This window comes from Durio zibethinus, chromosome 1 (assembly GCF_047325235.1).
Source record: "Durio zibethinus cultivar Kanyao isolate XHJ-2024 chromosome 1, ASM4732523v1, whole genome shotgun sequence".
NCBI classification, from domain to species: domain Eukaryota; kingdom Viridiplantae; phylum Streptophyta; class Magnoliopsida; order Malvales; family Malvaceae; genus Durio; species Durio zibethinus.
Window position 1 is genome coordinate 6,141,817 of NC_143162.1, and position 72,089 is coordinate 6,213,905.

The 72,089-nt window shown below is 30.6% G+C and overlaps 2 protein-coding genes and 3 pseudogenes across 32 annotated transcripts; 3 read left to right on the plus strand and 2 right to left on the minus strand.

Moving 5' to 3' along the window:
* Positions 1-4,650: 4,650 nt before the first annotated feature.
* LOC111311902 (protein CANDIDATE G PROTEIN-COUPLED RECEPTOR 7 pseudogene) lies at positions 4,651-7,385 on the minus strand (annotated as a pseudogene). 2 transcript variants are annotated; one of them, XR_016342386.1, is made up of 2 exons: positions 7,145-7,385; positions 4,651-7,009 (listed from the first exon to the last, which is right to left on the minus strand). The product of XR_016342386.1 is annotated as a protein CANDIDATE G PROTEIN-COUPLED RECEPTOR 7 pseudogene, transcript variant X2 (transcript). The 2 variants fall into 2 exon arrangements; XR_016342385.1 differs by having other exon boundaries at positions 4,651-7,013.
* Positions 7,386-7,849: 464 nt separating this feature from the next.
* Positions 7,850-13,970, plus strand: LOC111311899 (phosphatidate phosphatase PAH1-like). Of its 24 annotated transcripts, none has more exons than XM_089761195.1 (12): positions 7,850-8,119; positions 8,268-8,310; positions 8,541-10,201; positions 10,278-10,903; positions 10,992-11,065; positions 11,468-11,552; positions 12,218-12,304; positions 12,568-12,640; positions 12,951-12,994; positions 13,101-13,229; positions 13,348-13,446; positions 13,573-13,970. In XM_089761195.1, the coding sequence occupies exons 3-12, from the start codon at positions 8,740-8,742 to the stop codon at positions 13,624-13,626; spliced, it is 2,733 nt and encodes a 910-aa protein (XP_089617321.1). In that variant the 5' UTR covers positions 7,850-8,119; positions 8,268-8,310; positions 8,541-8,739; the 3' UTR covers positions 13,627-13,970. The 24 variants fall into 24 exon arrangements, 19 of the variants coding, with proteins under 19 accessions (XP_089617321.1, XP_022767461.2, XP_089617343.1 ...); XM_022911726.2 differs by having other exon boundaries at positions 10,305-10,903; XM_089761217.1 differs by having other exon boundaries at positions 8,780-10,201.
* Positions 13,971-14,213: 243 nt separating this feature from the next.
* LOC111311901 (uncharacterized) lies at positions 14,214-29,785 on the plus strand. 6 transcript variants are annotated; one of them, XR_016342378.1, is made up of 21 exons: positions 14,216-14,881; positions 14,988-15,257; positions 15,367-15,459; positions 16,474-16,526; positions 16,704-16,800; positions 16,919-16,992; positions 17,582-17,699; positions 18,180-18,290; positions 18,947-19,023; positions 19,305-19,371; positions 19,856-19,921; positions 20,173-20,280; positions 20,440-20,570; positions 20,764-20,830; positions 20,946-21,010; positions 21,082-21,169; positions 21,693-21,763; positions 21,887-22,349; positions 22,524-23,149; positions 23,318-25,961; positions 29,607-29,785. XR_016342378.1 is itself a non-coding variant. In XM_022911730.2 (18 exons), the coding sequence occupies exons 1-18, from the start codon at positions 14,732-14,734 to the stop codon at positions 22,188-22,190; spliced, it is 2,010 nt and encodes a 669-aa protein (XP_022767465.2). In that variant the 5' UTR covers positions 14,216-14,731; the 3' UTR covers positions 22,191-22,453. The 6 variants fall into 6 exon arrangements, 1 of the variants encoding a protein (XP_022767465.2); XR_016342376.1 differs by lacking the exon at positions 29,607-29,785 and having other exon boundaries at positions 23,318-26,627; XR_016342381.1 differs by lacking the exon at positions 29,607-29,785 and having other exon boundaries at positions 14,217-14,855; positions 23,318-26,627.
* Positions 29,786-30,187: 402 nt separating this feature from the next.
* Positions 30,188-31,954, plus strand: LOC111311057 (putative membrane-associated kinase regulator 4 pseudogene; annotated as a pseudogene).
* A 3,603-nt stretch (positions 31,955-35,557) lies between these two features.
* LOC111311058 (ankyrin repeat-containing protein At5g02620-like) lies at positions 35,558-38,396 on the minus strand (annotated as a pseudogene).
* Between the last annotated feature and the right edge of the window lie 33,693 nt (positions 38,397-72,089).

The following is a 72,089-nucleotide window of genomic DNA, read 5'->3' on the forward strand; positions in this document are numbered from 1 at the left end:
AGCCATTGTTATAAAATTAAAAAAAAAAGAGTTTCTTTTCAAATCATGATATAAACACTGCTTAAAAGAATGTCTATCAATGATAAAGTCTCCAAAACTAGAAGGAACACAAAATATTCATACGTAAAGTCTTTATTTGTTAAAGATTCATCACTTTATTCACTAATAATACCCCAAGAATTTATAACTTAAATCAAATCAAGTTTCTATTACACAATCTAATATTTCCTTTTAATAAAAATCTAAAATAAGAAATCAACTTATAACATTGTTTTATAACAAGAAAAACATATGTCCATAAAATTTCATATAATTTGCTTCACACTAGATATTCATAACCGTAATAATCTTAAAGTTGAATAACAATATCATCAAATCTTTTAGTCACCAAAAAAGATACTACATACTACATACTACTTTAATTTTCCTTTTTTTTTTCTTTGACAATATGAGATTTTCTAACAGTTAACCATTAGAATATATATGAAATCAATGTAATAGATCATATCATAAATTCACATTATGTAAATTCAAACATAAATCTGTGGTTATCCAAGTTGTCTCCAATTTTGAATATTTTTCTTTCTAATTTAATAAACCAATTATCATATAACAACTGATTCTTTATAATCCTCACTAATATCATAATGTCTCAAAAATTTTTTTTACCAAATATATCGCTATTATTTCCAAGTCAAAGTCAAAATCTATGCATCACAACCTAAAAGCAAAATTCTCTTATAAAATTTAAATAATAAGAACTCCAAATACTTGAATTCATGCAAAAAATATAGTTAGGAACAATAGTCAAATGCATCACATTATTTCATAAGTTTTCTAAAAAATTGAATCCCTATTCAATATCACCAACTACACAAAATCATGGTTAGCTATTATGACCTAATCATAATATGAACAATCTTTTGCACTTGTAAGATTTAACAAAAAAAATCCTTCTTAATCGAAATGTATATAATTTTTATTAAGTCCATTACTCCTTTAAAATCAACTTTCTTAATAATTCATTTTAACCACAACTTTAATTTTTATTCACAAATTTAATTTCTTGTTAAGTATACACACCTTGTACCATAATAGGCAATATTCTCCACAAGTATATAATTTCAAGGAATCCGATATTGTGCTACAAACTATAACCGCAGATAATTACTTTGACTACTGAGAAAATTCTTCACATTTCAAATAGAAATATAATGATCAAACTTTAAATTAATTATACAAACTTTCAACTAGTATATATCAAATCTTAAATATTTTTTCAATAAAATGTAGAACTAAATCAAATGAATATCCACCTTTATGTATATAAAACTATTTACCACAATTACAAAATTTCGGACTAAATCCATCAAGACAAATTCTCAAACATTATAACCCATAAATAATTACTTCAAAATTTTAAAATATCATTTCATTCCAATTGCAATATTTCATACTTTTAATTTCAACAATGTATTCTTTTATTCTTAACTTAGTCATGATTAAAAATTCATTTAACTCTCATTGAATAACTTCAAAACCTCGTTAAATTGAAAATCAATCTTTTCTCAAATCCATAAGATCTTCATTGATCAATTCATTCTCTTTAATTTACTCAAATAGATCATAAAGATTAACAAGAGATTTCATAAATTTTTTATGTTTTTCTCTCATAAACTTTACTTCAAATAATAGCAATCTAATATGATATTTTTTTAAAATAAAAAGAGGGTATATACTCATTTTTAGGAGATTAATCTAATTGTAACTTTTGATTTCGAATCCCAACTTAATTTTTAAGCTCCCTAACCCTGAAAAAGAAGAGAAAGAGGAGTTTTTATTTTTTTCTTCTATTTCATATTAAACAAAAAAGGTTAGATTTTCTCTAATAAAATACCTTAGTCCCTTTTTCTATAATTAATCTCTTAATTAAATTAATGAATTTTGATAATAGTCTATCCCTATTATTATTTGGGTTGGGATATTACATACTTGATTTATTATTGATCATTATTCCTTTCACTTTAATTTATTAGTTGTCTACAAATGTTTTCAATTTATAATGAGTTTTGATGGAAAAGGAGCTTGGTGGGCACTACTTGCAGTAAATTATGAACCTCTCTCTTTATTGATAGCACTTAGTGTGAAGAATGTTTCATTGGAAAAGGAGTTTCGTGGCTTAACAATGGCTGCAGTGACCTGGGAAAGAGCATGGGTGACAAGGTTGGACCAGCTCTGGACAATCATAGTAGTCACCAAACTTCCCTCATACTTGCACTCTTTACTGCAAATTCTAATGACTGATACTCCCATCTTGCTTCCAGTGGTGCTCATCTACATACGATTACTATGTTGGGCGACAATCGGTCCTGGCTTTGGCGTCTGGACCTCAGCTGTAGCGAGGCTCGAGCTTGAGTCCTACACAACGACGGAGTTGAACCACTGCTAAACACAACATCTACAAGTGGAATTTGTTTTGAACATGCATTCAGGCCTTGAATCTTTGGGCTTTGGCTTTGGCTATGCTTGGACATTATATATTTTATAAAATTGAAACCCGATCCCAAATCTTACAGTTTTCCGAATTCACGTCAACACGAATCTTCTGCCAATTTCTGTGTCCTGTTTTATAAGTTCTCTTTAGTTTGCAAGATATGGGAGTGTAAACATATGTCAGAGTATATGCAAGTGACATTGCCTTCATAGGTGGGTGTGCAGTAAAATTGATTTTAATGAGATTAAAAATAATGATAAAAATAAAATTAATTATTATAATGATAAGATTAATTATAAAATTAAAATCAATTATGAAATATATGTTTAAATGTAAAAATAATAGTAATGGTAAGATAAAAATAAAAGATGATTGTTCAAAACTTTACTTTAAAAATGTATCGATAATTTATTTTTTATATATTTTACTATTATTTATAATATTTAAAATCTTGAAAATTTAATTCAATAAAAATATTAATACATAAAATTTATTTATTATATAATTAAATTAATTATTATATTAAATCAATGAAGTTGTTATTTTAAAATTTTTAAATAAAAAATTTAAGTGGTAAACAAAAAAAAAAAACGAATTATAACTTTAATGACAAAAAAAGAATAAAAATAAAAAAACACAGGCAAAATGAAATTGTGGGATGCTATGAAAAAGAAAATTTTTTTGACTGGACCTTTCATCACCAGTTAGTCACTGGTTAACGTGCCTCAGGTATCCAAACATCATCACCATGCGATTTGGACCAAAAAAAGAAAGATAATCGCGTCTCAACGGCGCTAATCGCTCATCCAAACGAGGGCTTGGCTGAGCCTAACTTTCTCAGACTTACCGTGATTTTCAAGGGAGCATCAAGATTACGGCAGCGACAACCATGAAGGGCAAAATTGATATAGTCTCAGATTTCCATTTTCACCTTTCTTTCAACTTATAACTAGGAGTTTAATTGACGCCAGAGTACTAACGCAGATGGCATACATATTGATCAGCTTCTAATAAATTATAGGTTTAAGAAAATTTAAAAGCGTAGCTGGGAACTCAATACCCTAGCATCTAGTACTAATTTTAGGCACACGATTGATTAAACGCGTTCAGGTAATTAACAGGGATATATATTTACAGGATTAATTTCTTTTTTTTTTTTTTATGGCATAAGGTTCAAGTTTGACCAAAAATGGACATAAATTTCCAAACTAACCACTAATAAGCCTATATCTGCCAATAAGAAAGAACAAATACAAGGCATTGATCAATTCAAAATGCGGGACAGTCCAATTGGAAAAAATGTAAAGGAAAAAGACACAACTTAAAAAATAAAAAAAATGCCAGGTCAAGTGACTTGCAGCTATCCCCCTAAATGTCTCCAAAGATTGACTATCAACAATCAAAGACTAATCAACTTCACAAAATTTGCATTATTTGCGTAGTGAAAACACCTCCAGCAATAATCAGTCAGCATGAATTCAGGTTCATTTAATGCAGAAAAATACAGTTTTCTACCAGCCAACAGCTCGATATAATTCATAAAAGAAAAGAAAAAAGTTCAATCTGCTAAGAAAAGTTAATGCACATTTCTCATTGCCATCTTACAAGAGTAGTGACAAGGCGATAACTAATACTGGTCTTTTGCATATTCCACTTATTTTTTTATTTTTTTATTTATTTGCATCAGTATCCAAAAGGATTTGAGAGAGTCTGAAAATAGAGGAAGGACTATCTATCATTAAAGTTTCAGGCAGCCAACCCAGAAGAACATAGCCAAAAAGCACAACCATCGTAAAGGAAAACAACATTATTATGATTAGAAAGAATATGATCAGAAAGACCAATTTGAACAGAATGGAATTGAGTCCAATTTGAATGATGGAAGCCAAATGGAAAGCAGTTAATCGAAAAAGCAAATTACCAATAAATCATTGTAACCACTAATCACATTAGGTGACTCCGAGGAAGCAGTCAATCCCACATAAATTCTCTCGCTCTCTATTCACTGTCCATTTTACATAATTGAATAAAGCTAGATAAGATTTCAAAAAAGTTGCATACGATTTTCTTATAGAAAAGTTTCATATGGTTTACCAGAAGAGACTCAAAGGTCATTCATCTCAGATCGCAGCCTAATAATGAATCATTGGGAAAGATTAAATTGAATATAGTGCAAAATTCATTATGAGATTCATAATGTGAGAATTTCATCAAGCAGAAATACAGTAACTAAATGGAAACATATTAAAGTTCCTGTAACAAGTTAAACAAAATGAAAAACAGTAAAGAGAAAAGCAGCAACAGTTGCAGACCAGATGCAGCAATTTGTATCTGAAAAATTCACTAAAAGAAACCTGCAAACTAATCCCAATTTGCATCAAAAGTAATTTCAACTGCCCCCATATTCTCAAAGCTCGAATTCTTCATCTCTAAGAGCAAGTTCAGCAGCCTCTTCATCTTCCTCATCAAGAATAAAGTACTCATTTTTCTCCACTGGCCTAAACATATAAAAGATCACCAAATAAAACGCCAAACTCGCGGTCTCCTCAACTGCATTGCTGACCCATTGATACTTATAAGCTGCGATCGTCCTCAAAGCAAACACAACAATTCTTGTAAAATACAAATATCCGATCACCACAATATAAAACTGCCTAAACAGAGTCAACTTGGCCAAATTCCTCGCCGCTTTCCCATCAGTTTTCGATGTTTCTCTCAATGAACGAATCGACCAAACAATTGGGAAAATAATCGCGCAACAGCAGATAATATCAACCAGCAAAAACACCTGATTCCATGTCACCCAATCTTTGATGAATGGCCCAGTTTCTCCGATCACAACCGAAGCAATATTTGCTAAAACTTGAAGCGGAATCACGATCATTAAAACTTTCTTTTCTCTTTCTTGTAAAAAGGGTTTCAAAAACGACCAACCGGTGCCAATCAAAACAATAACAGTAAATAACAAAACGACACGAATAAATTGGAAAATGTAGAACAAAACATCCCAACCATGAGGAGTTCCGGTAACTTTAACAAAATGCTTATCTTCGGCAGCGCAAATCAGATTCACAGCTTTGAATAAAAGCAACCCGGCCATTAATAAATGGATCCCGTGTACGGATCGTTTGTTTGTATAACAAACGTAGATCCAATAACCCAAGAAGCCAGAGTAGAGGATTGAGAAGAAGGTGTAAAGAGAAGGGAGTTGGGTTAGACCGGCGGAGAGGTAATCTTTAGAACCGTCGCGGTCGAGGTTGTAGATTTCCGTTCGGACATTCATCGAAACACGCGTTTCGGGAGCGCAATTGGAGAAAAAGAGAGAGTACTCATTGGGGGAAGAAACGGGGTAAGAGCGGTTGAAACGGGAGAGGGGAGGTGGTGAGAGGTCGCTAAAAGTGAAGAGGTGTTGGATGTAGCGAGAATCGAGAACGCAAAAGTGAGGGTTCTGTTGGATCTCGAGTAGGACTTGGAGAAGAGATTCTTCAGATAAGAGGAAGAAGCCAAGGCGGGAAGCGTCGGGGTTTGGGGCGTTGAGGGAGGAAGAGACGGAGACGGAGGAAACGGAGATTTCGACGTGGCCAGTGTGGGTGAAACCGAATTTTTCGAAGAGGATCATGGGACGGGAGTCCGATTTGATGGTTAAGGTTTTGATCTCGGCGGTGGTGGAGGAGAGGAAGGAGAGGAAAAGGAGGAGGAGTAGGAGTAAGGGTATTTTCGTCATTTTTGTGAATTTATTGCGCCGGTTGGGACGGTTGGCTTGGCTGTTACGGTGGTTTAGACAGGAAATGGAAGTGAGTAGTTGAGTTTGTAAGGAGAATGGCATCCGCTTTCCGGATCTGATTGTTTTTGTGAATTGTGATGTCTTGTCCGAAATTCAGATCTTGGTTGGATTTCAAATTTTCAGGGCTGTTTAACACGACGTCGGTTCTTGCCCCTTGGGAAAGAAAATTGGGCCTCAATATTTGATAGAAACGGTGGAGTTTGGGTCAGTCGAATATAATGGGCTCAGAAATTTATGAGTAGGCCTAAATGGTCCAAGCCATATTCATTTTAGTCTATCATTTGGACGGACACAAACTCTACTATTTGATTAAATGGGTTGGGTCTTGCAAAGAAAAAAGGACGCCTGGTAAGTTTAGGATATGACAATTGGAGCGCAAGCTGAATACACATCATAGCAACCATAACAGATTTGTCAGGCCTGAAAATGATATTTCCACATCCAAGCAATGGAGTCACACACACAAAGCACACCGACAGTTGGATTCACTTCTAAGGCCATGGAGGCAGGAGTCGAAATCTTCGAATTTTTTTTTTCTTCAAAATTTTTATTGTGACGACACTGACATCAATCTTCCAGTTCTACCACACCATGCGCATCCACAATGATAACAATCAAAGAACCCACGCTTGCAGCCTCAGAAAAACAACAACAGGTTTCACACTCAACCCTGCAAGCAAGTTCCAGTTGAAGCATCTTCATCACCAACACACACCCAGGATGAGAAATACCTAGCTAGCGGAGGAATTACCAGCAAAGAAAAGGCAGTCATGTTCGAGCCAGCACAAGTTTAATAATCTTCAGAACCAGATATATCCCTTTTGACTAACATGAACAACTAGCTTAGTATTAATTCATTCAAGTACCTGAAAAGCCACGCCATAGTTTTGCTATGCCAGCAATTATACAACACACTTTCATCAGATTTTATTTTGTGAAGAATATCAAATATTTTTCCAACAAAGAAAATGTTCGATATTTCATCGTAACATAAATTTGTCATTTTGGACACACTCAGCCACTTATTTCAGACATAATAAAGTCTATAAACAGTAATACTTCTGAATGTGAATGTAAACATCTATTATATCATCATCTTCATCATCTTCGGACAGCTCCGATCCAACTGTAAAAGGTTCAGCAAAATCTGGACTCTTGTTTTATTTTTTCTCTAAATTATTTTCTTTTCATTACTTAACGTATATATTTAGACGAGAACATTCAAAGCACAGTTGGATGTTGGAACATGCGTACACGTCACTTGTTTCTTCTTTCAGAAGCATTTAACGGGATCACAAAACAACACGTCACGTTATTCATATCTTTGCATTGCCATATTTATACAACAAAAAGACAAAAGAAAAAATATCTTTTTTTTTGGCCAACTTAATAAAAGAAACCAGGTGGCTACTGCCTCCTAGTTCCACAAATACCCTTACTCTTGCCTCAAATACCGGTCTTCTCCTTGTTATAATTACATTAAATCCATTCAATCGAAGGGTGTTTCGGGGATCGAAAATATTTTTGTTCCATTATTGCCTATTTATTGCTTAGCCCCCGCTACCATTTCTGACTCGTTTCAAAATTGCCATTTTCCCCCAAATGGTAATAAAAAAAAAAAAAGAGAAATTCAAAGTCCGAAGCTTTGAGTAACGACGTCCAATCATACATCATCAATCGTAGTAGAAAAAAAAAAAAAAAAACAGAACATGGTTGAAAATTCAAAAGAAAGTTTTTTAAGAAAAATTTTCGAGAGACAATCCTATAAATAGAATTGTCTTGCTTTCGAACTTCGAGATTGGTCCATCGCGGGAAAATTTTTTGCGCAATTTTCTTATTCTGTAAGTTTAATGACTTTTGACTTTTATGTTAAAATTTTGGATTAAAGTTTGTTTTATTTTATTTGCAATTCTCATTATTTAATTGCATTGCTATCTCTCTGTCTCTCTGTCTGTATAACCAACATTTATTTTCTGTTTGGTTGCCAAGAAAATTGGAGGAAAATCTGTTCGAGTTTTTGGTGTTTCTAAAGGTTAAGTTTCTCTTCTTTTATAAGGAATATGTTTTAACATTCTATATTGGGTTCGTATAATATTCGTGAAACTGGGATTTGAACATTTGGTATGAAATTGGTAGCTGATAGACTCCCAGGCTTGCTTTCCTTTTTTTTTTTTTTTTTTTGTTTCACCATTTTATTTGCCGATCAAAAGGGAAAGTTTTAGGGTTTAATATTTTCTTGGTTTAATTTTGAATTGAATGCAGATACCTCAAGGTAAAGAATCAATATCATTGAGAAGAACCGAAGGTTTTGGATATTTATATTCATTTGTTGGATTCTTGTTTGATAGAAAATAAAGAATCTGAAAAAGGGGTTTTGTTATTTTTCCATTGAATTCTGTTAATCTAATAAAAGGTTTAGTTTTCTTTCAAATAAATAAATAAAAAGGTTTAGTTTTGACAAATGAATGTGGTTGGTAAAGTTGGGAGTTTAATTTCACAAGGTGTATATTCTGTTGCTACACCTTTCCATCCTTTTGGTGGGGCTGTTGATGTGATTGTTGTTCAGCAACAAGATGGGACTTTTCGAAGCACACCTTGGCATGTTCAGTTTGGGAAGTTTCAGGGTGTTTTAAAAGGGGCTGAGAAGGTTGTTCGCATAACTGTTAATGGCATTGAAGCGGATTTTCATATGTATCTTGATAACTCTGGGGAGGCATATTTTGTAAGGGAGGTTGATTCTGGTAAAGGAATTGAGACAAATGGAGATTTGAAAGATTCTGATGGTGAAGTGATGCAGTATGACAGTAATAAAAATATTGCTGAATTTTGTAGACTTGAACATAGTGTCTCAGATTCCGAGGTGGCTCACTTGAGCGACAAATGTGATGCTGCAAGTCCAAAACGGCTTGAAAGGTCGGAATCTGATACTAGGTTCTATGAATTTCAAGATGAGCAGTCCTCTCTAGAGGGATCAGTTAATTTGTCAGAATTTGGGTCTGGCCGATATGAGGGTTTTGGTGAAGTACAAGATTTAGTTTCAGAAGTTGTCCTGGTCAGTGTGGATGGCCATATACTTACAGCCCCTGTCTCAGCATCAGAACAGAGTACTGAAAATGTGCAACTAGGCACACCTCAGTTCCATCTAGGACCAGGTGAAGGACCTGACTTTTGTGAGGATAATGAGGAATTTAGTTCAGGTGACAATGTTTGGGCTGCTGACTATATTAGTAAGCTCAATTCAACAGCAGCAGCTAACGATTTCTCTGATAATGTTTGCCACTTGAACAGTGATTCTACTGCTTTAAGGCACCATCTGGAAGTCTGTGAGGAAGGGGGGGAACATGCCTGTCAAACTGAAGAAACTCAAAACCTTTCTAACCATGAAAGTGAATTTAACAGACAAAGCGATGATGAAGATGTATCTGTGCATAGTAAGAAGGGGGATATTTTTAAGAGCTGCGTTGAACTATCTGAATTGGGTAGACATGGTGAAAACAACGATTCTGAAGAAATAGATAGCCCCTCAGAAGCTCAGATTTCACAAGATAAACCTTATTGCATTCTTCCAGACATTGATGAATCTGGATACGGAGCTGTTGGTGACCCCATAAATAAATATGTGTTTTCTTCCTATTATAGTCCCAATTCTTCCTACAATAATGGATCTCCTGATTTACCAGTTGAGGATGAACCTGTTGAAAAGAAAGTGTCAGATATGGATTACATGGGTTCTAACAATGTGTCCGTTGATTCTGCTGGTAATGATCCCGAATCAAAAGATGAACAGTCTGGTCCATCGGCAGCAACTGAAGGGATAAATAGCAGGCAGCAAAGTCCTGAACCCGAGGATAAGAGTAGCAAAAGTGGGATTGTGGAAACTGAAACAACTTCTAGGAAAGAGATAGAAACTCATTCTACCCTGGGTAAGGAACTGAGGACCTTTGCCTCCTTTAATTGTTTTACTTTATTATTCTTGCTTTGGTTCTCATGGATATTTAGTTTCTCTGGCTCACCTTATATTTCCAGGATTTGAGATCTCACTCTGTGGACATGAACTTCATGCGGGTATGAGATTAGATGCTGCAGCAGAAGTATTTGAAGCACACCGCATATCAGAGGAGGAATATAAAAATAATGCAATGTCAATTATTAAGAATGCAAACCTAATCATCCGATTTGGAGAGAGGTACTTGCCATGGGAAAAAGCTGCTCCTATTGTTCTTGGAATGGCTGCATTTGATTTAGAGTTAGCTGTTGAGCCCCAAGATATAATCCCTGTTGAACAAGATGAGTCGTCAAACCCAAAGGATGATGATTCTATAGTCACTCCCACATCCTCTGGCCGCAGGTGGAGGCTCTGGCGTATTCCCTTTAGAAGGGTCAAAACACTTGAGCACAACAGCAGCAATTCATCTAGTGAGGAGGTATTTGTTGATACTGAACCTGGTCTACAAAATTCACGATCAGATTCAACTCCAGCATTCAGTGGAAGGACTGAATCTCCTCACAAGCAATTTTTTAGGACAAATGTTCCCACAAATGAGCAGATAGCTTCCTTGAATCTGAAAGATGGTCAAAATATGGTTACTTTCAGTTTCTCCACCAGGGTTCTGGGAAAACAGCAGGTTTCAATTCTCTACTACTCAATTCTTCCTGTAGGTTTGCAAGGTTTGTGTTGTGCTCAAGTTTTAGCCTCAAAAATGCCTTTAACAGGTTGATGCCCATCTCTACTTGTGGAAGTGGAACGCAAAGATTGTAATCTCAGATGTTGATGGAACTATTACCAAGTAAGGATTTTTATCTCCTGATCTTATCTCTCTGCATTATTTAAAATGTTCTTGTTTCACCCATTTATGGACCTGTCCAAACTCACCTGTGATTCTCGTTATGATATGCGGAAATGGTAGATAATTTCCTTACTAGACATCACTATGACATGAGTATGATATTGGGACTTATAAATTAAGCTGGACTATAAAAGAAGAGGAGAAAAATAAATCATATACTTATATTTGAAGCTGAAATTAAATCTTCCATTATGGTCTTTAGTATTAAAGCAGCCATGAGCATTTCTAGAAGCTGTCATACCCTAATTAATTTGTGGTGAAATCTTTCCTTGAATATGTTTCAATCTGTATAGTTTTAATACAAGATGTGTCTTTCAATAACCTTCACAATGTTTCTTTCAGGTCTGACGTTTTAGGCCAGTTTATGCCTTTAGTTGGAAGGGATTGGACACAATCTGGTGTAGCTAAACTTTTCTCTGCTATTAAGGTATGCTTTTCTCATATGTTTCATTTTTTTCATCTTGACTTAATTGAGCCTCAACTCTGTTCTAGACTGCCATGCAAAACTAGATCTAGTAATACCATCACGCCTGTATTACTACTTCCCTTTTTTAAGTCCAGTATAGCTGAAATAAAATTTGTCTTATGTTTTTCTTTTGCTTTGCTTTAATTAATTCTTTATAATTACCACTGATGTAAGTGATTATATATTCATTCATCAGGTTTTAGAATGCATGTTCATGGAATAACATTTGACAACCTTAGTATCATGATGATGTGAATATTATCCCATCACATTAAGCTTCCTAACAATTTTTTTTTATGAAATTTATTTTTGTACTTCTAGATACCATGTAGTGATAAAATTCTTTTCAGAAGTTGCATCTATGTCCACCCACGTTGCTGACAAACGTGTTTGTGCATACACAAACACAATATTGTTTCTAGGGAACATTGGGTTCAATTATCCAGTCACTTTAGAGTTCGATTTAAATGATTAATTGTCAGCCTGTGTGGTTATTTATTTATTTTTTATGCCACCAGTGTGGGTCTTTCTTTATTCTTTTAACTGACCTATGTTGACATGCATTTTAGCAAAAATGATTTCCTTGGGTATCTAACGTCAAATACTGAATTGTATGTTCACAACAGGAGAATGGATATCAGCTGCTATTTCTCAGTGCACGTGCAATTGGTCAGGCATATCTAACCAGAAGTTTTTTACTCAACCTGAAACAGGTAGTGAAATAGCACAGGTTTTGGTGTGCTTAACTTCTTATTTCAATATTAGGAAATTCTAAGGTACACATTTTATTTAATTTTTATTTCTTTTAAAAAATATTATTTGCTTTTGCATCCAAATACAATTTTTACATTTTCCTTGTGGAGGCAAAAGGCAATAGCAAAAGTAATATTTTGAAATTGTCTTCCTTATTAAAATGGTTTTACTTTGAAATTATGAGTTTGGAATCAGTTTTTCACCGAATGATTTGTTTATACAGGATGGAAAAGCTTTACCTAATGGACCTGTCGTTATTTCTCCTGATGGTTTGTTTCCCTCATTGTACCGTGAAGGTGAGGTTTTACATTTTTTTTTAGTTGTTTGTTTATTGAAGTAATCTAGTTTGTTGTTTTAAGTTTGCACCACACTTTGTGGCTTCAGCTATATGAGGGGAAAAAAAAATACTGATTACATCCCATCACAGAACCTATAAATGATAAAAGTGGCAATCTTTGTTGTTTTGACCTTTTATTTTTATCAGTCTTTAGGCTTTATTTGTCTAGTTACATCCTTTCATGCAACATCATTCCTCCCTACTTCACTCCTCTTCTTTTTCTTCCTTCTTGGTAAATATTCCTACCATTTCTGTGTTGTTCATTGCAGTGATAAGAAGAGCACCTCATGAATTCAAAATAGGATGTTTAGAGGTAGAATCTGAAATACTCAACCCTGTTTCTCAATGTTGATGGAAACAATTACTGCTATAGGATCAGTCATTTCACCTTTGATTTATTTCTTATATGTCCATTGCAGGATATCAAGAAACTTTTCCCTTCTGACTACAATCCGTTTTATGCGGGCTTTGGAAACAGAGACACAGATAAGCTCAGTTATAGAAAAATTGGAATTCCAAATGGCAAGATATTTATTATTAACCCAAAGGTACATGTTTTTTTTTTATGTCCTACTTATGAGAAAACAAAAACAGAAGAAAAAATTAAACAAAACCTGTCTGGGGTTATGGTATCAACTTTCTAACAATCGGACTCATAACTGGCAGGGTGAGGTGGCTATTAGTCATTTTATTGATGTGAGGTCATACATGTCGTTGCATACTCTAGTTAATGACATGTTTCCACCAACCTCATTGGTTGAGCAGGTAAGGAGTAAATTTTTCACTGTCTTTAGATATAATGCAAAAGAACAAATGAAAAATTCTCTGCAACTGTCGCTGATTCATTTTGGAGCCTTAAATGGTATTCCTGATATACCAATACCTTTGCAGGAAGATTTTAACTCGTGGAATTTCTGGAAAGTGCCATTGCCGGATATCGATTGAGATAATTCGTGGCTGAAAGGATAGAGTTTACATCTACCGACAAGATGATATAAAAGTTCCTCGGAGAGAAGATAATAGATAATTCTAACATTCTTCAAGCTTTTAACCTTGCTTCCACACGTTTATATTTATTGGTGACCTTCAAATGGTCCGTAAGAAGTCATCTTGTAATGAATAGGTAGTTCAAATGAATAAAATCAAAGCCATTGCCTCCCATAGCTGTATGTACCTATAGATATAGAAACATTTGTTTGTTCAACTATATGATTTATTTACAGGAAACAATAAGATTCAAACTAGGAAGTTTCAAGCTTAATTGCAGGGAAAAAAAACAATTATTAACATATTATTTCTTTTCGTTTTCTTTTTCTTGCTTTTAATATTGAGAAATTGCCTTTGACAGTGAACAAGATTGTCAATCTGATAGGTAATGCAGAGGCAAATAATTATCATTCATAAAAAACCATCATGTGATTTTTTTCTTTATAGAAGTTTATATATATATATATATATTTTTTGAGGCTGTGGGAATTTAATAATTGATTTATGGAAATTAAAAAAATAAGAATTTTATTAATAAAAAATTACAATTTTTTTCCAAAAAAAAAAAAACCCCCAAAAAGAGAGCAGTAAAAGAGTGAAAAGGTGAGAGATTGGTTGGGTAATAAAAAAGATAAATTGTCATGACTTGAGCCAAAAGCAGTGTAGCTAAATTTTCCATATTTAATAACGATTTTAATAATTTCGTTTTGGGTTTATAAAATTTTTAACTTGGCTAGTTGGCTTTCAGAAGCAATTCTTTTTTGTTTTCTGAAATTTAAAAAATAGAAAAAAAAAAAAAAAAAACGTTGGCCGTTAAACAGAAAGTAAGAAAGCGAAAGAACAGGCATGGGACTCGAACAATGCAGGAATTATGTTTATCATTTAAATTTTATATTTTTATACTTTTTAGTTTTTTTTTTTTCTCTTGTTTCGTCGGTTTTCCTAACATGCAGGAGTAACATTTTTTACGACGACAATCAAACGCCATTTTATGCTTAGTTGTCTTTCCTCTCTTTTTTTTTTTTTTTTTATTGAAATTCGTTGTATTTGAGGTAAGAAGAAAATGTCATGGATAAGAACAGCAGTGAACAGAGCGGTGGAAGTAGGAGGAAACAACAACTTGACACGCACCGTCCGGAGCGTCGCCGATTCCGTTGTGCAACATGCTGGGTCCGCCGTGGTGGAAGGTGCCAAGATTCTCCAGGACCGCATTGTAATATAATTCATATTTTCTCCTTTTCAATTCTGAACAACGGCGTTTAACTTCTTTTGGCGACAATATCTTTCTTCTGTTGAATTTTATTTTTTACGTTAATCAGGCGGCCAGGAATATGCAAAACTTTCGGATAACGGTGAAAAGACTTGAAGAAGTTTCGGTGTCATGTAGAGGAGTCGAAAGGGTCCAACTTTTAAGAAGATGGGTCGTCGCCCTTAAAGAAATCGACAGATTATTCAATGATCAAAATGATAAAGATATTAATGATGATAAAGACAACAATGACACTACTAGTAATAATGATAATGACAAAAATATTGATGATCAGTTTTCTTTCGAGGAGATTAAGGATTCTCCAAAAAAGCCAACTTTGGTCGGTAATCCTTTTGTAGTTTTTTCGTTAAATTTTATATTAATCTTTTAAAAAAAGTTGTTTTTTTAGATTTTGTTAATGTTTGTAATTATGTTACTATTGATCACAGGTTTATTACTTTGACCCTGAAATTGGTGAACCAATGAATTTTCGGGAGGTTTTTCTTTATAGCCAAGCTCTTGAAGGAATGACATTGTCAATGGTAAGTGCCTAATGACTAATGCCAATGTTTCCTTTTTTTTTTTTTTTTTCTGCATATGTCATAATAATTTAGGCTTTTTTTGTATAATTTAAGTTAAATGGAAAAGAACTATAATTACAAGTGTATTTTAGGCAGTGGAGAGGTAATTAAGGGTTTATTTGGCAGCGTGGTGGGAGGGGTTCTCACTGCTCTATAGCTGTATTTTACAACATCAGGGCATGCTAGGAGGGGTTCTCACTGCTCTATAGCTGTATTTTACAACATCGGGGCATGCTAGGAGTCCCTCCTATCATGCTCATAAATGAACCCTAAATTATAGTTTACAAAAAATTGTGATCATTAGCAATGAACCTATACTTGGTAATCATAACAATTTTGAGCAAGTTTGTGCTTGAATTCATAAATCATAATGCTAACTATTATCATTGGAAAGGAGGTTGCTATAAAGGAAATCTCCTCCCTTCTACTCTGTGTTAAGAGTAACTATGACTATGGAACTTGTTATAAAGGAAATCTTCTTAAAGCTAAAGAGTCAGAGAAAGTATTGTGGGTAGCTAACCCCAAACTTTGGTTATGTTGATGTCATATTTTGTTTACATATGTTGCTTCAATGACTTGTCATGTACATGGGAGAGCAATATTTGATGATCTATAGATTGATTCTTACTAAAATTAAGGATCGTATCTGTTATCATCATTACGTTAGGCCATTTCTAGCTGGAGTGTATAATCTAGATATATTTATCCTGCAGATCGACCTGGACTGTGATAGACTGATATACTGCTTCATATAGCGGTTTAAGGGTATATCAGAATCATTTAAGAACCAACCCGAAAAAACAAATTTTATACTTGGTTAGAGGTTTTGGCACTCCTATTAAAAGCTGTAGCTTTATGATAATGATACTTTTTCTGCATTTTCGTGTAATTTTGTCTGCCATGCATATATATTTGGGTTTTGTATTTGCTGATTGATTGAGTTTAACCGCAGGGTAACTCTTTTGTATGACTCAGATTCTCGAAGCACCAAATGAGGAGGAAGTTTCACTATTTATGGAGATATTTCGGTGATTTTTCTCACTCTTTTAGTGTCTGATTGGCCATACTGCCCTAAATTAATTGCTTAAAGTTATTTTTGGGTCAATTATGTGGAGAGGAGAGAATGTGTTTAGAAGACTTATATGCTTTTGGCTTCTTGTTACCTGAATTCCAAGTAAACTTCTTCTTGGTTTGGTCATACACAGGATTTGTCTTGCAGGAGGGAAGGAAGTTCATGAAGCAGTAATGACCAGCATAAAGAATTTAGCAATGACATTCTCAAACTACCAGGAGGAAGTATTGGTAAGCACATTGTACTATTCTTAACATATGATACAAGTTTGTATAACAGATCGTTTCATTTTACTTTAAGTAACATAAATATGACCCCTTCTCATTCTTTCCCTCTTATTTCTTGTAGGTAAAACGAGAAGAATTACTCCAATATGCACAAGCTGCAATTGCAGGGATCAAAATAAATGCTGATCAAGCAAGGTGGTCAACTATAATATATTTTGTATCGCTGCATATTTGCGTATTAATGATTCACAACTTTCAAATTTCTTTGTACAGTTCTCTCTACATCTGCAATTATTATTTCGAACCAACTATTTGTTTGTGTTTCTTTATGTTCATGTGGCGTTTCCCTAATTATTTGCAGTACTTAAATTGGTGTTTTAAATGATTCTGCTTCCAAATATTTTTCCCTTAATAACATCCTGGATCTTTATTACATGGACTTATCATCTAGAGCTTTGGTACCTGTAACTATTGATGTTGGTATGAATCTTAAGGGGATTGATTCATGGCTTCTTGTTTTAAAGCTAATGGAAACCCAGATGTGACTGATGTTCCTTGGGATACAAGTTTTCGATGAAAATGCTGCTAGATTTATAAACTCTTGGCTACATTTTAACTTTGATCTTCAATAAACCTCACTTTTGATTGTGTAATATGGATTGACTATCATTTCTCCACATGTTCAAGCAATTATAAACATTTGCAGGCATGTTTAATTGCCACAAAATAGAACTGAAATGTAGTCTTTTCTTTTCCTTCCACTTTTTTCTTTGTCTCCTATCAGAATAGATGCTGAAGCCTACAGTCTTAAGGAAAAACTTGGAGAAATGAAGGCACTCCAGAACCCGTCAAGTGAAGGTCATGAAGAATCATCTGAAAAGAAAATTGCTGCAATGATAGAGGTGAAAGCTAATACAATTATTCATGCATACTTGTGCACAATTCCTGATTTGAACATTGTTTAACTAAACTGACCTAACAGCCTGAACAGATGTAACCACTTGCAATTAAAACTGAAAAGCCTAATTAACCAGCCTGTTTGCACCAAATTTAGTTGGCCAATTCAGTTTTTTGGGCTTAAAAAGAAGTTTGCTCTTCCATAAATAACTATTGCTACTATACTACAGTTATATCCTAATATTCATTTACAAGGTAGAGCGAGGCAGGGGCTTGTCCTAGTTTTTCATTTTATGAACAATGTTCATGTTATTTTATTTATTTAATTTTTATCATTTCCTAAATATCATTACATTCTTAGCTTTCATGATTGAGCCATTTTCGTATATTTCACTGGTCCTCAGGTGTATCAGATAGCTAATGAATCAAATAGTGCACAGTATCTTATGATTCAATAAAACTGAATGTTTTGATCTTTCCTGTAGGATCTTACAGAAGCTCTTGGACTAGTAAGGCTATATTCCAGATTGGAGGCACTCTTACTAAAGAAAAAATCTTTAAGCAATGGGGATTCTCCACAATTTCATGCTGAAAAGGTACCTCTCTTCCACCTAAAAAGTATGCGTCTCTTGTTTATATCATATAGCCTTTGTTACACTGCAAAGTGTTGAACAAGATTTGAGGCTAACCACCAGTAGTTCCCTTTTAAACATGGCAAGGTGCTAAGGTGTTTTTAGGAAGAGACTTCATGCCATCCTATCATAAAGCAAGTGCATGTTATGTTACCCTGCTGTATTTTTGTTCTGTTAATTTACCTGCTCTACTCTGTTACCCTTTTGAAAATGTCTTTTTTATCATCACATCTTGGAAAGATATGTTTGGAAAACCAAAATCTATTCAATGATCAATTATAGATTAGTTATTGAAATAATAAAATAAAATAAGAAAACCAGTATGACATTATGTGACTGTGATAGTGTCACACCCTGAAATAGGTCTGACAATCTAGAGTGATTATTTTCTCGCTAATATCAGGCCCCTAATGTACCAATGAGCTTTGTATACTCTAGCTCACTTGTCTTTTGGGCTGAGGTATAACAGATAGTCTTTTTTATATTTTATCAGGTGTTTCTTTTTCTTTTATTAATTAGTAATTTTTTGATAGTTTATGCTACCAGTAATGGTTTTCCTGGCCTTATGCTTACTGTAACTGTTAATCATGCTATTATAATATGGTCCATTTTTCTTGCAGGTGGACAAATTAAAAGTTTTATCAGAATCTCTCATTAACTCAACATCAAAGGCTGAAAAACGCATTTTAGAGCAAAGGTTTAAAATCCATTTTCCAATTTGGTTTTAAAGTAAATGAACTATCAAACTAATATGAATCTGGGAAATTTGCTAGTGTTAACCAGATGTGCTGGTTAGATGCTCATTATCATTCACCGGAAAATGTAACATTCCTATGTCAATGAAGCAAAGACAATGTTCAGTGTGTTTGAATGCCTTAAGTTTCCTTTTTAATTTCCATGAAACTTTCTGTTATTCACTTAGTATCTTATTGTTACAAGGTGCCTTTTTTTTCCCTTTTCCCTCTGTGTTCCAATCAGGTTTCAGAAAGAAGAAGCGCTTAGCTTTCGTGTTGCTAAAGCCAACGAAGTCAGCCAACTTGAGAAGGTACTGTTCCTCAAGGGATGCTCTGTCCTTTTCTAATTGGAATATCAAATGAAGAACTTCACATAACCAGTCATTTTGGTTGCTTTCTTTCTGAAATACATAGAAGGCATTGATCCTTCCTCCATCTCCTATTTGTCTTGACCATCTATGTGGTATTGATCTACATATAAAGTATGATTTTCTTTCAAAGTTTTGTTTTCCATTTATATTTCTGTGAAACTTTTTCCTGTATAAAGTGTATGAATGACACTCAATGTAATGCCTGTGCTTCCATTCTCTTTATCAATTGCTTTGTCATCATAACATAAAGGAATGAGGATTCCATAGGGACTTTAAGTTTCCAAATGTTATCTGTGGATCAGGTAGTACTTTCTCAACTGAATTCTGATGTAACATTTACACATTGAAGTAAATTTTTCTTGTTTTATTTTTTTCTTTCTTTTCTACATGGAATATCAAAGATAATTGATATGGAATTTCCCAGGAACTGGCAGCTGGGATTCGAGAGCTTGAGAAGCAAAAAGATAAACTTGAAGCTGAACTTAAAAAGGTTTTTCTTTAATAATTCCAGTACTCTTCTTCTTCTTGGGGAACTTTTCTTTTCTGAATGGTATATCATCTGTCATTACTCAGTTAAGTTCAGTCTACCCTTTTTTATTTTTTCTTTTGTGTGTGGTCATGAGTGTCAAAAATGAATTACCAATTCTATTGCTACCAAGATCTTAACGATACATCAGTCCTAGGGTTTTTCTCCATATGTTCTAGAGTGGGATTACTATTATGGCTGTGACTCTGATTCAGGTTAATGCATCACTTGTTGCTGCTCGTTCACGCCTTCGCAATGCGAGGGAAGAGCAAGACCATTTTGATGATGCCAGTAACCAGATTCTATTACACCTGAAAACAAAGGTATAATTGCTTTAACTCTCTCCATGGTACTAATTAGATCATATGCTTGTATAGATATCTCTCTAGTCATATCAGAATTTGCTAGACCAATTTGGCATCTGTTTTGGACCTTTTTTTTTCTAATTATACTTTTTTTCTTCCTGTTTCTTCTGGTCCTAGGAAGAGGAAATTTCAAAATCTATTGCTTCATATAGCGTAGAAGCAGGTGTCATCAATGCATGGATTAATTTTCTGGAAGATACATGGTTTCTTCAAACCACCTATAATGAACAAAAGGAGAAGCAGGTCAAGTATGTACATCACCTTTCTTCTGACTAGCTAATGGATTGATGCTAGCACTTCTATTGACTATATATCCGGTTCAAAACAAGAAATTATTTATCTAATTTATGCTTTATATTTTCCTGAGTTATTGTATCTAACTCTAAAGTGTTAAATGATTACTTTGAATTTTGATTTTTCTTTTTCATTTTAATTTGCTAGTGGTGAACTAGAGAGATATGGAGAATATTTTGTGAATCTGGCCATTCACCTTCTATCTGCTTACAAGGTATTGCTCTACATCTTATCTGGAAAGCTCCTCAAACTTGATGATGCCATTCATTGCTCTGTCCAATAAGAAGTCCTCATTTTTATGGACACATATGTTTCTATTCAATATTAAGGAACAACTCGGGCCTTCTATCTCACGAATTAGGCATCTGGTGGAGACCTTGGGTTCAAGTGGAAGGTATAATGACTTGTTTCTTTGAAATTTTCAGTGCATGATTAAGTCAAGTTTCATAATTTTTACTAAATCAGGTTAGGGGAAACAGCTAAGACTGAATCTCAAAAAGGTCTTAACCAAAGAAAAAATGTTGAAGAAGAATATCTGAACCTTGAATCCAAGGTGTGTATCAAATTTTGAACATCTGGGTTATAGCCTTAACATTGTTCTGTTTTCATTTAGTTTACATTCATAAACTACTTTTCTTTCCTTCTATGTGTATACAATATTTCTGAATTTATAAGTTTTCTTTGTTTCCAGAAAAAAATGCATATTTCTATTATTTATATATTCAATAATCATCCAAACTCCTATCATTTTATTGCAATTAATTAAACCCTTAAATATCTATTTTCATTCATTGAGCCCTTATTAGACGAAAGTTGGTTACTTGGCAACACCTATTTCCATCCAATTGAGGGCTTAATTGAGATGAAAATAGATGTTTGAGGGTTCATTTGGGTGAAAATCTATGTTTAAGGGTTCATCTGATCAAAAATAAAAAATTCAAGACGTAATTGATTGCAATAAAATGTCAGGTGCTTAAATGATTATTGAATTTTTGTTTGCCTTATATTTATTTATCTGCACTATGCACAATATCATTTATCATGTTAAGAGATGACATGTTTCCTTCTTTGTTCAGTTTATAACTTCCTTCGGTGTAGTGGATTCAATGAAATCACAGTTTTATTCTCCAAGTGAAGGCATTCACAGGTATATAATTCTATCTTGTTTTTCTTTCCCTTTATCAATGTGGAATTATATTAATACTTTATCAATGTTTTATATACCTGCCTTTATCAATGTGGCCATTAATGGGACATGGTCGTGACCCAGGAAAAATGATGAAAGGGTCAAAGAGCTATTTGATGATCTTGAAAGTATAAAGCAAGAATTTGAATCCATTGAGAAACCAACCTTACAAGTTGAAACTCCAAGGCAAAAATCAGAGTCACCGTCCAGTGCAAAGTCACAGAAAAATCCATGGTCGCGATTAAAGGCTGCCACGATTAAGGCACAACAGAAGAAAGTGAACTTTGAGTTGGAAAATGATGATGGAGAAAGTTCAGAATATGAGATGGAGGAGATTGTAGAGTGGGAGTATGATGCATTTGAAAAGGATCTAAAACCCAGCAACTAATCAAAGCAACCAAATATTGCCTAATTTATCTGGTATATGGTGTCATGATATGCCTCTAGAAGGAGATGAAGCTATCTTATTGTTGTGGAGGTTAAAAAAAATGTGTAAGATATCTAGTTACTTCAGCAACAGCTGCAATTAGAGAACTGATAGTTCATTGTATGTCCAATATTGTGGTGTAAATTCTCCAAAAAAAATTTTTTTTACTGAAATGTATAGATAACTCTGAACAAATGTTACTTATGTATATTTCTTTAAGTCAAGCTGTCCTCCATGTTCTTCAGCTCTATGTTTCTGTATGATCACAAGAAACTTACTCGTGTTTTCATGCAGGGGAGGAGGATGTCGAGAATGAAATGATAACATGCCTCGGACTTGATCATAATTATCAACAAAAAATTGGGTTTAACTAGATATTGAAGGGGATTTTTTCCTTAATTTTTACCAGCAAAATATGCAAAACAAGAGGTACAATGGTACTTCCGTCAAAAGGGTTGATTGCAGCGACGGTGACCTGAGGAAGCTATGCATAAGTTCATTAGTGATGTTATATAAGATGATTTCGTGGGCTCTGAAAACTCAATAAAAGATTGCAATAATTTCAAGCTACTATAGTACTACTAATCTTTCCACTAGTCCTGAACATAATGCATTCAAATCCACTTGTAAAGGGAGTTTTCTGAAAGTGAGTCCCATGCCATTGGGCCTTGGCCTTGAACTTTTAGATCTCAGCTCTGAGTTGTAATTGCAACTTTGTTTCTTTTTGACGGTGGCTCAGAAGCCTCGGAAGGCAAATGATGCAGGCATTAGAGTTAAAAGCTAATTGCCACTTATGAAAGTGAGAACTGGGATCCCTCCCCTGTGAACTGAGTGACCTGTACATGAACAAAGCTTTTGGTGCTCAGACCAGCATCACGTGATCACCTGCGTTATTTGTTGCAGCAAAATCGGCTTACCTTGTATTTAATTCCTTCTTTTGAATCTTCACTCATTATTTCACCCACAAAAAAAAAAAAAAAAAAGAAACTAAAATGTTTTTTACCCCCCAGTTAAAATTTATATCTCAAACTCTTTTACTACAACACTGAGCTAGTGATTGTTAACTTTTCATTTATTCTTGTTTTTAGGACTTACAGGTGTGATGTACAAAACTACAAATTCAAGGTGCAATGTGCGGCCGGTTTTGGATCAAAGTTGGAGGATTTTGACCAAAGTAAACAGTTACTACAAGAGGAGACAGGCAAAAAAGCCCTCGACCCTTGGATAAAACGCGTCCCACTACCAAAATATTGGAGCTTATACTTGGTTTTTTGGGTGAATTGAGCTTATGTTTGTAGTTAGTGAAGACAACAGCTGCAGTGAAAATTTCTAAAAATGGAAGAATAATCAGGAAAGGAAAAAAGAGTTAAAAATTCCCCCATGCTTTGACCAAGTCAAATGCTGGTTGGCATACAATACAATACATAGGCTGATATATCACAGAGCAGTTCTCGGAGAATCAGAATATATATAATTTAGCTTAAAGGTTTGGAAACTTGTAAATATAATAATAGCTCTCTCCCTCTCTCTTAGGCTCTAATTTTTTAGTATTGAATTGTAACTTGACAGTGCAAAAAAACCAGGTTTTGGATAAAGGGCTGGCCTTTTAAAATTTAAATTTTGCTGCAGAGAAGTTTGTGGATGTGCAGACAACAACATGTCTTGTTGTATATATATAGTTGGTATCTATATTTTATAAGTAATGCCATTTCTAGGATTGAACCAAATTAATAAACTAGAGAGAAAAACGTACTTCACTTTACCAAGTAGGTTAAGAACTGTACAACTTTGCAGGTAATGAGTATAAAGATTATGGTCTGATAAGGGAAGTGGATATGTACAGTCAAACTGAGGCAGACTGGCAGCAGATGCCTAAATCCTTGAGAATTCCCAGGTGGATTCACTATAATGCATGCATATCATAATTTCAAATAAGATTCCATCTGAGCTCTTTTGATCTATTCTTCTTCTTCTACTTTCATTTTCTTTAACACTGTTGAAGAGATTTCTGTGTGCTGCTTACATTGAAACTTTCACTAAAAACAAAGGGTACTGTCACCTTCTTTCTGATGGTGGAAGATTCTTACCTTTCTGCACCCTATTTCAAGTTCAAAATATATAATCATGGCAACACTGAAGTGCTTCAAAAAACACGGGGTGCACTAACACTGTTATCCACTTTTCTACAATCTATACAGTCCTTTGCATTATGGGGATTTGATCAGATGGTTCTAAGCTCATCCTTAGGCTTGCTAGTTGTATGTGTCAGAAGTTCATTGGCTATGGTTGCCAGTCAAATTCAAACGAGAAAAAGGAATGATAATTGTCAAATTATGTAGTTTTATTAGGAAAGTCGTGCAGCTGTAGAGGCTTTTGTGTGATTTCCTAATTTTTAAGATTTTGGTTAGGTATATAAATTGGTTGGATAATTTTTTATTTTGTAGGGATTTTGTTATAATTTTTAAGCTGCGATATTGTGTATATAATTATATGTTGTAAACTATTAGATCAATGCAAAATTTTTTTTTTCTCCCAATTACGTTTTTCAACATGATATCAGAGCTTTTGGCTCTTTCTTGAAATTTTCTGAAATTTCCTTTTCTTCTCTTCTATTCTATTTTGGCCGTATTCTTTCATCTCTGTTCATCCCAATATTTTTTGTTTCTTCACTCATATTTTCTTGTCCGTGGTCTTCTCTTTCCTTTCAAGCAAACGTGTTAGAGTCTACCGAAACCCACCTTGTCTCGGATGCCCCTGTAACTGAGAATATTGCTGCTGCATCATCTGGGGATTTACAAAACATTCAAGCAGCATATCGATTGAACGGAAAAAATTACTTGAAGTGGTCACAACTAGTCTGCACGTTCTTGAAGGGCAGAGGGAAATTAAGCCATTTGTTGGGCACGGGTCCTTTGAAGGAAGATCTCAAATTTGCGGTATGGGACGAACAGGATTCAATAGTGATGTCGTGGTTATGGAATTCGATGCTACCAGAAATTAACAATACGTGTATGTTTCTCGAAATTGCCAAAGAGATTTGGGATGCTATCTGACAAAGATACTTCAAGGTTCATGACACTGCCCAAATCTATGAAATTAAGACAAAAAATTCAGCAACCAAACAAGAGACTCGAACTGTCACAGAAAATTAAAGTTTCTTGCAAAGCTTGTGGCAGGAGATGGACCATATCAATGTATTCAAATGCGTTGCAATAAGGATGCAGCTATTTCTGAAGCAGTTCATGGAGAAAAATCGTATTTATGACTTTCTTGCCAGTTTAAATACCGAGTTCGATGCCGTTACAGTGTAAATTTTGGAAAAAGAAGACCAACCCTTCTTAAATGAGACAATGTCGATCATAAGAGCGAAAGAAGGATAATGAAGTGTTATGCTTGAGACCCACAGAGGAGATAGTTCTACCCTTGTGACCAAAACAATTGGTTTGAATGAATCTAGCCCACCGTAATTTGTCTTCAAAGCAAATCAGTCCAAGTCCATAAATCGAGAGTCCCCTATTTTGCACATACCATAAGAAGCATTGCCACGCCAAGGAGCAATGCTAGAAAGTCCATGGTAGGTCCAACCGAAGTGCAAATGACAGAGTTCAAGCATATGTGACAAGCACTCAATCAAGCAATGAAAGGAGTTTCCAAAGTTCGATCTCTAATTTCAACAAGGAAGAGATTCAAAAACTGAAGAATTTTTTGGGGACCCTTGAGAAACCTTCCTCGGTAAGTACATGTTCTTTGGCATTTTCAGGTATTTCTTCTTCTTCTCGTGTTGCTAATGTCTTAGAAAAATTTCTCCAAAGATGTGGGTGATAGATTCTGGAGCCACTGATCACATAACCTATTCCTCTAAGTTTTAATCATCCTATACTCCTTGTTCTAGTCATAGAAAAATAACTACAGTTGATGTCCATTACCACTATAGCCGGTCAAGGGGACATTTATATAAGTGATTCTCTTATGCTAAAAAATGTCCATGTTCTAAAACTGTTTGCGAATCTTGTTTCCATTAAAAAACTTACCAAAGATTCCAATTGCAATGTAACATTTTTTTTCCTTCACATTGTGTGTTTCATGAGCAAGACATGAGGAGGACAATTGGACGTGCTAGTGAGAGGGATGGTCTTTACTACCTAGAAGATCAAAATGAAGAACTAGAGTTGATAATCCTCTATTTGCATCATTTCTTTTTGAGTCATGCCAAATAAAAATAAAATTTGTCTTTATCATCATCATTTAGGTCATCCGTTATTTAATGTCATTAAGTTGATGTTTCCTTCGTTATTTAAAGGGTCTATTTTTGAGTCTTTTTATTGTAATGATTGTAAACTTATCAAGCATAAACATGCTTTATTTCCAATAAGCAATACAAAATCCTTTAATCAATTTTCTCTCGTTAATAGTAATATTTGGGGACCCTCTATGCTTCCAAATATTTTTAATGCTAAGTGGTTTGTTTCGTTTATTGATGATTATATAAAAGTAATGTGAATTTATCTTTTGAAAAATAAATATGATGTTGGCACTGTTTTTCTTAATTTTTACAACATAATTAAAACACAAATTGATGTGAGAATTAAAATGTTTTGTTATGATAATATTAGGGATTATTTCAATCAAATTTTTTCTCTTTCTTTTTTCTCAAAAAGAAAGAATTATTCACGAGTCCTCTTATGTTAGTATCCTACAACAAAATAGAGTGGCCGAGCATAAAAATGACCATCTTCTATATGTTACAAGAGCTTTATTATTGGACAAAAATATTCCTAAAACATATTGGAGAGAAGCCATTTTAACCGTTATTCATCTAATTAACAGACTTTCAACTCAGGTCTTTCCCTTCAAAAATCCAATTGAAATTCTCACATAATTTTTTTTCAATTTCAATACTTCAAACGATCTTATTCCTCGAATTTTTGGAAGTATTGCCTTTGTTCATGTCCATTTTCAAAACAAGGGAAAACTTGATCCACATTTTCTTTAATGTATTTTCATTGGGTACTTTTTCACATAAAAAATAGTACAAATGTTACCATCCACCTACCAAAAATCTTTTTGTCTTTGTTGATGTTAGTTTTGTAAAAAATGAGTCATTTTTTCAACATTCTTATCTTCATAAAGGAAGTTGAGTGAAGATAAAGTGAAGGACCTGTTTCTTTTTTATTTTTCCAATCAGCCTATTGAGTCTCCATTTGAACCCGTTTCAGTGCCTGTTCAGTCCGCATTTGGTGAGTCACCTGTTGAGTCACTCGTTCAACCTATTACTTCATTTGTTGAGTCACTTGTTAAGTCTGTACCATTTGTTGAGTCATCCAAGTCATGTGAGGTGATGAAAGATAAGAGGAAACAAGACAATATTCAACCACTACAAGTCTATTCTAGGAAAAAAATTTCAGTTTCTCTATCGGTATTAGTACAATCTCCTATTGTGCTGCTGCTCAGATTCCCAAAACCATTTTCATACCCACCGAAAATATCATACTATCAGCTGAGCCTATTAAACTAGTAGATGAACCAAAAAAATTAAGTGATGTCGATCTACTAATTACACTTAGGAAAGGAACCAGAACATGTACTAAATGTCTTCTGTACCTATTTTTGACCTACCAAAATCTATCCCAAAACCATAAAGTATTCTTAAGCAACCCTCACACAATACCCATTCCGAGAAATCTATCTGAGGCATTAGGAGACAAGAAGTGAGAGATGATATGAAAGTGGAAATGGAAGGTTTTGCAAAGAACAAGACATTAGAGTTGGTCAAATTGCTGAGAGGAAAAAAATCAATTAGATGTAGATGGGTTTTCACCATGAAGTACAAGTCTGACAGTTTAATAGAAAGATACAAGGTAAGGCTGGTTGCCAAAGGGTACACTCAAACCTATGGCATTGATTATCTTGAGATGTTTGCCCCTATTGCGAAGATGAATACAATGCGGGTTCTTTTGTCGTTGGTTGCCAATTTCAGGTGGAATCTATAATAGTTTGATGTTAAAAATGCGTTTCTCCACGAGTGACCTAGAGGAAGAAATTTTTATGAAAGTTCCTCTTGGATTTGAATCTAAAGAGGGAATGGATATAAGTTGAAAAAAGCTCTCTATTGACTTAAACAATCACCGAGATCCTTTTGTGGAAGATTCACCAAGGCGATGACTAACTTGGGATATAAACAGAGCCAATGTGATTATTCTTTATTTGTAAGACACTTTGATCTAGGAGGAATGATAGCTTTGTTGGTGTATGTAGACAATATTATCGTAAGAGGCAATGATGTAGGAGAGATGGACAATTTAAAACGATACCTTCTAAAAGAATTTGACATCAAAGAACTTCAAAAATTGAAATACTTCCTATGTATTGAAATGGCATATTTAAAACAAGGGATCTTTATTTCTCAGCAGAAGTATAAGCTTGATTTGCTAAAAGAAAAAGGGAAGTTGGGTTGTAAGCTTGTTGACATGCCCATTGAGTTCAATCATGGACTATGTGATGCTGTAGAGGATCCCGTAGTCGATAGAGGCTCTTATCAGAGGCTAATTGTGAGGCTAATTTATTTGGCAAATACAAGATCAGATATTGCATTTTCTATGTGTTGTTGGTAGATTTATGCACAATCTTAAAGAAACGCATCTCAAGGCAGTTCATAAAATATTACAATAGTTAAAGGGCAACATCGAAAGAGGTATTTTGTTCATGAAAGGAGACAGCAAGATATTAGAGGCCTATACCGATGTTGATTATGTAGGATCTCTAGTGAATAGGATGTCAACCTTAGGTTATTACACCCTCTTGGGAGAGAATCTTGTAACGTGGAGGAGTAAGAAGCAAAACGTGGTGACAAGATCAAGTGCAAAGTTTGAGTTTAGGTCAATAGCAATGGGAATGTGAACTATTGTGGTTAAAGATAATTCTTGATGATTTGAAGATTAAATGGGAAAGACTAATGAGATTATACTGTGAAAACAAATTTGCCATTAGGATTGCTCATAATCCAGGCCTATATCGATGTTGATTATGTAGGATCTCTAGTGAACAGGATGTCAACCTTAGGTTATTACACCCTCTTGGGAGGGAATCTTGTAACGTGGAGGAGTAAGAAGTAAAACGTGGTAGCAAGATCAAGTGCAAAGTTTGAGTTTAGGTCAATAGCAATAGGAATGTGAACTATTGTGGTTAAAAATAATTCTTGATGATTTGAAGATTAAATGGGAAAGACTAATGAGATTATATTGTGAAAACAAATTTGCCATTAGGATTGCTCATAATCCAGTACAACAAGATCGAATGAAGCATATAAAAGTTGATAGATATTTTATCAAGGAGAAACTTGATAACGGCCTAATATGTACTCCATTTGTTTCATCACAGGATCAATTAGTAGATGTACTCACAAAGGGGCTGCCAGGCACTGTGTTTTAGGATATTGTTAGCAAGCTCGGAATGAAGGATATCCATTCATCCGCTTGAAAAGGAGTGTCAAATTATATGACTTTATTAGGAAAGCCGTGTGACTATAGAAGATTTTGTGTGATTCCCTAATTTTTAGGATTTTGATTAGGTGTATATACCAATTCGGTAGTTTTCTATTTTATAGGGATTTTGTTATTGTTTTTAAGTTACGATATCGTGTATATAATTATCTGTTGTAACCTATTTGATTAATGCAGAAAACATTCTTTCTCCCAATTACGTTTTTCAACAATAATAAACATAATGAGAAGTTTCTCTGCATTCTTTTCTTCCAAACTGAAAAAATTGGAATAACAAGACAAATGGTTGTAATTCACCTTTTGAATGCAGAATTTAGGAGGTAAAAAGGGCATGAGGTAAAATGATGAAATGGTAAAAAAAAAAAAAAAAAAAACTATTACTCAAGTAATAACATAATTCAAGCCAAGGGTACTGTATGTGAGCCACAAATTTTGATGCAGAATTGAAGGGATAAAAATGCAAAATACTAGTAATACATGCATGGGTCACCCAGAAGCTGTTCAGCTGAGGGGGGAAAAATCCACACTGTTTTCGGAATTTTATTGTTTGGAACCATTCATGATATTACTACAAAGGAGAAAAAGAGAGTGGGGAAAAAAGGAAAATAACAGATAACTCCTTACCTTATGATTTTATTTTTCTAACTTGGCTCCATTCTCGCTTTAAAGGATGCCCTGCCTGCCCCTTTCTTTCCTCACCAAGCTCACCTCCCCATAAGCTGAGCATATCCAAGAGAGAAAGAGAGAGGCTTTTGACGGTTCAAAAGATGGGCAAAAGCCAAGCTTCATTTAACAATGCCGATGAAGACTATATTGATATAGAGGTAAGCTCATCCTCCAACTTCTTGTATTACTCTATAAGCTCTCCACCACAAAGCAAAGAGTTTGAGTTCCAAATGTGTTCAGTTTCTCGAGATGGAGAAATTACCTCAACTTCCCCAGCTGATGAGCTCTTCTACAAAGGAAAGCTCCTTCCCCTCCACCTCCCTCCTCGCTTGCAAATGGTTCAGAAACTACTACAAATTTCCAACAGTACTACATTTGAGTGCAAAACTGAAGCGCCTTTTGAAGAAAATCCTGCTGTTCCTTTCATAACAATCTCTGCTATTCGTTCAACTAATACAAGTACCCCATTGGAATCCTGCAGCATCTCACCGACAGAATCCTGCAGGGTGAGTAGTGAACTAAACCCGGATGACTATTTCTTTGAATGGTCAACTGAACTGAATGGCTTCATTGGCAATAATTCGAAGAAGTCTTGGTCTAGAAAGCTCAAGCAGATCAAGCAATCCTCAATAAGCCAAAAGCTCAAGGCATCCCGGGCGTATCTTAAGTCTTTGTTTAGTAAGTCTGCCTGTCCAAATGAGTCTCGTGCCAAAGCAACATGCAATGCAGAAGCGGAAAATGTTTCAGAGAGCAAAGATTGTGTAAACAAGTACATGGAAATGGCAAAGAAGAACCCATTTGGAAAGATTGATAATGACAGATACAAAATATCAAGTATTATTACGAGGAGCATCGACAAAGAGTTGGTTGAGGATGCTGCAAATAGGCATAGGAGATCTTTTTCAGGGGTAATTCAAAGGCATTCTCCAACAAAGTCTTCATCTACATCTACATCAACATCTGGTTCCTCTTCTTCTTCATCATCTTTTTCATTCAGTTCAAGCGGATTCTGTGATTTACAGTCGCTGAAAAGGAGCAACAGTGAGAATTCAGAGATTGAAAATTCTATTGAGGGAGCAATTGCTCACTGTAAGCAGTCTCAAAAGCTGTCTAGCTCAAGAAAGACTGCAAGTGAACTTGGGGTTTGTTCACTTTCTGCTTCAAAGATTTCAGTTAGTGGGGACCAAGAAACACCAGGACTTCGCAGCATATGAATGTGAAAATACTTTGGAAAAGACTGAAAATCCAGTTCTTGTTACATTCTTCAAAGTGAGTGTCATTTTAATCCAGTGTGATAATCAGATACTTTGCAAACTTTTTCAGCACTGTTAGACAAGACCAATTTGTTAATGTTCCTAAAATACTTTTCTGTGGAAGAACAAATTGAAGTCCATTATTGTTCAAATAATAAAGGAAAAAAATTATTAGAGATTCTTCCATGGAAGTTTATCATTCAAAATCAATAGTCTAGTCCCACTATATAGCCTTCCTTTTTGTACTTCCACAAGATGTTGCATGATTAGAATTGGTTGAATGCAATATCTATTTACTTGATTTTTCTTTCCCCCATTTCCTTTTTTTTTTTTCCTTCTTGGACTGGGACAAGACATTCTCTTTTACAACAATTTGACTGTTTCCATGCTGGAATTTTTCACATTTGACAATGATCCTTACCACTTAACTAAGTTTTACTCTATTGATGCTAATTAAAAGTCAAATTTTGTTGATAACAACGACTAAAACATCCAGAAAACAAGTATCAGTTCCTCCACAAGTGGAAAAAAAAAAAAAAACGTTTTCAGTAAAACCACCCGAACTTTAAATCTGTAGATTCTGTAAAAACAAGGTGTATTTTACCAAAGTTTTTTCTTTTACATGAAACTTTTCCCTAAACTAGAGATTCTCTGTTACTTTTTCAGCCTTTCAGGCTTTATTCAGGAAGTGGGGAGATTTGTATATGTTCAGAAAATGTGGACTGCTATCTTTTTATCTTTTCCTCCCTTTGGAAAAGAGAAACTACACTTTATTTGAATCATTTCAATGAATAAAAAGATGACTTTACTATCTCTTAACTCAATATTAAAATCTCTTGGAGCAGATTGATCATTGAACAAAAGTAAGTTCTAAAAAATCATTCTACTTTCACCTATTCTAAACAAGCCAGTAACGATAAGTGGCCCTTTTTTTTTTTTTTTTTGAATACTTGTCCAGTAAGTCCCTTTGCATGAGGGACAGAACCTGCAATATTTTGATACATAAAAAACCTTGATTACAGGAACAAACAGATGCTTTGTACAGGACAAGCATGATCATCCCCCTGCAGAGTAGCATAGTTTACTACAAATTAAGACTAATCTATACCATCTATCAAAAAAAAGACTAATCTATACCAAGATCTTTGTACTATTTACAAAACGGTTCGATTACAATGATTTTGATCACAAGATATATCCTCTTTGTGCCTCTGAAGAGCATCTACATGGCAAATGTGTACTGTCATTATTATCCTCAAAATTGAAAGCGAAATGAACCAAACTTTAGCTGTCTCAAACAAAACAAAAATTTTCATTCATCTTATTGTTATGTTCTCATGATTTTGACTAAACATTAAACTAAACAAAACATGCCTGCTAGATTTTTGACAAGATTGGGTGGAAAATAATGAAATTCCATAGCAGCTAATTGACAGATGTCGAGCACCAGGAGTGTAGACAAGTATAAAAAAGTAACTCCTTTTACTGTATGAACAGGTTTGTCCATTTAGTTAAAGAATGGAAGTGGAAGGTACTAAAACTTGTAAGTTTGTAAAATGGATCTTAATTTTAATGGAAACTTGAGCTATCTATGCAAAAAACCTAAAAATTGGAGTCCAAAAGTATATGCTTTTCAGTGCATACGCGATAAATATAACTTCTGTAAGTAACTAAGGGGCTAGCTGGGTTTGGTATGGAAGAAAGGAAAGTAGAAGGATAAAAACTGTTCAATCTAATGGTTAGCTTACAATATGGAAAAGCAGGTAACAAAACATAAGACTAAGAAACTTGTCCTTCCTTCGAAATAGTGTTAGTGGATGGAACAGATCAGATAGACAGATACCTTACTATTCCATTCCATAGCCTCCCCTAGACGCAAGGTTCGGTAATGAACTCTTAGAAAGTGTTGTGTCTGCTTCTTGCCTATTGAGGTAAAAGAAGTTGGCATCAAAACGTTTATATTGCCATTTGACTCCTCCTTTACTTCATTAAAGAAGGTTACAATCAAGTCAGAATCCAATTATTCACGATCTACTGACCTAAGCAATCAAGAAAAGAAATTACATGTCCTGATAGACCTATAGGGGTGGAGATTTGAATTACCAAAACAAAGGATGAAGATATTTGGCATCGCTGGGACCACGTCAGCAAGTGAAGCATGTGAAAAATGTCAGGATAGATTCAAGGCATCAATATTATTTCCTGAAGACCATTTTAATTTATAAAAAATCTGTAAGCAACTTGTCATCTTCTTACACTTTGTTCTGAAGCACAATGCACCTTCAGCATAATGTTACCATCTATAAAATAATCAACTGCTCCCTCAACTCATTTCAAATTAAACTTTAGCAATCTCTTTTTCTTTCCCTTCAGCGACGAAATGAATTTATTGTGACAAGTAGCAGCATGTCAAAGCCTTATAGCTAAACATGAAGTAAACTCTAGTTATAGGCCAAAAAGGAGAAAAGAAAAGCTAAAAAGAGGAAAATCTCTGCTTTAGCACTTTAAATATTTCAAGTTATTACTCGGAAAAATTGGAAAGCAAGAATGTAACAGCATTAGTGGGTCCATTGTTTAGTTGTCTGATTCATTTGGGCAACTTTTTCTCAATTGGTCTATCTCCTTTAATGTCCTCTTTGGTCCTGTCCTGATTATCAATAAGGAAAGAACAATCATAAACAAAGGTTCATTGCATTTAGCATAGATTGAAGAGAAAACAAGCATTAAACACTCATAAAAAAAACAAGCATGACACAGCAAAATAAGTTGACAGCCTTCTGAAAATATCAGAAATTGGAATTTCTATGAAACTCATGGACCTTGTACAAATGCTGATAGCTTTGCCACCAGCAAAAAGTTAGATAAGGAGGATCTAAATTGGAGAGACAAGAAAAGGTGTTCTAGAAAGCAAATGTCCTACTAGCAGATAGAGTCTATCACCACTATGGTCAAGTCAAGTCCTACTGCCCTCACTTGAATGAAGCCATAGTAGCATTCAACATTACCAGGGAGTATAAAACTTGACAGCTTTCATCTTTAAAGATTTGCCTACGGGGTTAAATGGAACTAATCTAGAAATGAAAAGTTTTATGAAGAAAAACTGAAGGAAAATATACCATCTAAGGAAAGCAATTTGTCTTTACAACATGGTATCATAAATTCTTTAATTAGCAGTTTTCAGCTTGCATTTCTATGTATTCCCATTTTTTCTTTGTTCCTTGGCTAAAAGTTTAAGCTATAAGATGAGACGTTTGATAACAAAACAACGAGAACACTATCATATTCATTACAGATTCCGACCAAATGACAGAAAGTAAAAGCCCTTACTGAAAATTTGAGATAATGGAACAGTAAGACAAGGAGGAATGTTGAAATTGCCAAAACAAAGAACGTGTCATACCCAAGTCATACAAACTATTGGTTGGTGAAACTAATGGTAGACGTGGTGAAAATGAAGCATTAGCCAATGAAGACTGAATCATGTAAAGGTCTCTTGTAGATCACAAGCAATAAAGACAGACTAGAAAAGCATAAGATATTTTATTTGCAATGAAGGTCTCATTAATTATTCCATGATGCCAGTCAAGTCAGAAGGAAACTATGTAGGAGAATTACTGCAATACTACCAGTAGTCTTCCTTTTTTGTCTTGCTAGAAGAGGAAAGGGAACAATATGACACAGGGAATCCTGTACACATGACATGGGAAAAGCACAGTAATAAAAGATTTGGACTCAAATTCCGTGATATACCACACCAAGAAAACAAAAATAGGCATAGTATTACATGCCCATTTGAAAGATGTTAAATTTATGTAGCCAAGTGTGAAGTGGCAGTGAAAGTTTTTGGATTATTTTTCGAAAAAGAAATCAGTAAGTTCTGAGGTTAGAGTGATGGTCGTTTTGGAAGGTTTGCACATATAGCAATCATTGATTAATTTGTTTCCTAGATCCATTGAACTACAAAAAGGAAATGTCTACTTGTTCTCTGCTGTTTTACAATCTGTATAAGTTCAATCTTGCAATTTTGTTTCAGTGAGAAGCACTAGGCTGATATTCTGCTACAGTTAGTCAGAACTATGTACACGAGATAAAGAGTTGGGTGGGGAGAAGGATATAATGCGCATTAAAGCTCAAGCCGCATAGAGTTTCTTATGCTCACTGTTCAGAATCTCTGTGCCAGACATATATGACATTGTCAATGACCGAGACCAGCCACTTACTGGAGACCTCCGGATGCTCCGAAGTTTTGAAGCCTCAATATGGTTGACAATCACCCAGCAACACAATGCTCCCAATGTTGATACCATGATAACAGTCCCTATACCAGTAATAGGATTAGCTAACCACCTCTCATCTTCTCCTACTACAATATAGGAAAGGGCAAGAAATGCAACTGAAATCAGCACAAAAGCCAACCACATAAGCTTATTCATAACTGCTATCATCTGCTTCTTTGCCGTTCTCTGTATAATTACAACTGAGGTTTGCACTGCCTCAACGGCCAATGATATGAAAAGGCTATGCCATCAAAGACAAAAAGAATCATAAATGGCAGTTTTGAAGCTATTCTCGCTTGTTGAGGAGAGACGCCTTGTGAAATATCTTTAGGACTGCAAGCATATTGACCTGGGACATTGAAAATGGCAACAAATGCACTAACGGCAATGAGAACAGCAACCACTGTGTTGGAGTTGATTGCATTATTGAGACCTTAAACATGCATTTTTTGTTGAGCCACTTAGCTATAACTTGCACCCGTTTTCTTGTTTGGGATGTATGCTCAAGCTGGTGATGAACCTCATTCTTTATATCACTTACAATTTGTTTTAGTTCCCGAGCCGAATTTTGTAGGTTGTCTTAATAAATCTGGCACATTGGACTCCATGTTCGTTTAAGATGCCTGCAATATCAGATAGCTTATTTTTCTCTGCAATGTCAAGAGCCGTTTCCCCGGACTTGTTGATGACTAGTTTGTGAACTTCAATGTCATTTAGCAGCTTTTGAAAAATCTAAAAGATTGAATTAGTGATTAGACAGGCTCACAAACTTTTCCAACTCTATGAGACGGATAAAAAATTCTATCAGCAAATTTGATTAGTTATTTCTAACCACTGCAGAGTGCATTTGTTGCTCAGAAATACTTAAAACTCATCATATATCAATAACTAAAATTGGAGTTTATTCTAAAGCCGAAAGTAAAAAATTGTACTACTTTCCACAAGGAAAACCAGTTCACTGCTTGAAATAAGACACTATGAGTTAAGATGATTCTTTATATCTAAGAGAACATACAAAGCCATTGTACATTCATCCTGTAATAAGTTAAGTTGGCAAAAAAAAAAAAAAAAACATTCTGAAGAGGAGACATAACAAATTAACAATTACTAAAAGTTTGATCTTAACTACCTGAATCCAAACCTTTCGAGTTCCTATATGCAAAGCAGTGTTGGCCTTAGTATCAACCATGTTTATTAAAGAAGGATCTGACTTTATCATGCTCATCTACTACCTCAACATTTTGTCCTTTAACCGCCAGCTTTAGAGCTGTCTAGCCCTTCTTGTCAATTCTTGTTGCAATTCCAGGTTCTTTAGACAAAAAGGGACTTTACTATCTCTAGATGCTCATTCCTTGCTGCCGAATGCAAGGCCATTTTTCCATTGCTCTTTGCTATTGCGACCATATTGCTGCCTTTTTCTAAGAGGAAATTCACCACTTCAGTGTGGCCTTGTGATGCAGCAGTGCGCAATGCTGTGGTGTTACAAGAATCAAAAGTCATTGAAAGGTCAAGATTGGCCTCCATGAGAATCTTCAATACCTTTGAGACAGTTTGGGAAAACAATTTATCTCCAAGGACGATCTGTTAATCGGCAAGGGTTAGAATAATCTGTAAGAAAATACACACAAATAAAGAACGGTGGAAGCTAGGAAGAATTGAGGGTAGTTTGAATAACAATTTGGGCTTGGAATAAAATATGGAAACTTCAAACAAATCAGATGACTTAAACAAAAGGTAATTTTACTACAAAACTTGCAAGTTCTTAACAAATAGAAACAGCAAAAAAATTGATAAAATATTTGGTAAAGAAATTGCAGTGTGAACTTTCATAATGGTTCTTAATTTCATATCCAACATGATTATCAAGAGAAAAGCAAACTGAGGAACTCACCGAGTTCCCTTTTTTGACAGCAATATGAAAAGCATCATAGCCATTCCTTGCTCTAACACCAGCCAAAACAATATCATAGTACTTCATCACTTCCTTCACTAAATCAGCATAACCACAATCAGCAGCAACATATAAGGCAGTTTCACCAGATTCATTCTCTGCTTAGACAGCAAATCCTTCAACTTTCCATCCTTACCATCACCAATTCTTTCCAAAACCAATTCAAAATTTCCTGCTCTCGCAGCTAGGTGCAATGATGTATCACACATTTTACCTGTAAACTGCTTCGTCATCTTCTTTTTCTGAACGCTTTGCTCTTTTCCCATAGTTCCGTCCTCCTTTGCTTCCTTTAATGCAAACTTCCAAAAGAACAATGAAGTTTTTCACATTTTGTCTTCTTGTTGATAGTTTTGATTTCTTCTGAATCAAAACTTCAATTATTCACCATACAAACAGATAAAAAAAACTACATCGAAGAATCCCTGAAATCAATATAAAAAGATGAGATAATTCAGAAGACTGAAGAGATACGTATATGCACGAGGGAAACTTGAGAGCTTGATTTTCTTGATATAATAATCAAATTCTTAACGCCCACTCACCCTTGATCAGTTGACACGTAGAGTTGGTACTTGAGGTCGTGAATTTTAAAAAATTTATGGATATGTAACTTTTCAATCTAATAATTAACGGAATAAGGATTTAAAAATAGATTAAGAACAAAAAAAAGCAAATTTTTTTATCATTTTCTTTGTAACTTAAATTTTGTATATATATGTTTTTATCAAAAAAAGAAAAGTTAAAATATTAAAAAATTTTAAAATTATTTTATTTTTTAAATTTATTTAAATATAATAAAAATATAAAATTTTATTTTTTAAATAAAATTTTATATTCTTATTATATTTAAATAAATTCTCATTTTTATTTATATCCAAATAAATTTTTATTTTAAATGAAAAAATCATTTATGTTAAAAGTTTATTTAAGGTACAGATTAAATTTTTAAAAATTTATTTAAATACAAATAAAAATCTTAAGAACTTATTTATATGTACATTAAAAATTGAAAATTTATTTAAATATAATAAAAATATAAAAATTTATTTAAACAAATTTATAAAATTTAAATTTTTTATTGTTTAAAAAAAACTTAAACCCACCTGTCAACCCAATAGTAGTCATCATTATAATATCCACAATTTTATATTAATATAATTTTATATAAAAAATATCTTTTAAGAGACTTGAGTTTAATACATGGATTTTTTTTCTTTTATAGTAGTTGTTTTTTATTGGAAGCAAGATCTCTTTTATTTTTTTAGTTCTTTTATCAGTATTTTATGTTTGACCCATAGACAGATAAAGAACTTTATTTGATATGTGTTTTTTTTCTTGTGCTTTTGTATTTGACAGGTATAGTTCCTCTCTATTTTTGAAATTTCATTCTTTTGTTTCTATTTTTAGTTGAAAACGATGTATTGTGATGTTAAAGATAGGTTTTTTTGCTATGTGAGTTTTTTCTTTCATTACTTCTTTTTTTAGTTGTTTTTGGGTACAAATTTTTGTTTCTTTTTATTGTTTGATTGAATGTGGGTTTTTTTTATTTTATTTTGTTGTGATGATTTTAAGGTTAAAATTTTTTATTTTCTTTAATAGAGTTTGATTGTTAAATGGGGTTTGGGTTCTGTGGTTAGGAGGTTTGCATGTTATTATATATGTGCTTTTTTGGAAAATTTTATCTTTGTTCTGATGTTGTATGGAAATCAGTTTTTAATTGTTATTCTCTTTGATGATGCCCTTTTTTTATTGCTATTGTAATTTTTTTTAATTTTCAGATTCAAAATTTGTTTTTCATATTGTTTGAATGAAGTTATGATTTTGTTTTTGATTGATTTTCTCCTTTTTTTTATCTTAAAGTTTGTTGAAGATTTTTGGATATTTAATTTCCAAGTTAGTATGAATTGTTTTATGTGTTGTTTTACTTTATTTTTTGTGTATTTGGGTTTGTTAAGTTATATATGGTGTTTTTTTTTTTTGTTAAGTTGTACGAACAGCTTTATCTGTTGATAATCATGGTCATTACAGTTAGTTTTTTTTAATCTTTTTAAAGATGTTTTTATTGATAGGTGCATTTGTTTTGGTGATGGCTTTTTTTTTTTTAGCATGTTTCTGTTGACGATGTATTCTTCACATTATTGTTAGAGTAAATTATATGTAATTATCTTGAAAGTACTCTGAATGTGAGTTTGATTAAAGATAGGTTAATTGTTTGGTGTCTTTTTTTTTTTATTAAACTCTGTTTTTAACTTTGGATACCTTTTAAATGATTTTAAACAGAAAAGAATTGACTTTTAGATTATGAACATATTATTATAGCAACTATACTTATAAAAATTCTTATTTTCTATATTGATGTTTTCTAGTACTGGAGAGTTGAGTTTAATAAGGATAGTTTACTGGATGAAACTGTTGATGCTTTATTCAAAAAGAGGTTAGAATAAGTAATTTGCTTGCTTATTTAATAACTATTTGGATGAAAATATGATGCATTTGAATGGTTACATTGTTTGCTGTGAAGGTGTAGACACTTCATTTGGTTCAAGCCCAAACTAATTGGGCCTAATTCAATAGGATCCAAATTACTGAGCCTAACTATCAAAAATTTTATTTTATTTTATTTTTAAATTTTATTTATTCATTTTTATTTTTAGTTTTTTATCTAACTTCTATTATAATTTATTTTTAAATTTATCTTTCATTAAATTCAGTAAAAAAAAAGGAAAAAGAAAATAATAGGTTGGCTGTGAGAAGATTAGGTTGGTTTTTACTTCTAAAGTGATTTGTTCCTATCTTGATTGAATGCAAATGTTTTTAAGATAAGATTCAAGTTTAATCTGGTGATAACATAAGGTTTTGGAGGAATCCAAATCTAAATGGGATACTGATTGAGTAAACTTTCATCTATAAATAAACATTCAAATTAACACAAGAACAAGAAAAGAAGATATACACAAAATTAACAGCAAAAAAAAAAAAAGATTTGAGAAATAGGCAGTGAAGTCTTTGGCAAAAAAGTTTGAATTTTTTTTTCTTTTTTAGTCTTGGATTTGAAATGGTTTGGTTTATGATTCCAGAATCAGAAGCTTAAATGTTGTTTTTTGGCGTTAAATTAAGGTTTTGAAATTTTTCTAGAAACTTTTGAAAAAATTTTGGAAATTTTGAATTTTTTGTTGAATTTTTCAGTTAGGTTCAAATTTTTCGACGAACATCTGGGTACCTACCTAGAATTCGAGAAAACATTCTAGAATCCAATAGCTAAACCAAGAATCAAGCAAAGTCTTTAGATTTCGATCGACGACTGACAAATTTTTTTGTAAGGATTCAACTGGAGTTCATTTGTTCCTAAAGAGAGAAATGGAGAAAAGGAAAAGAGAGAGAGAGAGAAAGAGAGAGAGCAGAGGTGAGGTGAGGTCTGAAGAAAAAAGATTAAACTTTGGCTTTTATAGCCAATTAAAACGATGTCATTTTGCTTTTAAAAATTTTTTTGTAAGATCTGCGCCTGCTTTATCAACCCAACCCGATCTAATTGCAACCTGTTTGTAACCCATTTTTTACTTGTGATCTAGGTTCCTTGGCTCCAGCTGAGCCAAGCCAATACCGAGTCGCTCCAACTGTCTGTTTGTTATTACAGTCGAGCCCTTTCAGCCACTAAGCTAAGATGATTTTTTTGTATTTTATTTATTTATAGTTTCATTTGTTTGTTTGTTAATTTTTTAAAGTTTTCTATGCATGATCAAATTTTTTTTTAAAAAAAAGAAAAATAATAATTGTTAAAAAATATAAAAATAAAAATAAATTGTTTTAGAATAAGTAATAACTATCAAATGATAAAATTTTTAGAAAGAAATTTTTTAAAAATTTTATCTAAATTTAACCCAAATTGAGAGAAAATTTAGAAAAAATTTCAATAAGAATAATTGATATTTATTTTTAAAATAAAAATTAATAAATTTAATAAAATTTGGGAATGAATTAAAAATTATACAATGATGAAATTTTTGAAAATTTCAAATGAAAATTTTCTAATAAATCTCTAGGTGAGAAATTTCTTTAAATTTAACCCAAATGGTGAAATAATTTAAATGAAATTTCAATAAAAGTAATTGCATTCTTTTCTAATTAAAAATTAAAAATATAACTTAAAAATTTGTGTGAAAATATTTGATAATAATCTATTAAAAATCTCAAATGCATGGACTTTTATGAGATTTCTAGGTAAAAAGTATTTCTAAATAAACCTAAATAGCGGAGAATTTAGAAATGAAGCTTGTAAAATAAAAAATAAATTTCGAAGATGAAATTCTTAGTAATCGCAAACGAAAAATTATCTTAGACATTTCTAGGTGAGAAAATATTTCTAAATTTGGTCCAAATGATGAAAGTATTAGATATATTTTCAATAAAACAAAAATTTAATAAAAAATAAATGATTAAGTTTTTCCAAAGATAGAGACTCTTCAAGAAAAACAAATGAAATTCTTGAATACACTTGGGGTATGGAAATATTTTTATAAATTCTACCAAATTGATGGAGAAATCTTGGAAGTCATTTCCAATATTTAGACATTGAAATAAAGATCATTAGAATCAAGATGATTGTTAGGATAGGCATTGTAAAGGTGCTATAAGCTTCCCTACATATAATCAAACTCCCAAATCTAGTTCTATTCAGAAAGTTAGAATTTATTCTTTAGGGACCCTTAGTTAAGCTTAGGAGCTTCTTAAAATGATAGATTTACTTAGGTGACCAATCACACCTTAATAAAAGATTGATAGCTACTCCTCTTGTTATGTCTAACTATAGGTCTACGGATCTATACGTTATAACAGTTTGGTGACTCTACTGGAGATTTCGAGAGTCAAGCCATTAATTAATTTGAATTATCCCAAATTTTGGTTTGCTTGGTTTTAAATTATTCATTGTTTTGGTTTGCATTTATTTTTATTATTTTTTGTTCTTTGACTTGGCATGTGAAAATTGTGAACAAAGATATGTGTGTTCCTTCACTCATGTTATCATATGCATATGCATCACATGAGCTCTACACTAAGGTTATGTCTTCTTTAGGAGGGAACAAAGTACCTATACTTTTATGAGATGATAATCTTCACAATGGCTAGCAAAATACTCTCACTCAAATTAAATTCTTTTCGTTTGTAACATTTTGATGGGTAAGGATTGGAGTGTCTTACTAGTCTGTTATGGATAATAAAGTGAGAACAATTTAGGAACCTTTAGAATTAACCCAAACCACATGTAGTAAAACATAAGAAGCCAACCATGGGTTAGAGTCATATCTACCCATCGTTAGAATGTAATCCTAGTTAGGACATATGAGCGGACCTTTTAAGCTTTATTCATATTACCTTTATGACAAATGTTATTTGATCCTTATTTATTGACTAAATTGTTGTATGTTGTATTCTTATTTCAGCATCACTAACGTATGTATTCATCCATACATCATAATGTGCCACATCAGTAAATGCATTCATACATTGTTGATGCATTCATTCATTCATGCATATAAGATTCTCAAAATATGTTAGATTAATGACATTAGCATACTAATCATGGTATACAAGGTTCAAAGATAACTTTATCATCTATGAATTCGGTACAATTAATTCACCATCAGTACAATACTAGAGCTTAAGCTAAACAGATGGAACAAGAAAACTTCAATCATTTTGACAATATTGAAAAAGCCCAAGAAAAACTTAAAGAAGAGTTGGATAAAATTTTGAAAGCCCTAATAAGCTGAATATAGGAAAGGGGATGAAAAAAACTCCAATACAGCTTGAATGTCCTATGTAGGATGTAATTGACCCGTTTTACCCTATAAGATTTATCCCTTATCAAGGCCAACCTTTTTAAGGGCCATAGGTAAATGTCCCTAGGGCTTATCAATACACTAACATAGGAGTGCAATCTATTACTACCCAAGGTTAGTTCCAAAGTTATATTAATTTAATCTTTAGGGAAAAAATCTCAGAACCGATAGAGGTCCTTGATTTGGATGATCCGAAAGAAAAGAAAAAGTTAAAGTTAAAAATAGTTGAGTTGGTGAAAGACTCAAAGGCTGATCAGAAGATGAATAGGCTCTAGGAAAAGTTACGAGTAATGGAGAAATTGGTTTTTATGATTCAATGGATGCTACTGGGCTTTGTTTAGTCTCAAATATTATTATTCCTTCAAAATTTAATGTTTCAAAATTCGAGAAGTACGATGGTACAAAATGTTTAATAACTCCTATTGTTATATACTGTCAAAAAATAACTGCCTATACTAGTGATGAAAAGCTCTTGATGCATGTATTTCGAAGCAATTTTACTAGTTCTAAATAGTATGTTCAGCTAGATAGATCCCGCATTCACTCTTGGTAGGAGTTAGCCCATGACTTTATTAGTCAATACCGACTCATAATAAATTTAGCTCTTAATCGTCTTTCTTTACAAAATATAGAGAAAAATGTGACTAAATCATTTAAAATATATACCTAGAGGTAGAGAGATATGACTACTTAGTCCAACCATTTCTTACTAAGAAAGAAATCACTGTCATGTTTGTCAGTAACTTTAAAGCTCCTTACAATGAGAAAATGATAAGGAATGCAACAAAAAACTTCACCAATATGGCGATCTTGTGAGAAATTATTGAAAATACTATCAAGAGTGGTAAACTTTGAGAAGGAAAAATTATTAAGAAAAAAAAGATTGCTTAAAAAGAAAGAAATAAAAACCTAAGCTGTGAATTTTGATTAGTAACAATTCAAAAGCTATACTCTATATCTATCACCTATTTATCTTATTTACCACCCTACAGTTAATAGTATTATGTAGGCCCTTTACCAACCATATCCACAAGCAGCTTACCCACCAATATACCAACCAGCCTTTCAGGTACCTACATATGGGTCCAACCATATCACTACATCAACTTCAAGGCATAACAACCAAAGGAATAGTTTGAAAAGATTTTGAAATAATCAAGAAATTGCCTACATTATGTAATGCCCTCAAATCTCATATTGAAAGAATGTGTAGATATGGTATAATATATATATATATATATAAATTCAAACTTATGAGATACCTTTTGTAGGATAAAATTAGAAGACCTTTAGGTCAAAATGGATAATACCTCACAGGTTGGGTATGAGTTTCCACAAATTATATCAGAGCGATCACCAGTTGACAGGAATTAAATACTACATCATAAGAGTCATTAAATGTTACATGGTAGAGAGTTACCTTTAGAATTTCAATGTCTGGTGTAATTTTAATCCTGTGATTGGACTCGGCTTGACAAATACATCAAGCTTTAAAGGTGAGAAGATTGTAACACCCCTAATCTAACATTGAAAGAATGTGTAGATATAATATAATATATATGTAAAGATCTAAACCTAAATTTATGAGGTACTTTTTGTGGGATAAAACTATGAGACCTTTAGGTCAAAACGTATAATACCTCGTAGGTTGGGTATGAATCTTCACACATTGATCATATCTCTATAACTTACATTGAAATATTCCCAAAACTAGTCATGAATGACTTGGTATCTCTAGTTATTCTAAAACTGTTGAAGTCACCCTATCCGAAATGGTATGATGCTGATGCCACATACAATTATCATAATGGGAACATGGGTCATTATATAGAAACTTGCTCTACTTTTAAGCATAAAATATAAAATTTGATCTAAAAAAACTAGGTGAGCTTCGACAAATCAAGGGGGTCAGATATCAATAAAAACTTTTCTCTTGATCACATGGAGGCATAATTTTGATAAGGATAAAAATGTTAAGGCTGGTTAAAAGTTGCTTGTCATTTTAAGATTTCTTTTAGAGTAATGTTAAGATTTCTTTTATGTAATAAGATTTCATTTTTTTATCATTTTAACAAAGGCAAGTTGATGTATTTTATTAAATTTTCTATTTCACCCAAGCCATTATTTCATGCTTTATTATTTCTCATATCTTTATATTCTCATTCTCAAATTCTAAATGATGAATGCTTAAACAATGATTACAATTATTTTAGGATTTATTTTTGAAAACTCATTCACATTGATAAAGTTCAATCTATGGAGACTATTTGAGTAAAAAAAGTGATGTATGAGTAGATATAAAATAGATATATCTTGAAGATATACAATTTTTTGTATTGATCCATGAGTTTGTCTTTATTCAATAAATGATATTCAAAGAAAGCATTCACATTTAAAATGAAAAATGATCGTTTTTCTTATACCATTCATAAAACCATCCATTACTACCTCTTTTATGCCTATCATGATTTTTTTTCTAAAGAACCCTAATCAAAGATCACATTCTATACTGGAGGTAAATTTTGAAAAGAATATACTTGAAAAAAGAAAGACACAAAAGATTATAAAAGATTTTAAAGATAAAGAGTAAAAAAAAATATTTTTACAAACAAAAGAAAAGAGAGAAATGAATGCCATGAATGATTTGGGGCAAAGTAATGAGAATCTTTTTGTAAAAAATAACATGAATGAAAAAAGAAAAGTAGTGAAATGATGTGAAATGGGGCAAAGTGCCAAGTTGCATCAAATAATAAGTAATAATTTGGTTTGAACCCTTTTAAACATATGTTTGAGCCTATTTTATCTATTTCTTTCATGACCCCTTATCATAGCCTAAATACAACCCTTAAAAGTCTATTTTGATTAAATGTGAATGTTGAAATTGAATGATCATGTATTAAGCTAAGGCATGCATGAAATGGAGTAGACAATGCATCATGCAATGAACATTTGAATCATGGTTTAGAGTATGACATTTGCATTACTGTAAAAATCTAGACTATTGCATTCGCATCATTAAGAAAACATTTACGTCATTATCATGACATTCTTTATAAACCAAAATTTTGACTTTAATGAAAAATTGACAATTTTCATGATAAGAAATTTTTAACTTTTTAAGATAAGATTGTGAATCCTTAAATAAAAAAAATATACGTTTAGAATTTTAAAGTGGTGGAGCCTTTTTAAGGAGCATTTTTAATGTTAAGACGGATTTGTAAGACTTCTGGGCATAATCTCTAAGAATTTTTGAATGAGAATGTTAAAAATTTTTTTTATGTGAATCTCTAAAGTTTTCGAATGAGAATTTTTGAACTTTGGATGTGAATTTTTAGAATTTTAGTACGTGAAACTTTAAAATTTATCGAATAAGAATATTGAAACTTTGTGTGAATCTCCAAAGTTTTTTGAATAAGAATCTTTGAAATTTTAGTTCTAAGTCCCTGAAATTTTTTTGAATTAAAATTTTTTATGTGAATCCTTGAAGTTTTTCAAATAAAAATCTTTGAGTTTTAAATGAGAACTTTAAAAATTTTGGATGTGAATTTCTAAAGTTATGTGAATGTGAATCTCAAAAGTTTTTAAATGTGAATATTTGAATTTTAGGTGTGAATCTCTAGAATTTTCAAATGTAAATTTTTTACTGTTAGATATGAGCCTTGTAGTTTTTATGTGAATCCCTGAATTGAACTTTGGATGTAAATCTCTCAAATGTAAAATTGAAAATCTTATGAATTTTAAAATCTTGCGAATATAAGTTCTTGCAAATCTAAGTTCTTGTGAAACTTAGATTCTTACGAATTTGAGTTTTTACGAATCTGAATTCTTGCGAAACTCAAATTTTTATAAATATGAAAAATCTTATGAATTTTATATCATGCAAACTTGAAAATTTTTGCAAATCTTAAAATCTTATGAATTTAAGTTCTTGCAAATTTGAGTTCTTATGAAACTCAAATTTTTGCGAATCTGAAAAATATTATGAATCTTAAAAATGCAAATTTGAGTTTTTACAAAGTTTTTGCGAATCTTTGAATTGTGAATCTTTGAACTAAAATTGTGAATCCTTGAGTCTTAATTTGCATGGCAAATTATTGGATTACAAAATTCTTAAAAACTTTAAGTTGTGAATCTTTAAAGTTTTGAGATTTTGTAATTGTTGTTAAGCCATGCCCATACGTAATGATGTCTATGTCTTTGCACAATTCTTATTTCACAAAAAATACACAAAATAGACAATTGTAGACACCCCAGCTGGTCCAGGCCCAGACCAATTAGATCTAATTTGATCGGATCCAAATTACTAAGCCCAATTATAAAAAATTTTATTTTATTTATTCATTTTTATTTATAGTTTTTTTTTATCTAATTTCTATTATGATATATCTTTAAATTTATCTTTTATTAAATTTGGTTAAAAAAATGGAAAAAGAGAAAAATAATAGGTTGGCCATGAGAAGATTAAGTTGAGTTTTACTTCTAAAGTGATTTGTTCCTATATTGATTGAATGAAAAGGTTTTTTAGATAAGATTCAAGTTGAATCAAATAATAAGGTAAGGTTTTGCAAAAATCCAAATTTAAGTGGGATACTAATTGAGCAAACTTTTATCTAAATATAAACCTACAAATTAACACAAGAAGAAATGGAAGATATACACAAAATCAGCAACAAAAAAATGAAAAGATTTGAAAAATAGGCAGTAAGGTTTCTGGTAGAAAAGTTTAAAGCTTTTTTTTTTTTTTTTTAGTTTGGGATTTAAAAGGGTTTAGTTTATGATTCCAGAATTATAAGCTTAAAGGTTATTTTTTGAAATTAAATTGAGGTTATGACATTTTTCTACAAAATTTTGGAAAATTTTTGGAAATTTTAAATTTTTCGTTGAATTTTTCGATCAAGTTCAAATTTTTCGATGAATATTTGGCTACTTACCCAAAATCTAGCAAAACATTCCAGAATTTGGCAGCTAAACCCATAATCTGGTGATGTCCCTAGATTTTGGCCGACAACTGATGAATTTTTTGACGAGAATTCAATTGAAGCTCACATATTCCTAGGGAGAGAAACGAAAAAAAAAAAAAAGAGAGAAAGAGAGGGAGAGAGAGAGAGAGAGAGAGAGAGAGAGCAAAAGTGAGGTATGAAGGAAAAAAACTAAACTTTGGCTTTTGTAGCAAATTAAAACGACGTCATTTTGTTTTAAAAAATTTTTTTGTAAGATTTACGCCTACTCTATCAGTCTGACCTGATCCAGTCAAGACCCTGTTGTAACCCATTTTTTACTTGCAGTCCATATTCCTTGGCTCTAGTTAAGTCGAGCCGATACTAAGCTGCTCTAATCGTCCATTTATTCCTACAATCGAGCTATTCCAACCACTAAGCTAAGTCAATTTCTTTTTTCTTTGGTATTTTATTTATTTATGGTTTTATTTGTTTATTTGTTGATTTTTCTTTAAAGTTTTCAATGTTTGATTAAATTTTAGGAAAATTAAGAAAAATAATAATCATAAAAAAAATAAAAATAAAATCTTTTAGATTAAGTAATAACTATTTGATGATGAAATTTTTAAAAATTACAAATGGTTTTTTTGTAGAAAATTTTTAAGTGAGAAATTTTTCTAAATTTGACCAAAATAGAGGGAAATTTTAGATAAAATTTTAATAAGAATAATTAATATTTATTTTCAAAATTAAAAAAAATAATAAATTTTGGCAATGAATTAAAAATCATACAATGATGAGATTTTTGAAAATTTCAAATGAAAAATTTCAAATAAATCTCTAGGTAAGGAATTTATTTAAATTTAAACCAAATGGTGAAATAATTTAAATAAAATTTCAATAACAATAATTCTATTATTTTCTACTTAAAAATTAAAAAAATATAACTTAAACATTTGTGTGAAAATATTTGGTAATTGTCCATTGAAAATCTAAAGAGAAATCACAAATGGTTAAACTTTTTATGAGATTTCTAGGAAAAAGGTATTTATAAATAGACCCAAATAGTAGAGAATTTAAAAATAAAGCTTATAAAACAAAAAAAAATTTCAAAGATGAAATTATTGGTAATTGTAAATAGATAATTATTTAAGATATTTTTAGGTGAGAAAATATTTCTAAATTTGGCTTAAATGGTAAAAACATTATATATATTTTTAATAAAACAAAATTTTGCCAAAAAAAATAAATGATTAAATTTTTTTTACGATGGAGCTTCTTTAAGAAAAATAAATGAGATTCTTAAATACTCTTAAAGTAATGAAGTATTTTTATGCATTCTACCAAATTGATGGAGATAAAAGTCGTTTTCAATATTTAGACATTGAAATAAAGATCACTAGAATCAAGATGGTTGTTAGGATAATTTTAAATTAAATGATACCATCTTAGTATGGGCATTGTAGGTGTGTTATAACATTTATTACATGTAATTGAACTCTTGAACCTAGTTCTATTCAAAAAATTAGAACATATTTTTTAAGGACCATTAGTTAAGCTTAAGAACTTCTTGAAATGATAGATTTATTTAGGTGACCAGTAACATCTTAATAAAATATTGGCAATGACTTATCTTGTTGTATCTAACTATAGTTTTACAGATCTACACGTTATGACAGAAGGTAATAACATTTAGATTAGTTGAAATTTGTAATTTTGCTAGGTTCTTTAGAATTGCAAAATTTTGAGAATAATTAGGCTTTAGAGTTGAACATGGTTGAATTGGTGTTTTTCTCTTTTGTTAATGAAAAGGTTTAACACAAGGCTTTGATAGTGATTTTGATGCTTTTAATAGCAACTTGATGCATCGGTTTGTGGATAAGAAGTAAGTGCCAGTTTTTTTAAATCTTTCTATCTTGGTCTTAATTTATGTTGATTACAAGAATTGCCAAATGAATTAGGAGCATGGTTGCAGATGTATCTGAAAATGTTTCTTTTGATTCATAATATATGGTTGAATACTTGAATCCGTATGCTTCTAATGGCCATATTGTTGTTTTAGGTTGTTTTCCAAATTTGCTACATTACTCCATCGATGTTTGAATTATAGGGGTCCAACAAAGAAATATCATTAAAATCCTATACTATTGGTTAGTCTTGAATACTTAATGTTATAACCTCAGCAAACACTTATGCACACTTGTATAGAAAACATAAAACTTCAATAGTCCAACTAATAATTTCTTTTGGTAGGTTTTTTGGCGTTAACTCTTGATCCAAGAGATATTAGAAGAATCAATCACTTCTCTTTCGCAGGCTTTTAAATTTGGTTCTGAGTCTTCTAAGATAGCTTCAATATGAAGAAATTTAATAAAGAGAAGAATTCATTTTCTTTCTAATATTTGTTTAGATTAAGATGTGCAAACATTTTTTTACATGATCTGATTTATTGTTGTAGTTACTAGACTGTTTGGTTGTCATCACTTTTGTTGGGGGAATGATGCAGAGGAAACAAAAAAAATCAATACAAATTATATGGCAATTGGTTCATCCCAAACTAGGTTCTAATGTAAATATACATGCCTGATTTTCTCTAATTGAATAGCATCTGATATATGTATTTAAGGTTCTGTATAAGTTATTGCTTGTAAATTGTTAATTGAAAAATATGATGTATTAATGCATAGTTGTTTTGCTTTATTTAAGGATTAATTAATTCTGTTTGACTTATAGGTTATTATTGTCAAAACTTCTGCAATAGAAATAACAACAGTTGTTTCTGTTTGGTCATTTCTTTTGATAAGTATAGATGGATGGAGACTTAGTCCCAAACTTTGGCTAGAATGAGTGAACTTTCTAGATCATTTTTTTAATCTAATAATTTATTGTCTTTACAATTCCTTCATTCATATGTAATTTAGCTAAACTAATTATTGGGATTTAAATATTAAGAAAACAGGTCAAAGAACTTTACGTGGTTTGAATTATGGTCCTATAATCTATAAGATTATATTAAAGTTGTCCCCTAATTCCCAATTTCATGGCCAACTTAGCTTTTTGATAAAAAATGATTATAGGGACAATTTAGAAAAAAAAATGGCAATATATGCAAGGATATTTTGGTAAGAAGGGCTTGGAGAAGAATCTTGAATATAAAAGATGAAAAAATGGGAAAGGGAAGGAGATGCATCGGTGAGAAAAAAAGGGGAAAGAAGAAAAATGGAGGAGACTGAGAAATTGTTTCCAGTATGGCAATGTCGAATCCAACTTCATTTGGTATTTTTTGTTATTTAAAGTAAGTTTATTTTAATCTCTTTTAATTTTTTTTCTATTTACTTTTTTGCTCTCTTCTCTTATCAATTTCACTTAAAATAATTTATGCTAAGTTTTATTTTACCAAAATGGAGATGTCATGCTTGATAAGGGCATATTTTGTCCAACAAATCCCATTAGTTAAGCAGGCAACTGAGAGCCAAAATGGCATGTACTCGACATTCTTTACCGTGAAGACTTTGAGACTAGGTTGTTGCATCCGTTAAAGGTTTTTTTTTATCCTTTCTTCTCTTGACTACTCATAAAATAAGATTTTTAGGGTTTGGGTTTTGTTCTCATTGCTGAGTTTGATATGATATTGATGATCATAGTTGTTCAGTGAGATTTCTAGGGCTTGGGTTTTGCTTTCCATTCCCAGCATTTTTCTTTTTCTCTCCTTGCTCTTTTTTCAAGGTCTTTGTTTTCTTATTTTTTTTGTCTCAACGATCGATTTCGAGCCCGATAAGTGCGAGTAGGTAAAAGGAAGGTGAGAGATGGGTTGTCTCTTATTGTCCATCATTTTAAACCATAAAAAAATTTTCATGTTTAGTTTTTAATATTTTATTTTGGCTAGAAGTTTAATTTTATAATTGATCATTAAAATTTATAAATGATTTAAATGTGATTTTATACTTTAATTGAATGATCTTATTATTTTTATTAATAAAACATAGATATTATTTTAGTCCATTAATTTTTCGTTCCAAATTGGCTACATGGTATTTTTTTAAATAATTAGTGGATTTAAGTTGATTTAGGTGTTTCTTAATAATATTTATAAATAAATAATATTAAATTAAATAATATATAATGATAATTGTAAAGAATTGAATTTATTTTTTAAATGATGAATAGGTTAGATTAATTAAGAAAGGAATGAACTATCACTTTTAATTGAATAATATATTATAATAATGGATAATTTATAATATTTTTTAACATTTTTTCATAAAAGTCATGGAAAATGTGTTTAAATTTTAATACTAACAAAGTTGTCACCTTAAAGAAGTTGAAGTAGTAGTTTTTTTTTTTAATTTTTAAATACAAATAAATTTATTAAAATATTTATATTCAATACTTTTTGTCATTAAAGAAATTAATATTTTTTTAACAAATGTTTTATCAAAGAATTAATTAGATATTTTAAAAAAAAATTTGATTTACTCATTCTTCTTGGATCTTGCATATTTTGTTGATTTTTATTTTTTATAGTTCAGTTTTTGGATCCTTAAAATCAAGCTAAAATAAAGGCAAGTAGGCTTTAAAACTCATAAATAGTAGGATTAAATTCACATCAAGTTGAAAATTGAAACTTTACAGTAGGAATAAATCCTGCACTAAAAAATATGTTTTTTTTATTCAACTGATTGTTAATGTGGTTTGATGGTATAATCCACTGTGGCACATTAGATTTGACTAAAATTAGTATAGATTGTATTCAAATTGTGTACAACACTTTTTTCTCATTAATTTATATCCTAATTTCTTAAATTACTAGAAAGAAAGAGAGAATTTTACCCAAATGGCAAGAGGTGAGGCGTACATTATGAAGTCAAACACATCACTTGAAGGCCAACATTGTAATGACAATTATGACTACTGTGAAAAATACTTCAATCAAGAGGAAAATGCCTACATGATGATGCCTAATCCAAATCCAAAAAGCATGGAGTTGAGGCTGTCTGTAATTTCATCTTACTAAACATCGATTTTGATTAATGCTTGTAATCTATGGAGATTTCATGTTTGAATTTCACTTCATTTTTAAGGGCTTAAAAAGAAACGTTTTTTCTGACATTTTCTTTGTTCCATATTTGGATAGAGACAAAGAAAGGAAATGGAGGATTTTTATGTATCATACCTTTTGTGTCACTTCCAATTCCTATTTTAATAGGAATGGACACCAATTTTTTCTGACGGTAAGAAAAAATCTTCATGATATATGGGTTTTTGCATGCATTTATTTCATTAGTTTGTACTTATTTACATACGAATGTGATGAGACTTTATGACCCTTAATGTTGTTCCTAGTGATGAAGATATTGTGGATGTTAAGCTTAGGGGTGATAATGGTTTACTTTGGATCAGATTTAGTTCAGTTTTTTCAAATAATACATAATATTATGAAATTTTAAAATTCAATTCAAATATGAATCGAACTGAATCAAACTGAATTTTATGGGTTTGATTCGATTTGGTTTACCAATTAAAAAGTGGTTCAATTCAGTTCGGTTTATCAATTTTTAATTTTTAATTTTTAAAATTTTATATATTATTTTAATATAAAATTTTAATATATTGAAATAGATTTTGATATAAAATTATTTTTTATATTTTATAAAATTAAAAAAATATATAAAAACAAAGGAAAATATATAATTTGATTCAATTTTTTTTTTCATCTCTCAATCCAAAATTCGATTCGAACTTAATATATACATTTAATATCCAAACTTAATATGAACTAAATAAGAAAAAAATTGATCCAAACCAAATCAACACTTGCGGTTTTGAATCGGTTTTTGAATTTTTGAATTTTTTTTTAACCCCTAGTTAAGCCTACAACAGGTTTTAGCACTACAATGCAAATTCCAACTTCTACAAAATGATTCATTATCAGGTTAGACATTATTCTTATTTTTGTTTTATGTATTTCATATTGTGTCATTTCACTTCTGATGTTGTTTTAATTTTTTAGTGTTATAGGTTAGATAACCTTATTATGGAAGCGATTACAAGTTTGAAGGAGCGTGGTGGTTCAAATAAAACAACTATTGCTGCATATATAATGTTAATGTTTTATATGCAGTATTCATAGTTTATAATTCAATTTTCTTTTTACGATTTAAAGAAAATATTCCATTAGAGATCTGTAATAAACTGAGAAATGAGGAATAAATTAGATATTATGATATGAGAAAAATGGCATACGAGTGGCTAATGTCTCTCAACTAATTTATTATAGTTTGAGGCTTATAAGAGACCTTTTTAATTTCTTTTTTAATTGTTGTTGTTGTTCTTGCCTAACAATGGCAAAGAAAAGAAGAATAAAGAGTTATAGGGAAAGACTTGTGTGAACACAATGTTTCTATTTGTATGTCATATTTAAAGTTTGATTTTGAAGGTGGTAGAATTGGAATTACTAAGTGACCATAAAGTTTGCATTGTCACTCGGCTCTTCCTTTCTCTTTGTTCAGGTCATTATTAAATTTATTTATTTTCATCATGAAACCCTGCCATTTTGCATTACACTAGAAATTTGATGACACTTGACATGCCAAAATCATTATTTCATCAATTTAATCTGCTCACTAGGATTTAAAATCATGTGATGTTCCATCTCATAATTTGGTAATGATACAACCCAATATGTTTAACACATGAAGACAATATAAATAAATATATTTTCTACGAGTTACTGGTCTTTCCAGTTGCAACTTTAGCATTCTTATATTTCTGGAAATATACTTTCCCTTTAAGAAAATAATAATGGTAATTTTGTTATGTTATTAAAGTATTTGTCCAATATATTTCCTTTATTACATCAATTACGTTCTTCTAAAATACCTTCCATCCTTAGTGTTTGGCATTAAATAGAGTTATATTACTCAATTCCATAATGTTCTATTGTTAATGTGATGGAAAATATTCTATTATCTTTCAATTTAAATAGTGAAACTTCGATTGTTAACAACAAGTTGTGGTGTCTGTGGGAAGTTGACCATAGGATCAACTATTTGGTGGTGGAAACTCACCAATTTTTGCTATGGCAGATGTTGCAGCCCTTACTAGTGGACTGATGGCAATCTTGGTTATCCCTCGAAGTAGTTCACAAAATACTAAAGCCTTCCTATGAGGTATTTTATTGTACCTTATTTTTTGTTTGCCATGAACATAAATATTAAATTCCTCAAATCATAAGAATTTGTATATAGCTATTGTTGTTCTATTGATCAATAATATCATTATGATCTGTGGTCTTGTTTGCCAATATGTTATTTCATTTGACATTTGAAATACTAAAGAGCTAGCTGTAGCTTCATTTCCATTGGTTTTCCAACATGTGATAATTTGTTCTTTTTCCTAAATATAGGTAAAGCTATTACTATTGGTTGATGATTTTGACTCATGGATGCCTTGCCTCATGTTTTTCCTTTCATTTTTTTGTGAAAGTGCAATCAAGGCTAATTCTTAGTCATAGATGTTATACTGGAAGTAGTTTCATTAATGTATCAGTTTCACAATAATTGGAATAATAGAAGGAAAAGTATAAAGTTTAAGATGCAAATGAAAATGTATTCGTGGTCCTCAAAACCATACATTTCAATTTCCTTCATTAATTAAAAAGGTAGATGGGAGTATTTATATAGAAAAAAAGAATATTAATGAATGGATTTTGCATAATTACTACAAAACTTGATTTTTAATTATTAAAATATTATCAAGCCAAAGGAAAATAATACTAAAATAAAATTTTAAATTTTATTAAAAATGGAAATAAATTTTCAATCTTTTTTACCGAAGTTATGGCCTTTGATGATCAAAGTTCTAAGGTTTTGAGTCTGGATACTAACCTTATTGACTATTTGCTTCTATTTACAGGTATCCATTTACAACGTAAATTGGTCAAGGCCAACTGCAATTGTAGTTGGGAATGGAAACCTGTAACTTACATTATAAAATTTCTAATCATTTTTCTATCTTGATTTTTTAGTTTTCGAAGTGTAGTGCTCTTATACGGTATATGTTAGCATTAGAATTTAGTTGTCTTCTGACTTAAATTTCGATAGTTAGTAATAACAATATCAAATGTCTAACTAAAAATAATAAAGGTAAACAAGGCAAAACTATTAAAGATTATTTGTTTTTGTCTTTTTTCAATCCAAGTTCATCCTAAACCTTAGTATGTGCCAAGTCTTGTAATGTAATATGTTTTTTTTTTTCTTCTTTAATGAGACTAAACTTTTTCTCGTAATTCTCTCTGTTCCTATCTTTTTTGGAAAAAAAACAAATGCAGCCAATGGTAAGTTATTTCTGTGGTCTCCAGTCTAATATAAGCTTATAATTAATTTTAGAGATCATTTTCTATTGATCTAAGCTTAATAGAAATCTTTTTTCATATGGCTTTTCTTCTCACCTTTTGGACATATTTTTCAATTAAAATCAGTATTTTTTTTCATTTACAACAAATATCTACTAACCAAGTTTGACAATCCAGGGTATCATTGTTTTTGCTTCAATAATGGTAACTTTAAGTTACAAATATTTCTAGAGTCTATCAGAGAATTTATTGCAAAGGTACGTTACTTTGATTCAATTAAACATGACATTTTTAGGTGCTGTATTTACATAAAATAATCATTAGTTTCTTTAATCATTTTGGTATGGCCATAACTTTTTTACTCATTTAGTATTTTGTTCAAAGAGAGAGAAGGAATCATGTCTATTTTATATGAATTCAAATGTCATATATGAAAGAATCACCAACTGATGTCGATGAAAGTTGCAATCGACAATAAAAAACCAAATAAAGAAACAGTGAGCAACAAAGATTTAGAGGGAGAGAGAACGATAGACTAACGATAACGCCAAAGATTTTTGTTAAAGACCAATAACAGTTGAGAAAGAAAAAAAAAAGATAGAAAAATCTGGGAAGAAGTAGTTGGTGGAAGCTTAAAAATTGGAGATTGTTAGAAGTTGTCTCCTACCATTAGAATGTTGGTCTGTTCACTGGATCTAACTTTTTTTTTTTTAATTTTTAAAACATTTTTTACAGGAAAAATGGGAAGGAAATGGAGTTTGTGTCGGCAATGACGACAATAAAAATATCAGCTATTATAACAAGATGATTTTGGTTTTGATTTTGGTGGTTTTCTCCACCTACTTGAATTTTTCTCTTTTTTAGTCTCGGTTCTTATCTAGGTTTGTTATTTCTCATTATTTTTGTCATTGATTTTCACTTTGGTTGTTGATACTATTTTAGATCTGGCAAGGTTAAATTTGGATTTGGGTAGTTTAGTAGCAGTAATAGTTTAGTAGTATTTTAATTGATTTTCTTTTATTAATGGAGCAAACAACTTAAAAAGGTAAAAAATTTACTAGAGCTACCAAAAGCAAATACACACCAGACCCTATGAAAAGCAATTTTAAATGAAGCTAGAAGCTTTAATGATGTAATTCAAGGTTGTACTAGTGTGTTCCATGTTGTTACACCTATAGATTTTGAGTCCAATGACCTTGAGGTATTAATATCATATAGAAAATTATTCATATACTAGCTTGGATTACATGAAACTGTTCTAAATTGAGTTCTTTTTGCCTCTAAGTTCTAATCCAAAGTTCAAAGCTAACATGAATTGCTGTTTAAAATTAAGAATTAAAGTAGACCATAATCAAATTGCTTAAAATTAAGAATTAAAATAGACCATAATCAACTATTATTTTTCTTTTTTTAATTATATTATGAATAAATTTAAAAGAAAAAATAACACTTGATTTATGAATTAAGCAACTAGTTAATGTAAAGGTATATTAATAAAACATAAAATTAATTATTTTTTTATTTTTAGAATGAAGTTATAAAACCAACAATTAATGGAGTGATAAGTATCATGCAAGCATGTGCTAAAGCCAAAACTGTTAGAAGATTGGTGTTCACATCATCTGTCACATAATGTTGCAGAACGCCAAAAGCCTCTTATAATGAAAGCTATTTGAGTGATCTTGAATTTATCCAAACCAAAAGAACAAGTAGTAGGTTTAGTAAATGCTACTAACTTTTCAAATTCCTAATGGAAACACTATCTCAAAAGAAAAAAAATGCCAGGATTCTAATTATTTTTCTTGATTACTTAGATGCGTTTTGTTTAATTTTACAAAAAATTTTATAGAAAAAGGTGGTAGTGGTCAGCTTATAGGGGTTGCGTTCAAGACCACAAGGAATTCTATGAAAATCTTAAAACCTTTTAAAGATGTATTGAAGGAGTTTGTTTTAAAATTGAGATTATTACTACTTTTTTCCCTTTTGAGTTTCTATTATGAAGATAACAATATACTTTTAGTTTTTATGATATCTTATCCAAAGAAAGCCTTGAAGAAAATTTTCATGATGAGTAAATGTATAATATTTTGCTTTGAGATTGAAAATAGATTAAAGCTTATAATATTACTTATAATATTCCTAATGCTTTTGGTTAGAATGAAAGAAATAAGGTTTACTAGAGGTAGCAAAGGCTTTAGATTATCTCTTTACTATCAAATAATATTGAGCCACAAGTATCTATAAATTTTAACTTCTAAATCTTTTTTCTTTTAAATTTTAAAATTTTCCATAAAAAGATTTCCATGTATTTTTCAGGTTTATGTAGCTCCCAAATTTTGCACTTGCTAAATGGGCATTAACATCTTCTTCATTTATAACATGCACAAATGTTGCAAGAACTTTCGGGTATGTAGTTTTCACTTCTAGTGCCCTAGCTTACTGGTTTTTAACTGTATTCTTTCTTTTCAAGAAGTAATATAATATACAAAAAAGAAAATTTCCTAAAGATTACTTCAGAAACAATTTAAAATTTAGTTGGGAAATGAGTTGTTACAACTTATTGATTAATTAATAATATTACCATTTGCTCTAGCTATTTGGCTTTTAAGTTCTTCATCTATGACAAAGTGAATGACAAACTTGATACTTATGCATTTAGGATTATGCTGATTGATCTATTTTTTTAAAAAAAAGCCTATAAGTAATGACTATCCAAAAAGCCAATAGATCTTGGTTATGTGGGTATTTTTTTTTTTTTTGTAAGACACAATAAGTAAAAAACTGCTAAACTAACTTGCTAAGGATAAAAAGCATAACATCACTAAAAGAATTAAACAAAGTTATTGTAAGACACTACTTATAAGGGCTCATTTCAGTTTTCTTTTTATTTGTTGGTACAAAGTCCATTTTATAAAAGATTATATAGTCAAATTAGGCAATTGAGATCTTTAAACTTGATGCAAATGCTACAGGATACTATGCAAGTTAGTTCACATATCTAAATTTTACTATTATATATGTTTCATAAAAACTTGACTCATTTGGTGATAAATATTAGATAGCATATCTTTCACTTTAAAAGTCTTGCTAATATAGGTTTAAGTTGGTAACATTAAATGGTTAGAAGTTAGTGTCGTATTATATGGAGTTTTAAGTTAAGGATTCTTTTTTTTTTTTTTGGTTATGGATTAAGATCATTAGGGTTTCCTTAAACCATACTTTTAAATATATGATTATACCTTAAACTTTAAATTTAATTAGCTCTTTATGTTTAAACTCCTAATATTAATTTAGTCAACCTCTTTAATATTTAGTACTATGTATTCAGCATTGGATTATATATATATATATATATATATATATATATATCTTTCACATTGTCTAATAATTTTCGTAGTGAAACACGAGCTCTCATCCTAATATAGATAATACCTAACAAATTAAAAACACAAAGCTGGGCAACTTTAATGGGCAAAAAAATTGACTGGTTTTTGAAAATTATACAAATGCATTACATATTTAATTTTTCTAATATAAGGAGAGATCATTTTATTATAGTAACTCTACCTATAAAAATTAAATATTATCCAAAAACTACAATTTCAATACTAAAATAAAAAAGCTCTTTATCCCACAAATACAACCCAACCCCTCTTAATTAACTCAAACCACAATCCCTTCAACATAGCTAGAAAACTCTATTAGATCCATATATACAGACTGCTCATTCAATTCAAATCATGGGCTCTGTTACATTAAAATTTTCAAAAAAAAAATCTTTCAACTACTTTGGTAAAAACTCATTTAGAACAAAACCCAAATCCAAAATTCATTAAAACCCATAAAATCACCTGATCCAATAATGTTATTCAATTAACATTAAAACTTAATCCTTTTGTATTCCCATATCAAAACCATATATGATATAAGAACTTCTAAAAAACTTTACTCAATAATACAAATTAATGGTCCAAACACCAACCACCACAATTCGTGAAGCATTTGACTTTCTTCTTTCTTATTTACACATAAAAAAATTTTCATGTCTATTTTAAGTTTTTTATTCCTTTATTAAAACCATATATAATTACAGAAATTTCCAGAAAACTTTACTGAACAATACATGTCAATGGTCCAAACAACAACAAGTGTGCACATAAAGGGTTTTTTGCCAAATTTTTTTAAAATGAAATTGACAAAAATGAATGGGCAATTATACTTCCAAAATGGATGGCATGAATTAGTTAATGCACATCAAAATATTTTAACTTTTTTATACAAAAATGCTAACACTTTTGAAGCATTCTTACACCCTGAAACATCCACTACTATAACAACAAATGCCCTACAATAAGAACAAGATAAAATCTTGATTTCATATATATTATTTTTTATTTCAATCCCCTCAAAATTTACTTATTATATTTTATGACTACTATGTAGAAGATGAAAATGATAGTTATTGTGATACTCTTGTTTTTCATTGCTTAATAACCAGCACAAACATTAAACCTCATCTTATTTTGGTAAGCAATTATACATATAATATTACCACTTAATATAGCAAAATATACATTTAAAATTTTACTAACTATTTCTCATCACATTGTTTCTACAACAAATTTCAAGCTATTTCATAAACATCTACCAAACAATCATTCTTTTATCACTATTGCTTCCTAAAGAAAACAAATATTGGATCGTACATTATAATGTTAGAAACAAATTATTCTCAGGAGGATGAAAAAAATTTGTCAATAATAATCACCTGAAGATTGACGATTACTATTTATTTGCTATTGTAGCACACAACACTTTTAAAGTAGTCACTGACTCTAACTACGAAAAACCTTTTCAATAATCATCTATAGCTACCAAGTATTAAGCATTTGATTATAGTTTGTATTTAATGTTTCTGTTTAATAATTTCTATTTAACGTTTCTGTTCAACAATTAACATTTTTTACTTGATATTACAATTACTTTTTTTTCAACTACTTTAAGAAATTTTTATGCACTTACTCTAACTTCTAACTCAATTAAATATTAATTCAGTAAAGTACAAAAAATCAATATAATAAACTAGGCAAAGATAGGTATCCATTACTAGTCTATAATAATAATTACCACAAATCTTAAATGTAAAATAAATAAATAAATAAAAAGTTAACCATTGGATAAGTACTATAAAAATTAAAATGTTGCTTCAAGTTTGAATCTTTATCTTCATTTAATGAATCAAAAGTATAATTGCGTAGTTAAATTTTACTACCAACTATAAAGTCAATGACCTTAAATGTAAAAAAAAAAAAAAAATTAAATGTTTTTTATTGTTACTTCCCTTAGTTCTTGGCTTTGAAAAACCCAAAGCTTCCTTCTCTCTTTAGTGTCGTAGAAACAATTTATCTTAAAAAAAAAAAAAAACTTGTAAATGATCAAAACAAATTGGTTGGTTAGAATATGGAAGAACAACAAAAAAGAAGAAAAAATGAGCGAAAATTTACAAGTAAAAAAGGACAAGAGGGTGATGGTTACTGGCAATATCCAAGTAGGTGAGTTTTAAGTGCAAAAAGCTTGTAAGCAAACACCATTGAAATATTTGAAACTTTGTTGTTGGATTCTTTTTAAATATAGGAGTTCGATTAGGGTCCTACATTGGATTCATTCAATTATATTCCTCTATGTAAGTACAAATAGGACTAAAAATATATATATGTTAGTGTAGAGCTATCCAACGAGGATAAAACCCGAAAAGGAAAAAAGATTGGAGATTAAGGGTTGGTTAATAATAAAGGTCAAAAGTGTTTTCAACATATGTGTTTTAATGCTTAAGTCAATGCTCGAAAAAAAAAAAGAATATGGAAAGAAATTAGAGAGAAAGTAGAGATGAATGAATAGTAGATGAAAAAATAAAAGTTATTTATATCTATTTCAAAAAGAGCTTTGAGTAAGGTTAACTCAAATTTTATCCATGGGCATAAAATGAGGTCGACCTGACCTAACTTAGCAAATGACAATCCAATCATATACTGACATGTTCATATATTCATGTATGTTCATGAGAATAGATGATTTAGCCAAATTAATGTGAATTCTGATAAACCTAACTTAGCAAATGACAATCTAATCATATACTGACATGTTTATATGTTCATGTATGTTCATGAGAGTAGATGATTTGGCCAAATTGATGTGAATTCTGATAAATCAAGTCACCTGCCACACCAGCTCAACTTGAAATATCAATAATATCTTTAATATATATTTGAATCATACTAAAAAAAAGTCCATTATGTCACTTGAATCATAAAATGTCTTTAACAATATACTATACTCCAAAAAAGATTTCGTTATTGGAAACAAATCGATGGTGGATGATGATATATCAAGATCAAACTAATAATTGAACAAAGAAAAGCATTTGAGAATTCTATTTTGTTTTTATTATTGTAGTTGAAAAATCAAAAAATATAAGTCAAAATTTTAGTGTCCCTAAATACGAAAGGGGAATGCTAAGGATAGTCACACTAGTGCACTTTTTTCGACACTTGAATCCTTGTAAAGCCACATCGCCCATCTTTTGAATTAAAAACTTGCTACCATCTATCCTAGTAATTCTATAAAAACACGATAACTTGCTTCACAAGTAGCAACAAAAAGTGTTTATAACTTGGTTTTCACCCTAACTTTAAGACTTTTTTTTAATATTATGTATCAATTTGTCTAAATATATTCCTCAATTTTGTACAAAAAACAAAAATTTTTTAAATAATTTAATAAAAATTAGACAAAGTTTTGTAAACAATACAAGAAAAAAAATTTTCACGGGTATTTTGTCAAACATTTTATATGCATATTTAGCTAGCATATAAGTCAAAGCAATACACTATATATACAACCTAAAAACAAGAAAAATAACAAAAAATAAGATGAAAAAGGAATTTTTAATAGATCTTTTGATAATTGAAATTTTTTCTTTCTAAACTTAGTATTTTTTTCTTAATTATTATACTTATTCATTTAATCAACAAGGTAAATTTTCACATTCGTTAAGTCAATACATGTCCAACTATCACGTCATCACTAAAAAGGATTAATATTACTCACCACAATACTAGTTCATTCCTATCTTTTTGTCATGAAAAAGGCTCACCCAATTATTACTACTAATGTCCCATTAATGTATCATCTTACAACATATTAACTAACCTTCAATTTGTTTAGGATCATTAAATGTAGCTCATGTTGACTTGTGGTCATTAAATATACCTCACACTCACCAACATAACCATTACTCAAACTCCACATCTATTTTTCATCAGCTATCAACAATTCTAATCACATCATCGCGCATTATCTCATATATAAGATAAAAAGGAAGTCTAAGCATAAAATTTTGACCTTGCTCCTTTAAGTTTTCTTCATATTCTATACGACTTACCTTTTTCTTTTAAAAATCTTAAATACTTAACTGACTTAAATATTGAAACGTATCCCAAAAAATAATCTCCAATACTTCATTATTATACTTTCTTACTATAAATTCATATCTTTCATAAACCATCCTCCGCATCATTGTCAGAACTCTTTAGCTCATCACCTCGTAAATCACCATTGACAAAAGTCAAATTGCTTATCATTCATTCATGAATCAAAAATGCATAAGCTATAGCTTGTTATAATTATGCATCTTTGTTTCTACCTTACCTTCATCAATAATCGATCCTATAAGAGAAACATCTTCAATACTTGTTAGCAACTTCATTATTATTGACAAGACATCTAATATAACTTTGTTAAAGCCTCTTTTTTTTAAGCAAACTTCAATGTTCGAGTTACAACAATTGTTTCAACAATAACTCAGTTTGTAATCCATGGCATTTTTTCACTGTGTGCACCCATGATTTGATCTTCTACATCTTTAATTATCACTCTTATTTCTCTTAATTTTCAATCCTTGTCCACTATGCCATCAAAATTCCCCACATTGGTTTCCATCTTTGATCAAGCCCTGAGTCCACCATATGCTGCTATTGTCATATGTTGTCCTTATAAAGTCAAACACTAATCTTTGTATTTTTAAATTAACTAAAATAACAAAAACCACATAAAAAAATTCAATTGAAATTTTTAACAATTTTATCAATTAAATAATATAAAAAACTATACAGAGGTTTAAACTTGAAATACAGTGAAAAAACACCCAATGATGAACTTAAAATTTAAAAGAAAAAAAGGTTAATCAAGTTTTAAAAAAATTTAATCTTAAAAATTAAAAACTAAAAATACATAAAAAAGATTTTGATGGGTAGAAATTTAGAATTTTGTTTTTTAATATAAAACCAAACCCTTTTGTAGAAAAAAATTTTTTAAGTATAGTTTATCTTTTATTTTATTTATCAATATCTTTTATTTATGAAAAAAATCCCAAAATACTTGAGAAATTAGCAACCTATTATAAGATGCTAACTATCCCTTAAATCAATTGACATGTCATTAGAATTGGTATTTGAAAGTTATAGGTTTAAGAGAGCTTAAGCATGTAATGACCTCTTCAACTAGATGTGTAATAAGGTATAGGGTTTAAAGATAGATTCAAAATTTGTTTAAAAAAAAGAAATAACCAATTATATAATGTTTTCCAAACCCAAAACATGATAGGATATGGCTTTATAACAATTTGTGTCTAAAACGTGTACCATTGTTACTACCAATAGCATTGCCAAAAACTGACACTCATTTCTTTAGTCTTTGGACTTACAAGGCTAATCTCATTCGATGCTCCCTCCGCCAACCAGCCACCAGGAACCAAACCAAGTCATAGGTCGGACAAAAGCTAAAATGAATGATAACTTTGTTTTGGCCTTTGATTGATTTGGCTAAAGTTTTTTTTTCTTTTTATTTTTCAATTTCATACGTTATTTTGATTTATCATCATTGTTCCCCAAATTCTCACTACAAAATAAGGTTAACATCAAACAAAGACCTCTCATTAACTTTCAATCTCTACCCATGTGACATTGGCTCTAACTTTATCCATCACCTGATCACTCCTAGGACCCCTAGTCAAGTTGCACAATAAAACGATTAGAATTTGAAAGACATAACCAAAAAAAATTGAAGCAAATTAATTGGCTGAGAGAATGATCATGTTTCTAACTTCGTGCATTACAGTATTTGCGTTAGGTAAAAAACTCTCAAGTCAACGAAAATGAAATCAAATAATTAACCAATCATACAAGAGACAACAATTTAATATAATTCAATCTAACTGACCTACGTCCATAGATAAACAAAAATTCACTAGTTGTAGAGAATTACAAATATACAATCTTAATTAACTACTCAATAATTGATACCATAAACCCTCTCAATCTTCTCTAATACCATGAAATATTTTTAACCCAAATAAACATAAACAAACATATATTCATATGCACCAAAGCACCATACCAATGTAGACTATCTCATTCTTTTTTAGTCCATTCAAACATACACATTCATAAAGATATTAATCTCTTGTAGTCTTATGAGGTATATATCCCATAAAAATCCTATAACTTTCTTGTATTTTTTTCTCAAAACTAATTCTATGGTGATTCCATCTACATATATATATATATATATTAACTTGCCTATTAAGAATCCATTTTCTCTTAATTTTTTTTTTGTAAATCTTCTTATTCATTGAGCAATTAGTTTATGACTCGTGTGATGTATGGATTAATTTTATTTATTTAAATATATATGTATAATAACAAATTAGATTTATGTTTATTTTTATTATTGTAAATATTCTAATAAATTTACTTATCATATATATATATATATATATATACACACATATATTATATTATAACAAACATAATTACCAAATAAAATTTATTGATGTGGATGTTTACTTGGACATCCTCTTTTTTTTTATACGTAAGAAAATCCTTTAAATTTTTCTTTTTAATGACACATAAGATATTTTTAATTTTAAATTATTTATCAAAAAAATATATTTAAAATTTATTTAATTATCCAAAATTTTCAAAATTTAAATGAATGATCAGTTTATATATATTATTTAGTTAGCCAAATATATATCTACATAGATAATTTTTAAATTGTTAGCAATAAAATCTAATTTAGATATATTATTTTTAAAAAATAAATTTTTAATAATCTAAATATATATTTTTAAATTTTAAAAATCTCATAGATATATTATCCTTTAAAATTAACTTATAAAATAATTATATTTAATGAATTATTTAAATTCAAAACAAGAATCTATTAAAGATTGAAAATTTTGTATAAATTTTGAATTCAAAAATATCAAATTCAGAAGTTATCTTTCTTTTTTAAATTTAGTCAAATTTTAAGAATATATATATATATATATATATATGTATCTATGTGCATCATAAATTTTGAATGAATATCTCCATTTAAATCGATTAGATTTATCTTTTAGTATTTTAAATTTGAAAGATAAGTTTATTTTTTAATTCCCTTTATTATTAGATTATTTTAATGATAAAATAAAAATGGTTGATAAAGAACAGACTCATCATATTGAGAACTTAGAGAAGCGAGTTTTGACACACAAGAATTTAAAATGTAATATTTGATAACAAGACCTCACTCGCAAGCTCCAAACCATCATCATTAGAGTTGGTAATTCAACCTGTATCTATCTGGTTCTGACCCAATCTGACCTTATAAGGTTGATTTTTTTTTAATCAGATTTCGAATCCATAGGTTTTTAGATAAAAAAAAAAAAAGTTGGGTCTAGTTTTAAGTGAACCCACCCTGACCCAATCCGAGATATATAAAAAAATATTTTTTTTATTATTTTATTTAATTTTCATTTATATTTTTATATTTATTTAATTTTATATTTATATTTAAAAAAAATATTTTATGTTAAAAATAATATTTTATATTTAAAAATAATATTTTATTAATTTTAAGTCAAGTTGGATCGGTTACAATTTTATACAATGTCGGGTTCGAAAATAAAAATAATATAAAAAAGTCAGGTTTAGGGCAAGAAAAAACTTGCTTGACCTAACCTGTTGTCATCTAATCATCATCAAGAAAATCAAGTATTTATTTATTATAATATGATTAGATTTTGTTCCTAACAATTTAAAAATTATCCATGTTGATATATTTGGATAACTAAATAATATAAATGAAGTGATCATTCATTTAAATTTTGAAAGTTTTAGATAATTAAATAAAATTTTAAATATATTTTTTTGATAAATATTCTAAAATTAAAAATATCTTATGTGACGTAAAAAGAGAAATTTAAGAGATTTTTCTATGTATCAAAAAAAGATATCCAAGTAAGTGTCCACATCAACAAATTTTATCTATTAACTATGTATGTTGTAATATAATGTATATATATATATATGATATCTAACAAATTTCAAATAAATCTCTTATAAGATTTGAGTTATTATTCTCAACAATCTCCACCTTAACTAAACTTTTATCAATTATCAATTTTCATTCTAGACATATTTGGCTCCACTTCCAATGAAAGTCTCATAATTATATTCTCTTGTGTGTCTTCAAATATCATACAAACTAATCTATCAAAACACGAACTCGAACTCTTTTCTCGAATTGAGCTCATTTGGATTAGCCTCTTTCCATGTTTCAAACTTTCAAACATGATACCACTTGTTAGGTAAAAAAAACCCCTAATCTAATTAAACATTCACACCAATGGAAAGGAAATCAAATAATTAATCAATCACATAAGAGACAATAATTTAACGTGGTTCAATCCAACCAACCTATGTCCACAAATGAAAAAAAAAATCTACTAGTTGTAAAGAATTACAAACATACGATCTCAATAAACCACTCAACAATTGATGCCCATAAATATTCTCAATATTCTCTAGTCTTATAGAGTATTTTTAACCCAAACAATCATATATTTATGTGCACTCATACACCATACGTATGTGAATTATCTCATTCTTTTATGGCCACTCAAACATACACATCCATAAAAATGTTAATCTCCTAAAGTCTTATGAGATGTCTATTTTATAAAACCTTACAATTTTCTTCCATCTCTTTCTCATAATTAATTTTGTGGAGACTGCATCTATTTATAATCATATTAACTTACCTATCAAGAATCCATTTTCTTTTAGAAATTTTCTTTTGTAAATTTTTTTTATTCATTAAGTAATATCTAATAAATATTTAAACAAATCTTTTATGAGATTTGAGCTATTATTCTTAATAATTTGTTGTAGCTGTTATGGTTATGTGCACTAAAAATGATGATAAACGGCTATCTTTTTCCCTTTTAGATGGTTGAAATATATAAGATTTTGCTAACTTTTAAGTACAAAGAACAGAAAATTGAGGGAAGAATGAAAACAAGAGAGAGTACATTCTGCGTTATCCTTCTTTCTCATGAACACATTTTTATCTCATTAATTAGAAGCTATAAAGGTTGCCTTCCAAATTTACATGGAAAAAAAAAATCACAGCAACCATAGGCACAAACCAAAAATTCTGCATTTTATAGTAGAAAATCTGTCTAACAATTTGGTTTTTCAATTGTAAATAATATATGCAACATGTTTACAGCATGATTAAAGAAAAGAAACAAAGAGCCAAGAGCTACATATTATATGTTTCGTTTCATGTTTCATTTGCTTAAACAAAAGTAATTTGGTCACACACTCTGTTCTACCAATGAACAGACAACCATCTATTTCCAATTTTGAATAGCGAGTACAATCTCCAAGATGTATATACCACAAGAAAAAAATAACCATGCAATATTTCATCAGGTGCAGGAATTCAAATAACGGTTTGATAACGGAATAACGATTGTAAAATTATGGTAGCGTCGCCCTCCGTCACTGTTAGTAGATAAAAAATGATTGAGAAATTCATTCACAGCAAAAACAGAGAGTAACAATCGTAAAATAATGACGTAATGGGCAATAGATGCAATAACGGACCGTTATTGTCGTTATTTCATTTTTCTACTCACGGATCTAATAATTCAAGAAAAAAATAAAATTTTAAGTCTGTAGAATAAAATAATAAACCTGCAAAAGTAAAAGTAAAAGCCAAAGCAAAAAATAAAGCTCACAATCTCATATCTTTATCATCAAAATAAATTTAAAAACGAGCTAAAAAATAGATCAATTATTTCAAGTTTTAACTTTCAACCATTCAATCGACATTTTCGACATTCAAAAAATTTAAATCAGCCTCAAGTTTTCAATCAATATTCAAGATCAAATAAGGTAAGAAAAGAAAGTTAAATTACATTTTTTTTGTAAAATTTTTGTAAAATAATTTGTTGTGTCTTGTGAGAGTTTGAAAGATGAATGAGGTATCTATAGATACTAGGTAAGTCAGCAAGTGATAGTGATAAAGGGATGTGAGAGAAAATGATAGATGAAAAAAAAAAAGATAAGAAGAAATTTTTGGAAAGCCAAAGAAGCTAGCACGAAGAAGAAGATGAACAGAAGAAAGTAGCGTTTATAGAAGGGTCTGCCATTTGCTAGAAAAAATTAAACAAATTTGAGATATTAGGCACGTGGGGAGAGATTGGATAGGGTGGGGAAGATTGGGTGTGGTGGGGCTTTAGGGGGAAGGTGGGGAGGGATTGGGTGTGGTAGGATGTTAGGGGGAAGGTGGAGAGGGATTGATGGGGGTGGGGAGGGATTGAGTGTGGTATGGTGTTTGGAGGGTGGGATTGAATTTTTTTATTTAATTTTGTAATTAATTTTTAAAAATTTTTTAGATAAAATTTAATTAGTGGTTTTGAAAATTTATAATTAAAAAAAAGATATTAATAATTTAATATAATATATAGAGATTTTAAATGAAAAATTTTGATAAATTTTTTTGTATAAGTTAGATGAAAAATAATTAAAATTAAATATTATATTTTGATTGTGTTTTATATTAATTTATAATTTTGTATTTGAATTTTAATATTTTTTTTATTGTTTTGATATTTATATTATTGTCGATTCTTTTGATATTAGATTAATTTTTGTTATTTTTATGTAATTATTGAAGATTGTGTTTATTATATAATTATTAAAAGTTGTTTATGATAAAAAAAATTTTATATCAATTAGTATATCAAAAAAATTAAGTTACTTAACAAATTTAGCATTTTATGATCTATTACTCTTATTAAGATTAAAAACTAAAAAATAAAAAATATAGGTTTGAAAATTTTATTAAAATATAAGTTTGAAAACTTTTAATTTTTGAAATTTTTTTAGATAAAATCTAATTAGAGGGATTGAAGATTTATAATTAAAAATAATTAAGAGATTAATAATTTAATATGATATACATAGATATTGTAGATGAAAATTATTGATAATTTTTTTATATAAGTTAGATGAAAATTAATTAAAATTAAATATTATATTTTGATTGTGTTAGATATTAATTTATAATTTTGTATATGAAATTTAATAATTTTTTTGTTGCTTTGATATTTATATTGTTGTCAATTCTTTTGATATTAGATTAATTCTTATTATTTTTGTGTAATTATTGAAGATTTTATTTATTATATAATTATTTGAAGTTATTTGTGATAAAAAAAATAATATCAATTAGTGTATCAAAAAGGTTAAGTTATTTAATAATATTCTTAAGATTAAAAACTAAAAATTAAAAAATTTAGCATAAAATCAATTTTTAATGATGTAATAAGTAATATTAATATTTCTAAATATAAGTTTATTTTGTTTTTATACAAAATAGTAAGTATGCCACCACGTGAAGAGTTTTCGAGTAAAGGAGTAGAAGGAGCGTCAAATGATGATATAGGTTGGTATTTTGGAACACTTGTGCCAAATATAAGAGGAAATGTTTCATGTAAACTTTGTGATAAAGTTGTAAAAAGAGGAATAACACGTTTTAAAGAACACATTGCTCATAAAACTGGCAATGTTGCACCATGCCCCAACGTTACTGGTATGTTATGTTTTTTTAATTTCTTTGAAAATATTATTGTTAATTTCTTAATAAAAATTATAAAATTACATAAGCATGTGCAACTAATTTTCTCTTTTT

Coding starts and splice junctions, on each gene's coding strand:
- LOC111311899 (XM_089761192.1), top strand. CDS start 8,740: ATGAATGTGGTTGGTAAAGTTGGGAGTTTAATTTCACAAGGTGTATAT. Junction 12,641..12,950: donor TCCCTCATTGTACCGTGAAG/GTGAGGTTTTAC, acceptor TGTTCATTGCAG/TGATAAGAAGAGCACCTCAT. Junction 13,230..13,347: donor TATTTATTATTAACCCAAAG/GTACATGTTTTT, acceptor CATAACTGGCAG/GGTGAGGTGGCTATTAGTCA.
- LOC111311901 (XM_022911730.2), top strand. CDS start 14,732: ATGTCATGGATAAGAACAGCAGTGAACAGAGCGGTGGAAGTAGGAGGA. Junction 15,460..16,473: donor AAGGAATGACATTGTCAATG/GTAAGTGCCTAA, acceptor TGTATGACTCAG/ATTCTCGAAGCACCAAATGA. Junction 16,993..17,581: donor ATAAATGCTGATCAAGCAAG/GTGGTCAACTAT, acceptor GTCTCCTATCAG/AATAGATGCTGAAGCCTACA.